At 44.9% G+C, this 72,089-nt stretch overlaps 1 protein-coding gene across 1 annotated transcript; it reads left to right on the top strand.

Moving 5' to 3' along the window:
- The first annotated feature begins 27,908 nt into the window (after positions 1–27,908).
- On the top strand, positions 27,909–55,112 carry LOC138283271 (platelet-activating factor receptor-like). Its single transcript, XM_069221292.1, has 2 exons — positions 27,909–28,128; positions 53,361–55,112. Exon 2 carries the CDS (start codon positions 53,365–53,367, stop codon positions 54,385–54,387), a length of 1,023 nt encoding a protein of 340 aa, XP_069077393.1. The 5' UTR covers positions 27,909–28,128; positions 53,361–53,364; the 3' UTR covers positions 54,388–55,112.
- The last annotated feature ends 16,977 nt before the right edge of the window (positions 55,113–72,089 follow it).

The raw sequence follows: 72,089 nt of genomic DNA, 5'->3' as shown, positions 1-72,089 counted from the left end.
CTCCTGCACCATCATCGGGCACTCCCACTTCCAGTGTCCGACGCCCCCACAAGCATGACAAGGTAACACCTTCTTCATCCCCTGCACATCATTTTGAACTACTACGGTATTCAAATCTGGACCACGGTTCACAAAACCTCGTCGACCTCTGCCTCCCACTTGCGCCTGAAACATCCCATTTCCTTGCGGCTGTTGCACCATCGGTTGTAGACAACCTCCCTGCAACCCTGACTGTGCTGCCTTAATTTGTATCACCATCACCTTCTCCTTCAACTTTCTCTGCTTCAGCTCAATCTCGTCATTACAGTACTTCGCATACTGCAACACCTCGTCTGTCTGCTTCGCTTGCCAACAGATCAAATGATTCTTAATCATCTGACTAAACTCGGGTCTCAATCCTTCAACAAACCTGAGCACAAGGTGATTCATGTCCTTCGCCTCTACGACTTCTGTACCACTGTAGTGCTTGAACTCTTTAAACAACCTCTCATAGTAGGCATGTATCGACTCTTTGGCCTCCTGCGCCGTTTGATCAATCTTTTGCCAATCAATATTTTGCGGAGACACCTTCAGTTTCAAGAACTCAATCACCTTATAGTAGTACCTCATCACCTCAGGAGACGGAGCTCCTGTGACTCTATCCCTTGCTGGTTCCGCGGTTGGCCAATCCACACTGCTCTTGCACTCAAGCCACAAATCAGCTGGAACTATGATCTCAAAAAGAGTATTCAGGTCTTCCCAAAGACACTTTGCAAGCTTCACAAACCTATCTGTCTGCTGATACCACTCTATTGGCTTCTCCCTCAGCCTGGGGAAATCATTTGTGAAGGACAGAATGTCACCTCTAGACCATGGTACATGGACAAGAACCCCTCCTGCCATCTCTCTCATTGGTAACATCTTTATTGTACCGGTATCCGACACTGGTTTCGCCTGCTGCTGCTCCGGGCAGTCACTTTTCCTCTTGTCTCTTTTCTTCACCCATCTGCCTTCCCACTTCTCTAATGCTTTCCAAACTTGTGCACTCTGCAGTATTTCTTTAAGGTGTGCCTTCATCCCAGTAGACCTCATGTGTTCAAAATCTTTGGGTTCAAAATCTAACCTATAACTTTTCTTCAGATGTTTGGTATTTTCTAAATCTATTCCATATTTATCTGCCAGGTTCGCCAACCTCTGGTGCACCCTGCCCACTTCTTTGGTTATTTTTGGGCACAAATACCTCAATTCTGCTTCAGTGTATGACTCTAGTCTGTTCACTCCCATGCTCCCCTCAACTAGTAATTTGCCTCCATGCCCAACCTCACAAAATTCAGGTACTCTTCTCTTTCCGACCGCTCTGCTGTCGCAGGAGTGGTCTGTGGCGAGTTTAACTTGTCTAACCATTCATTCAGTTGTTGCGCAGTTAAACCTTGCAAGGAGATATTTCCAGCCGGTATCATCGGTTTTTGCGGTACATTCGCACTTGAGATCTGCGGAGTCAGCAGTCCCAAACCTGATTGTCTCATGGTATCTGGAGGAACCCCAATCAGACTGAAGTCTAACAAAGATCTAGATCTTTCGAATGTTGGTTCCACTGGGGTCATCCCTTGAGAGCTCCCTACGAACCCTCCTCTTGTCATTTCTTGGGTCATTATTCCCTGATCACATACACTAGGCTTCGCCTGTGCATACAATGGTACTGGTGGACCAACTGTAATAGGTGAGGATATGGCGGCTGGCGGCTGCCTACTTCCCAAAACCTGTGGAGCATTAACTCCCATATTCTGACTCATTCCTGCTGCCATGGCTGACTGCGGTCCTGTGACCAAAGTGTAATTCAGAATCATCTGTTTCTGTGCCTGAGGCAGTAAAAGTGGAGTTGGCTCAGTCTGTGTCAGCTTTGATCTCATGTATGCCGGATCTGACGGCACCATCAAATTCGTAGTAGTCTCTAGTTCTGGGACATCAGGGTAAAGCCTCTGAACCTGTGGTGGCTGTAATTGAGGTTGCATCTCTGGAACAGCAGACACACTAACACTGTTCTGCACCGGATCTGGTATCACAACAGTATTAACCAGTACCGTGTTTTTGTCCCCTGGTTCTGCGTCGAATTTATAGGACCGGCACTAGTACTTGGTCTATTATCATCTAGGGCGTATGGCGGTGGTCGATCATGTAGTAAATGATTAAGGAACTCATCATCATCTGAGTGATCTGCCTCTGCCCAGGACTTCTTAGTCTCCTTTTCTTTGCTAGAACCCTTATCCGTTTTACAAGTTGCTTTCCCTCCTTGGGTTCCGCCTTCTTGAGTTATTGCTGGAAACATCCTTACTCCGTCTATTATTTCTCTCCTCCAAACCCTCTGTGCGCTATCCCACCTACCCTCCGGCAGTGTCTTTTCTACTTTCCTCATTCTCCTCTCAAATTTCTGTTGCTGTTGTCGTATTGCCATCAGTTCCCAAATTGCTAGCGCCTCAAACTGTGCTGGCCTCGGAGGTGGCTTTTGCTCATTTAACACCCTCCGCAAATTTGCCAAAATCCTTATATTGAACGTTACATGTGCCAGAAACGCCAAACACCCTTCTTTCTCTGTCATTTTGCACCATTGCTTTAGCCAAAGACATGGCGCGACTCCCCTCTCCTCCATTATGGCGTAAGCCGGTGTATCCTCTGGTGGTATAGGCTCCCCTACACTCGCGGTAATGTACACATCTCCCCTCAAAGCGCTCTTTAAAGCCTTGAAAAACTTCATTTTTTCGTCTTTAATTGTCTAACAATCGAATCGGGAAGTGACTTTAATTCCCAGAACTCTCTTCGCCCACCTTTTCAACCAATTGCCTCGCATGGACGGCTGCCAATCCGTGCACGACCCTTCTCACTAACCAACCTATCCCAGCGCGGCTCCAATGACGTCACACTCACACACACTGCGGCTGACAATGTCTTGCGGATTGTCTTCCTCACTCTCGATTCACACAAAAACAAATGCAATATATCGCGAGCACTAACAAAAACTCAAATTCGCTGGTTTACTACTGGAAGGGTAACACAATTGCTTCAGAACTTTACAGAGATTTTGCTTAGCCTCTGCCGCTATTCTCTCCTCAGATCCCGCACTCGCAAGCAAAATTTGACCCGCAAGTTCTACTCTCGACTTGTCAATGGGTTGTCCTAGTGCACTTTAGGACTCGCCAAATCTCCATCGAAGTTTTCATTCACTCACCTTGACTCAAACTCGACTCGTCAACCATGCCCGATTGACCTATTAAACTGCGCAAATTACAACATAAACCATCAGTATACTCCGGAGTCTTAGACCATGCAGGGTCCGTACATCACCAACAACCACGTGGACAATTTGTTTGAGCACAAAGCGCCACACACACATGAAGTTCGCCGACTTCCCTACTCTCATACTGCAGAGTACGCCCACTCCTACTAAAACATTACCTGACCTAAAATTCTCACAATTCACCTGCGGTATGCATAAGCTGTGCAAGCGCAAACCCTACGTCACTCACACTATCACTAGAACGCCGAAAACATACCCAACTCACTTCAGCAAGCTCTGAGATTCCGAGAAAGTCATTTGGGGCTTAGGGGCACATCATCTCTCCAATTTGCATTATTTCAAAAACAATTTTCAAACAGTGGTCCCTCGTCCTAAGGCCCCAAAGGGCCGAAACCGTCCTCTGCTACCAGAACTGATAACGCGTCTGAACCTTGATAAGTAAACTTACCAGGAGACACGTCTGAGGCCAATTAACCTTTTGACCATGTTTGGGGACTTCCCAGAACGAGATATCCGTTTAGCATTGCAATCAATAGATCAATAACCTCATCAATATTCACAATAACTAATCAATCCAGTTAATCAATAACATTTAATATAATTCAATACAATGGACGCACCAAGGCCTTTCAACCATGAATAACCACAACAAATCTAGTTAAGAGTTAGGATATTTATTCCCTATTAGTTACAATCTAATATCAAGTTTATTAGTTTCAGCATCAATAAGCACATCAAAATCACTATAATTTGGCAACCTGAGCAAAACTTTATCAAAGCCTAGATCATGAACATTAGAATAAAGCACAATGTTAACATGAGTCAACTTTAACAGAGCATCATTAGTACATTATTCAACAAAGCAAGAATTCAGTCATTTGTCTATTTGCATCCGATATTAGTGAACTCCTTAACTAACCTCGAATTAGCATCAGCATGTTGGGCTTCATGCAAACAGTTTGGCAAACATCAAATTTGGAAAACATCTAACTATGGTCTCTATCAAAAGAGCAGTTGGTACCTAGAAAGAAAAGGCAATCAGACAATTACAATTTATCATCAGATAGTTACCCCTCCAAATGGGTCAGCATACAGCATCAGTCTTCATCCTCAGGACATCAGTCGATTCGTCATCAGTCAGGATAGAATAGGCAAGTTTCAGTAGGGCATAGATAAACACCAAGGCCCATATTTATACTTTTTGACGCACAACTGCGCCAACGCAGTTGTGCGTAAAATTTTTACCGCCGGCTAACGCCATTCCAACGCGCCATGCGGGCGCCTTATTTATGGAATGACATTAGCCGGCGCTGCGGACTGGTGTGTGTTAAAAAAAATTACTCACACCAGGCAGCGCCGACGTATGGGAAAATGGGGGTTGTGCGTCAAAAAATGGTGCAAGTCAGGTCTGAGGCAAAATTCAGGCCTCAAACCGGATTTGCGCCATTTATTTTTACGCCCAACCTCCATTGACATGATTCCTGTCTTAGCAAAGACAGGAGTCATGCCCCCTTGCCCAATGGCCATGCCCAGGGGACTTATGTCCCCTGGGCATGGTCATTGGGCATAGTGGCATGTAGGGGGGCCCAAATCAGGCCCCCCTATGCCACATAAATAATCGGAATAAAACACTTACCTGAACTTACCTTTACTTCCCTGGGATGGGTCCCTCCATCCTTGGGTGTCCTCCTGGGGTGGGCAAGGGTGGCAGGGGGTGTCCCTGGGGGCAGGGGAGGGCACCTCTGGGCTCCTTCCGAGCCCACAGGTCCCTTAATGCCTGCCCAGACCCAGGCGTTAAAAAACGGCGCCCATCAGACTGTGCGCCGTTTTTTAAGGCCCACCCCCTCCTGTGCGTCAAAATGACGCCAGAGTATAAATATGGGGCACAAGCCTTAAAGTCATTTTTTGGAAGGGAACGCCTACCTTGCATATAATTAACGCAAGGCTGGTTCCCCCTTCCAAAAAATTACGCACATGGTGGAATTTTGACACCCGCGGGGTCGGACATCAAAGTATAAATATGGGGCAGGGTTTGCGCCGATTGTGTGTCAAATTTTTGACGCACATTCTGCGCAAACAGAGTATAAATATGCCCCCAAGGCTCTTCCCTCATAAGGAGGAGAAGTGCATATCGGACAAGGGGTAGGAAGAGGATGGTTTAAAGTATCAGATGGCTAAAGAAAAAGTCTCTCCAAATGGCAAGGTTTGGTAAGGAAGAATGACAAAAGAATGGCTTCAAGAGTGGCAAAGTAAAAGGCTAATTTCTCCTCGGGTCACGCCGTTATATCAAACTGTCAATCAAGTCTCTAATTTCCCATTGGGCAATATTTGGTGCATCGCTATCTCTGCCCAATAATTATCCACACACCTTACTAGAATTTTCACCTAACACAGTTCTCATGCAGTTTATTGGCTCCTGTGATTGACGTCTTCAACGGGTGGAATGTCAGGTAAGAAAAGTTACACTTGTCGCTCCAGTAGGTAGTTCCATTGTCTTCTCCTAGTCCAGGCGATCTTGCACCTGTTGCGAATTACACTGTTGCACTTGGCAAGAATGTCTCCTTGAGCAAGTCGGGTTCCATGAGAAAGAATTTACTACAGCTACACACATATCTCCAGCTTCTGGAAAAGTACAGCTTCGTGTCCTTCAGGAAAGCAGCACATTGCACGTTAGAAAAACACAATTAATATGAGATCAGGCAGCTAGGCCCAGACCCTTGCTAACTAAGGCCTAGTGAGTAATTTAGCATACCCGAATACATAACTCTTAATGCTAATACAAAGTCATACATTAGTACATTGTTAATTCATTATTAGTCAGTTTCGTTAATCAACGTATACATTGGTGGCCACTCCCCGTGGGCACAGTTCTAACGCGTACATTATTTCTACATTAGCACATTTCTATGCAGTTTCACTATACATTATATTGCAAGCTTTTCATGTTGATATTGATTTTAAAGGTCACACTTCAACACCAATACCCATTAAAGAAAGTCTCAAAAGTACTTTCCAAATTATTCCACAGTAAATTATCAACATGCCCTACTTTCAGATACTATGTAAACCTTTCCTACTCTCCAAGAATAAAGAACATTATTCAAATAGTCCTCTCTCAGTCTGTGTGCAAGTACACTCATGGCAGAAATACATGGTGCATTCACATAGTTCTGTATTAACTTCTGCGAAGCAAACAGAGAGAGAAAAGGGAGGATTTAATTCCCTGAGGTGATGGGAAATCACAAGGATGGGAAAGAGTGCAGCTGCACCCACCACAAACTCAAAATGTGGTAAGTCTTACTTGTTAGCAAGAATAAAAGACTAGAAAAGTCATTGCAAATTGCCTGAACTACTGAAGAAACAAAGTGCAGCGGCTCTCCAGTTTCCCTTCTGCTGCTTGCGGCCATTACGAGTTGAACAGCTGCTTTACAACCTGTAAAGACGCTGCTCATCTGTACTCACTTGCAGACCCAGGAAAAATAAAACAAGCGATTAAAGTGCAGTGGCTCAAGCTTTCATTCTGCTGCTTGTGGCCATTGTCAGTTGACCCTGCTTTGAAATGGAAAACACTGTTCCGCTGTGCTCACTTACAGACTGAAAGAAGGATAGTATCTCCCCTTGTAGCACACATCACTTCTGAGTCCAAATAAATTGCTCTAAAAAGGGGAACCACATTTGTCGCTTCCTTAATAGTGCTCTGAAGCACAACAGTTGTCCTTGACAGAAGGGTGTATGAATGACAGGATCATCTGCGCCTGACCCAAAAGCATTCTAAGGCCAAGGCTTCTGTTGACTCCACCGCTTTGCGGAACTACAGAACAACAACTGAACATGAAAATCAGAATTCCTCCTAAAAATTTATGTTTTCCTGTCGATGAACATCATGCTAGAGAGAAAATAGTTTTCTGTAAGATGAAACTACTTGATGCTACTGTGTGAAAATGACACCAGGTGGTTCCAGGTGTAAACCATGGGGACATATCTATTGTTAACCACAGGGCCAGAGGCTGATAGCATGAGTTGCCCAAACAGCATTCACAGCTCTGACATCTTCAGGATATCTGTAGACAAGAATCTCACACAGTAGGAATCCTCTCACTTAGTGGGAAGACGTACTTAGCAGGAGTGGATACATTCTGCTGCCTCCTGCAAAGAATCCCATCCTCATCGCCAGATGAAGAAAGGACTTTAGCAGGAGTGGACACGTTCTGCTGCCTCCTTCACAGAATCCCATCCTCGTCGCCAGATGAAGAAAGGACTCACAATGAGCAAAAAAAAAGCTTTATACAGAGTTAATCAGAGATGTATTCAGTCTTGCCTACACAGAATATTTCTCTCGACCTCTGACAGGACCAACATTCTAAATGAACTCTTCCTGAGGATTCTAGGGGTAAACCCAAGGAAAGGAACTCAAAAGAGGAAAAACAAGGGTGAAGGATTATACCATAAATGATAACGTGGAGGATAAAAACATCAAGGAAAGCGTTACAACAAAGGCTTACCAAAAAAAAAAAGTCACTAAAGATTTTTAAGCCAATCAGTGGTTTGGCATGTAATAATAGTAGGACTCCTCCGTTTTTTGATATCACATTGCAGGGCTACCATCCCTGCACAAAGAAAAATGTATAGGTCATTCTGTTTTTGTGCAACATCATCACTCATCTCCTTGGATTACACCCTTCAAGTGACAACTTAGGGAAGCCCTTGCCCCACCAATGCCATTTCATCATCATGGCTGCTGGGGGCGGGTAGCAAAGTCATGTGGTTCAAAACCTAAAAAGATATTGGATGAAGTAATAGATCAGTAGAAGGGTGCACATCCACCAAAACTTCACATTCTTGATGAGTCATTGGAGGTAAACCACCCAACGAATATACAGTGGGCAGTGTGATGTTTTTTTTTCTTGTGTCTGCTACTACAGGTAAAACCTGGCTGTGAGAAACAATAAAACTTTAACAAAAAAAAAACAACACCATCAAAAAACTCCCAAGGTTTGGCGGCCATTAGTTTTACATTTTTAAAAACCAAATTCTTGAGTTTCTTTTTAAGTTTGTTTTAAAAAATATAAACCTTTCAAAAGTGTCTTTTACCAATGACTGAGGCACAACAAACTTTTCAATGGCTTTGTTTGAACCACTGTGACGTCAGTCTCTGCAGTACATAGAGTTCACCACTGTGTCAGTAGTGAACTCAGTTTGGTGGGTGGAGTAAAGACAGGATGGTGAACATAAGGGCCTCTGCCACCTGACTGCATTTACTATGTCTGCCAAATTGTAAATAGACCCCTACATTTGTTCCCAAGGCCTAGGTCTGTTACGCAGTCTGTCATCCCACTCACAGTTTCTCAGCCCAGCAGTCACCTGCATTCAAGTGTTGCAGTGCAGGGTGGTGTGGACTAATATGTGCAATATCTGTGCTCTTGTGACAGCTGTTCTAGAAGGGGAGCAGTCTCACTCTGAACTTTATAGTTTGACATTTTTAGCACAGCAATGTGCATGACATCTGTCATTTTTGGTAGTAGTGTCCTCCCTAGGTCAGCTGAAGACTGGATGGTGGGTGTAACCTCATGGGTGATTTTGGTCTTGTGAACATCTTCGCAGTTGCAGCCTTTGTCTTGATCAGGTGTTTCACCTCTGTGCTGAAGATTTCCAACTCCAATGGCATCTGCAGCACCATACTCTCAACATGCCAATCTGCTGACCCCCCCCCCCCCCCCCTGCGGGTGCTGTAAGCCCTGGGGGCCACCATCTCACCGGGACTCAATTAAAATGATTGCAGGGGGCTGCATGGACCCACCACACCCCGGGCACCATCCCATCTCTGGGGCCCCTCTTCCAGGCAATATACACCCCTGGGGACCACCAACTACGGGGGGTGGCCTGTGCACAACAAAGGAGGTGGACTGCTCATTCTATGTGTGTTGCATTCTGCAGCATACATAGAAAGAGGACAATGTCTCTGAGGATTGTTTTTGTGCAGGAACGTATCTCTTCCTGCACAAAAACATTCTTGCCTGCAACACAGGCACCTTTGCACCTTGACTCAAAGATGCCTGCGTTGGTGCTAGGCAGCCAAAAGTGCACCAGCAAAAGGAAAGGTCAGGAATCTGCCTTATAGTGTTATATATGGCGCACGCCTGCCCTTTCCCTTGCATGTAGTGAAGCAAGCTGTGCTGTGCTGCATGAAAGTATGATAAATCTGGGCTTGTGTGTGGACAGTCTCTTTTGCAGGGCCATGTGCACTCCTTCGCTGTGCTAGCACACTGGCAGGCTTCTAGGCAGACCCTCGGCTCCAGCAGAAACTGCAGACTTCAGGAGATCGCCCTCGTCTCATAGAGACTGACTGTCATGCAGAGATCCACTCTAGTCACACAGAAGTCTGTGTACACTGTGGAGCACTGCCTTCCTTGGTCTTGAAGAACTTGAACAAGGTGGGGTAGTTTGGATCCCATTTTCTACACATTTTTCAAACTGGATGTGGAGCCATTGCCTAGAGTTTCAGACATGGTTGGGGTTGATTCTCTTTCAAACATTGTTTTCTGGCTGTTCCTCAGAAGTCACCTTTTTTTAAGGTGGTGCCTCTCATAGCAGCCATCAATGATGCAGACTCCAAGCAGAAGTGTCCAAAACAAGGGGACAGGTAAGTCTGATATCACTGCATCTCACTGTTATCATACTTCCTGGAACCACAATCAGGGTTAACAAAACGAGAGCCCCTGCCTAGATTTGTCCTCATCTTGAACAAAAGAAACTGCAGTCTAGCCCTTCTCCAATTAAACCTACCAATGTAATGCTCTAGAAAGAACTAATTAACAGTCCTTTGCTAAAAAAAAGACCTTAATTGAATTTCTGTGGGTAGCCCTGTCCCTATCTCCACTTCATTGTCTGGGTCTCAACCCTCCACCCACAGGAACTCAGTCACTATCCTTCTACTTTTTGGGAATCTTTATATACTCCTTCTTGTGCTATGCTAAACTAAAAGCCATGCAAGATGGATCCCATTGTCCCAGTAACCAAGTCCTACTATCAAACCTCTGTTACACACTTACTGCACATGCCCACACTGACCATGCACATGGAATGTCAGTGTAAGGATGTGGTGTGCACAGTACAGCGAAACGTTATACAAGAGGGGTCAGTGGAACATACTCTCCTTGGCACAGAGAAAAATGTCTGGTCATATTTATGATTTGTAAAACCTCTGTGCCTGCCACCGCTGCTTTATGTGACTACTTAGGTCATAGACAGTACCCCTGTGCCCACCATGAGAGCATGTTTGGTGAGCCCCTCCTGGTCATAAAATAGGTTCTGGACCTCACATTATTAAAGACAGGCCTAGGCTTCTGTACAACCACTAGATTATGGGGATGCCACGGCTAAACAAATAAGGCAGGAGACCCATTTCACCTGCAGTTGGCACGCAGGGCAGGGGTACATAACTATTTGCCATGTGAGGGACATTCCTGTCCCAACCTTAGCTTCTTGATTAGCAATGGTCCTGCAGACTGATCCTACAATGGCAAGAATGGCACCATCCACAAAGAAGAGTCACCCAACTGTAGCACTGTAACTCTGGCTCTTACCACTGCCAAATCTATTTTCTCAACTAAATCCTCCCCTGTCCTTATATCCCTCTTCAATCCACCCTAAGTTCGGAGGTGGCAGGAAGTCATTAGAGAAAGGCTTTTGAGATTTGAAGGGGATGATAATTGAAAGATGAAGTAGGCAGCAGAGTGGGGGTGAGAATATCAGAGCATTGAGGTAAAGCAGAGTACAGTGGTTCATGGTGACAGGTATGTGTGGTGTGAAAGGATGTGAGATAAAGGGACCCATCAATTGGTAGTGAGAAGGGTAAGGACATAAGAGCTGAAGCCAGATTCAGAGGAGGAACGAAGAAAGGCAATCCTAGAGTGGATTGAAGAGGAATATGAGGGAAAGGAATGTGTTAGACAATTAGGATTGAGGGTGGAGAAAGAATTAGAAAGGAAAGTATAAGATTGGTACAGATGAGGGAGGTGGAGAAAGTAGAGAGAAGTTACAGAGCCCTCAAATGTCACGCAGGACTGCTCCCAGATCAAGTACAATAGAGTTCAGTAGGTACTCAAAATCGAAGAACGTGTGTGGTTAGAAGCAAGGGCAGGCTAAGTGTGACCATAGGAGCCGACCCTAAAGGCCCAATGTTGAGGAATCACTTTGAGGCCCTCTTAAACTCCTCTGAGGATTATAGCAGTGGGGGGTTGAGAGACTTGGACTAGGGATTAGATGCTTCGCACAGCCATCTGGTTCTTTCCTGGAATCTAGGAGGGTATAAGAAGCATTTAATTCAAGATACATTTAAAGAGATGTTGGAAAAATATGATATGGTGTGTTTCCTGGAAACTTGACTGTGCGAAGAACCTGAGCCAGCAGATGTCTTCCTAAAACTCATTAAGGACGCTACTCGTCTTTGCCCAGGGAGACCTTTGGATGACCTAATCACCTTAATCTCGACTAGAATAGCTAACAGATTTACAAAGCTAAAAACTAAATGTCATTGGCTATTAGCTGGTCTGGTAGACCTCTATAATGATGTTGGAGGGCCGAGGCAGCTCACTGTAATTAACGTATATATCCATCCAGGGAAAACAGCATATTATGACACCCAGCTGGGTGTATTAGAGGAAGATCTGGAGACAATATGTCTGGATAAAGTAGAGCAGCTGGTATTTATTTTGGGAGATTTTAATCATAAATTAAACCCAACGATTTGTGACAAATCGTTTAAAGAGTTGTTGGCCGCTGTGCAAGTGCTGTGAGCTATCTTTCCCAGATCAACGGTTACAGCATGCGATAGGGCCTTAGTAAACATTTTAGGCTCTATAGGTTTGTTTTATCTTAACAGACAGGTGGATGCAAACCGCCCTGCAAAACAGACTTTCCGTGTAGGTAACCAGGCTTGTCCAAAATTATTACGCTTTTGTAAATATTTGGCATTTTGAGGAGGTGGTGGGGTTTGAGGTTTTACACCTAGACAGTAGTGATCATTGGCGCCTAAAGTTAAGACTTCAGGCAGGGAATAAAGATCTAAGAGAAAGAGAAAGACTGGCTGCTCTGCAGGTAGAGTTCCCACATCAGATAACCACTGGTATCACAGAGAACAGTTTAAATGTGCTCAATGATTTGATGATAAATTATAGGGGTCTAAACTTGGCTGAAGATCCGAAAGATGTGTTTATGGAATATGAAAAAGTAATTCAACAAGTGTTGATGGTTCGAAAGTAAAATTGAAAACAATGCATGTGAATAAAAAACAGGGACAAGTTAGAGAGGATTATAAAAATACTTGGTTTAATCGCGAGTGTAGGACCCTGAAGTTAAAGGTGCGGAAGTTGATAAGGGAATTTAGGAATAGGCGTGATACGGGAACTGAAAAGAAGCTCAGTTTAGCCAAACAAGACTATAAAAACATCCTGAGTAAAAGAAAAAGAGAGTACATAAATGTGATTTGGCAAATGATGTTAGATGTGATAGAAACTAACAATATTAGGAAGTTCTGGCAATTGGTAAGGGAGGGGAAGACCCTCAGGGATATGCAGTGTTTAGTCGGGGAAGATGACTGGAATATGTATTTAGACAGTCTATATGGGGGAAGGGTTTAGGGTTAGACTTATAAAATAAAGTTGAGATAAGTGGCAACATAAGGTCATACTTCTCCCTTCAGAAGATAAAATAAATAATTGTGGCTCTTAATTTGAAATAAAGCAGCTAGCCCAGATAAACTTCCAGCCGTTATAATAAAAAAACAAGGTGGATCGGTGGGTAAGATTCTTTTATATTGCCTTTCAGAAAATCTTTGTTTCTGGATGCATTCCTGAGAGTTGAAAAGGCTCATTAATTAGGCCAATTTACAAGAAGAATGATGCAACACACCTAAAGAATTATCACTTAATTAGCCTGCTAGATGTGGAGGAAGAGGTATTTGCTAAATTAGTGCTGGGTCTAATGAAGTCCTGGGTAGAATTAAATAATTTAATTCCAGTAGAGGAAGGCGGTTTCAAGGAAGGTCATTCAACAGTAAACCACTGTATTAGTCTCTGGTCATTGGCAAAGAAGTTAATAGAGGTACGAGGTTGCCTCTTTTGTTGCTTTGTTGATTTTTGATACACTTTTGATCTGGTGGATCGGAGTTTGCTGTGGGATATGTTGAGGCGGCCGGGATGGACTCAGCATTGTTTTCTCTCCTCCAGGGATTACATACCCAAAATTGGGCCCATGTGGTTCTAGATATTCTAGATACTTATGGGACTTTATCAAAGAAGATTGCAATAATGAGTGGGCTGTGACAAGGTTGTGTCTTGGCCCCTCTGTTGTTTGCCATATTCCTCTCTGATTTGCCAAACATGTTAAAGGAGGCCAGGGTTTATGCCCAAAAATGGATGGGACCCATGTCTCTTGTTTTTTATATGCTGATGATCTAGTGATAGTTGACATGACGGAGTTGGAATTGCAAAGAAAATTAGATGTGCTCCATAACTACTGCCAAAATAAAAAGTTTACAGTTAATCTGGATAGGATAAAAATAATGGTGTTGGGAAAAAGGAAGGGGTGTTTTCCTGGTACCTGAGAGGTGAAAAAGTAGAAATGGTTGATAAATACAAATATCTGGGTATGTGGTTTGACTCCAAATTAAGATGGCGAGAACATCTTTGAGTCACTAAAATCCACAGCATTATCATCGATTTCGGGATTAAAGCAGTTTACCTGGAAGTATGGAGGCTTGTCTCTTCGTCCCATACTTTTTGCCTTTAATGCCATGGTGCAGCAACAATTTCAATATGGGGTGGAAGTTTTAACTTTCGCTGGGAAGTTGATATGGGACGCAGAAGAGGATAAATGTGTGAAACGGCTGCTTGCACTTCACTCTTCAAGAATGATCCAGGCTATAAGGGCTGAATGTCAAATGACGGCATGGAGTTACTTGGGAATACAAGCCTCATTGAAATTTTGGTTGAAACTGACTAAAGGGGGTATTTCCAAAATTGTGTGCCTTTATATAAAGGAAATAAGGAAAAGTGTTTTGAATTGGGCCTCCCAAGTGAGAAGTAGGCTGGAGAAGATCTGTGTTACTTTGGGTTCAGTAGCCAATCAGTGGCACAGAGAACAACAGATCCCTAAGCAGGACCTGCATGCCATGGTAAATAAAGGTGCCAGAGAAGAGGATGTATCTTATCTGGAGTGTAAAATATCTACCCAGTTTATGGTGCGTGGTTGGAGAAATGAGGATATGTTTCCTTCTATTGAGGCCCTGCCTCACCCCAAGTTATGGAATGCAGTATTAAAATTTATGGTTGGGCCAAACCCGTGCTACATGGATATGAAAGCAATAGCCATAATGAGGAACGAACTGGGCCTATGTACATTTGGCCTCAAAGTAAAATGCAACAGCCAACATATTTTATTGGACTGTTTGTGGTTTTTAGATAAAAGGAAAACATTTTTACAGCCAATTTTTAGGGAATATAGTATTATTAACTGGGATCAGGCTCTCAGCCTGTTGGTAGATATGAGATTTATAATTGTGGTATGTGTCTTAGACTGATTTTTAAATGAAATATGGGGTTCCTTAATTGGGCTCTCTGAAGCGTTGCAGGAGTGAGAGAGCCGGTAACTGAATTCTAACTAATACGGGGTTCGTTTTTAAAAGGATCAAATGTTTTTCAATTACTAATTGAGTAGGAAGGAATATGCAAATGTTATTAATATTTATTTAGGATCAGGAATGGCTCACAACTCCAAGAAACACAATTAGTTACACCTTTGGGTGTTGTGATAATTGTTTTGTTTTACTGTAAAAAGTTGCCTTGTAAGTTTTACTACATTTATGAGATATGATGATATTTCTATTTTATACTTTGAGTTGTGTATTGTGTTTTAATTAATGATCTAATTGTGATTTTAACAGATTTGTGCTATGTTTTAGGGCTATGGCCGAATGAATCTTGTTTTTTAAACTGAACTGAAAGTATTGGGATACAAATAGGGTTGCCACCTTTCTAAGAGAAAAATCCAGGCCATTTGTTGCTCTTTTGTGAGTCTGCAAAGGCTGGGACACAATACTAAATAGCGCTTTAAAGAAAATTATATGTACTCATTTGTAACAAGACATTGTTTTTGTCTTTGTTTAGCTAAATTATTACTCAGGGATCGAACAGAGCTGTAAAACACATTTAAATGTGTTTTCTATTTCTACTTGCTGTTTTGTTTATGTACAGATAAATGTTTAAGTGATTTGCCCAGAATCACAGGATTTTGAGCTGACTCCAAGACTGGAACCTGGTTCCCCAGCTACAAAATCCACAGTACTAGCCGTAACACTACATCCTGATTAGATGGAGAGTGGCAGGCAGAAGCCACATGAAAGCTCAGCTCTTTATGGACTTGGGGCCAGAGCCAGGGAGTACAGCCAGGGAGTACGCCTTTGGTGTCGATTTCTCACAGTAAGCGTGTTTCAAAGTGCTGCTGTATTGTCAGATGAAATGATGAGGCACAGAGAAAGTATTATTTGCCCAGGATCAAAAAGTTTGTTACATTTGTAGACTCAAGACTGCAGTACACTGCTACTTGGTACACAGACTATATTTACCACTGTACTGCATTTAGGTGACTATTACACATGGCTGGGCATCTGCCGTCTCTCTGGAAATATTCATACATTTTAAAAATCTCAGTGACTAGCAGTTTTTACATTTATTCAAAATAATCCCAATCTTAGCAAAACAGAAGAAGCAGAGGAATAAGCAGGGCCACTGTAATTGTGTGGCAGGAGACAGTCAAATTATGTGACAGGGATGAGTAAATTATGCACCAAGAAAATGCATATTATGTGGCATATTTGACACATTTTATTATAGTATTACTTCACTATATTGTAATTTTTGCACTTGTTAACACTGCCAGGGCATTGGTTGCATCCAATTAGTACCAGTTTGTCTTCAAAATGTAGCAATAACTAACAGAAAAGTAACCAGTCTATCTTTGCAATGGATATTCAGCAGTGTGGCAACATGTATCGTTCTGTTATTAAAACCTTTTGAACCGTTTGAGCTGGAAACAAAAATTGTTTTTGTTAAAGCCTGCAGAATATGCAGTAGATGATGGATAATGGGTCAAATGCTGCAAATCTAAAATTATGTGAAAAATGCTGCGGCCGCACAATTGCATAATTCCAGTGGCCCTGGCAATACATTTCAGAAAATTGATAGCACAAGATCACACAATTTGGTGAAATGGGAGACCAGGATTATAAAACATGTCTCCTGGTCCCATATCTCCAACTAATCCACAACAGGGAAGTGAGAGAGTCTGATGGCAAGGCAAAGAGGCTGCCCCTCCTAGGGAATCACCACTCTGTTATCGGCCCTGCTCAGCTTCAGAACATAGTAATTATTTCCATCATAAAACTGAGATTAGATGCCAAATATCCTAGTTCCATGTTAGACCAGGTCCTGTGGCAGTGGGTACTTACTGAATAGTATGCATGGTAGATACTGATATTTACCACTGGTGTTTCAAAGCTTAAGACTATTTCATTCTGTTTGAATACCAGAGTTCATTTTCTAAACTTTTTGCTCAATTGGGAGCAGTCAGCGCTTACTCCAGGAGGTGGTACAGGGATTAAAAATCAAATATAGTATGAAGAGTAATCACGTTCAATAACCCCAATCTCCAGCTGAGTTATCTTTTAACATGACCTGTTTCTGGGGGGGGGGTTAGAATGAAATCCCAAAAATCTGCTATGTGACTCTTTGTCCCCTTGCTCCCCAACAAACATCTTCCAAAGTCTCTGCACACAAAATGGGTCTCCACACGTGCAGCGTGTCTCCAAAGACATAAAGGGCCTGATTCTAACCTTGGCGGACGGCGGAGGCCGTCCGCCAAGGTTCCGCCGCCAAATGACCGCACCGCGGTCACAAGACTGCGGCGGCCATTCTAACATTTCCTCTGGGCCGGCGGGCGCTCTCCAAAAGAGCGCCCGCCGGCCCAGAGGAAATGCCCCTGCAACGAGGACGCCGGCTCAGAATTGAGCCGGCGTAGTTGCAGGGGTGCGACGGGTGCAGTTGCACCCGTCGCGTATTTCAGTGTCTGCATGGCAGACACTGAAATACTTTGCGGGGCCCTCTTACGGGGGCCCCTGCAGTGCGCATGCCACGGGCATGGGCCCTGCATGGGCCCCCAGGGGCCCCGCGGCACCCCCTACCGCCATCCTGTTCCTGGCGGCAGACCCGCCAGGAACAGGATGGCGGTAGGGGGTGTCAGAATCCCCATGGCTGCGGAGCGCGCTCCGCAGCCATGGAGGATTCCCCCGAGCAGCGGAAAGTCGGCGGGAGACCGCCGACTTTCCGCTTCTGACCGCGGCTGAACCGCCGCGGTCAGAATGCTCGTGGGAGCACCGCCAGCCTGTTGGCGGTGCTCCCGTGGTCGGGCCGCCAGGGTCAGAATGACCCCCAAATTGTCTTGTGAAGTGATAATGGAAAATTGGCTACTCTACTTGGCTCCTGCAGTGATCCCTAGGGATCATGGCTGTGAGGCCCAGGGAAGGAGATTCTCATTCCCTGTGTCTTGCAGCACCAGACCATGGCTGTAAAGCAGAGGGCAGAGGAGCCACATCCCATGGGTCTTGCAGAACTATATCTTAGCTGTGAGGCCAGAGAATGGGACAACACTCCAATAGGCCTCACAGCTGTGGATCATGGTAGGGTGGTCCATGGGAGGGAACACCCTTCCCCTGGGCTTACTTTGCTACACTATTGTTGTGAGGCCAATGGTTGAGGACTCCCCTATCCTGGATCCTCTTTTCTGGGCCGTGTAGCACTAGACCAAAGTTGGGTGGCCCAGAGGAGTGGAGGCCCTTACCCTATGCCCCGTAGCCCTTCTGTAGCATTGCCAGGCCATCTGGAGGGCCCATCTCGCCTGGGCCATGTAGCCATCCTTATATACTGCGAGACCCATGGGTTAGTGGGCTACCTCCCCTAATCCTCTCAGTGCTATTCCATGTCTGAGAGGCCCAGAAGGTGGGAGGTGTGTCGTGTGGGTCCCACACGACACTGAGAGGCCCCATTGAAACCAATAGCTTTGATGATGGCTCTGTTCATAAGTCGATGTCTAGGTCCATGTCCTGCGATGTAATTTCCTGTGATTTTACGTTGCATGCAAATTAGAGGAGCCTAACACATTCCCTTTCTGCCTGGGCATAGCCATCGGTCAGGGGTATAGCCATCAGAAGTGCAGCAGGTGCTGTGGCTCTGGACACAGGGGTATTAAGTGGTCAGTGTTCCCAAATTATGGCTTTCTTTTACTGTGCAGCCAGTGGACAAGAGTGAGAGAATGCTTTTACTTTGCACCAGCACCCACGGCACCATTGCTGTGCTACTTTCCTCTCTTCCATGGACATTGCAGCCATGCTCCAGAACTCTGAGGCCCTGGCGAGGCCCTCCCTGGGCACTTCAGTCGGTCGTTGTTGCACACTCGGGGGAGGAGGTGCCAGTCCATTAGCTTAGCAGAGCAGGAGTATGGCTGTGAGGCTCATTTGGGGCCTCTCTCAGGGGTGTGGCTATCAGCAGTGCAGCAAGTGCAGAGGCACTTGAGCTCATGAGCAGACACTGTTGCCCCCTATGATAAATTGAGATCAGCCAGTGGAGCCTTGCCCCCATTTGAAGACCTCTGCTTACTCCATTTGTCTTTATAATTTGTGCACCTCCAATTTGAGAGATTTTACTTAGCTGATGAGGCACTGATATTTTGTTCTATATTTTTATATCAGTGGAAGATCTATATAGATTTATTTTTGTTCTGTTTTAGACATGAAAATACTATCCATTGCGGTGAAATACTTACCAGGCACAACCCTAGAAGCCTGGCCTCTCTCCCATGGGCCTAGCAGCCATAGTCCAGCACTGTGGGGCACAAGGAAATGGACTGGTTAGTGGACATGGCTCACAGCATTATTTAATTACATTTAAATGTGTGCTTTCCAGGTTTTGTTCAAAATTAGGAGAAATGAAATGAGAGGATATGTATTTTAAATCTGTTAACTGAATCTGCATCATGCTAATTTACAAAATGAAATGCACTCTCGAACCATGTAAGGGTATACTTATCATTAGTGTTAGGACATTTAAAGGCTTCAGAGGACGTTGATAGGTGTGTTGTAGCCATGGCACATGACATGAAACCCTTTTAAACAAATCAAGAGGGGACAGGGCGATTATCAAGGTCCAGTGTACAGCCTCCATAACTATGTATAGCAATCAACAAAGGTACACTGTTCCTGAAAAGAAAAAAGAAAATCAGGGAACAAGTACTAAGGGAACTTCTAAATGTAGAAGCAAGATCCCTCACACACCACTGGATGTCATGCTTCATCATAGGGCTAGCTCGTCGTCAGACTGGCGCTGCAATGTCTGACGGGCCACTCAAAGGGGAAACCCTTTTAGCCTACATATGATTGTATTCTGGTAGTTTTTTCTGTGAGTAGGGTGATGCCTTTAATGGAGGTCAAGCTATTTTCAACTGTTTTCATTGCTTTCATATCTTTTTTGCACATACCCTATATTGTACTAGGTATCTAGCGACCATATTGGAATTTTAATCCACAATGGCCCCCTTAAGGGCATTCTACATGAATCAGCACACCTCACTAGGGCATGAAGAAATATGACCACATCATAACACGTGATGGAATCAACAGGTCCTCCTTGCTGGCCTGCATCACCTTTAAGCTCTGCTGCATTATCTACATTGCTATCACAATGTGTTAACAATCCACAAACCAGCTCCCTTTCCCATCACTCTTTGACGTTATCCTTGTCATTGACCCTGTACAGTGATCCATTGCTTTTGGCTAGGTTTGAACTATATGACTGACACCCCTGCCTTCTTGGATGGCAAGCTTGCCGTCTCCAGTGGCTCTCCACACACCCTCAGGAAGGACACCTTCAGACGGAAGAAGAAGATGAGATAAAAAGATAAAAAATAAGAAAAGGCCATTCCCATCTACGCCACAATAATCAGGAATGTTATTCTCATAACCATCCAGGCAACCCGAACCCAGCTCCAAGTTAGGAAACAGCGAAAAAAAAAAAAAATGATAATGCAGTCACGATCCACAAACCATCTGCTCCTCCTAACACATGTTGACTGTGTATTTGACCCTGTACAGGGCTCATCAGCCTTTTTGCTTGGTTTGAGCTACATAAATACCACATACACATATGTGTATCTAATGCACAAATCTGGAAACATATTGTTAACATTTGATTGAACTTATAGGTGTTGGACAGACCTAGGCCAAACCTTTCCAACCACTGTGACTAATATAATATATTTCCAGTCGATTTAAATTTAATATATATGTACTTGTTTTATTAGTGTTAATATGTATGTTTTTGTTTTACTGAAATCTGCAAGTTGCTTCTTTCAAAGTCGGTCAAAAATAGTCAATTGATGACTGTAGTTATAATATCATTTTCTGTGATTCCACGTTATATGCAAATTAGGGGGCCTCACATATTCCCTCCCTGCCCCCGGGACTGAAAAGTCCTAGGACCGGCCCTGATCATACTGTTATATAAGTATATTTCAAGGACTTATATCATGGAGTATCCAAGTGGTGCAATATCATCTGCCATTATTACCCATAATCAGTGGTATATATTTTATTGACATTTAAAGAAATAAGCATTGGCAAAGCCAATAAGTCTAACCTTGGAAAGCTGATGCAATGGTTACATTTCATTATATTTTACTGCAAGCATATGCCACAAAAATAAAAAGAAGAAAAAAAGGAAAACTTGTCACCAAAACAAGGCAGCCATGTGCTCATGATAAAAATTCAAATTTGCTAACAAAAAAAAATAATCGATGTAATTGAAAGAGAACAGAGCAGGTGTATTTTTTAACATGGAGGTGTACTTAGAACAGATGTAGAAAACGTTTTTCATTATAATGCACATCGCAGACAAACAAGATTCTTATTAGTGCAAAAAGGGTAGTTTTGCCTTTGAATTACTGTAACCTGAATAAGTAGATTTAAATTCAGAAGGATTGCTGAAAAGAATTTTAAAAGGCAGAAAATGAATAAGAAAGAGTATTGACACAGTGGCATATTGGTAGATAGGCTTATGTGATCAGACAAAATGGCATCACTTACATTACAAGATAGTGCCTTATGCTGTGGTGAGCGGAAGTAAAATGTAAATGACAGGCGAATAGATCAATGGACGAGAACGGCTGGCCTAAATCCCCTTCTTATATGTATACTTGTACAGGTTTTTTTTTTATGTATTTCTTCGTGAGGCTGCCACAACAGTGAAAGATATCTAGGCCACACAAATAACAAGCATTTACAATGCAACAGGTCTCGTGTTTGCTCATGTTAGAGCTGATCGCGTTGTAAACTCCTAACCCGACTTTTCACCTATTGGGCAAAAGTGCATTTATGTACGTAACCCGAAAAAGTGAAATTAACTATGTAAAGCGCTCGACTTCTGCCAAGCGAGATTGCGCTCGTAAATTAGAGAAAAAGAAGTCCACGAGCCCGATGGGAAAACAGCTAGCCTCACATGTTTTCTGTACTTGGTCGCTGCGCTCGAGGAGGGCTATCCACCGGAAAAGGCATGACGTATGCTTGCCTTCGACTAATGAAAGCAAGCAGATTTTATTAGGCAAGCCCACGAACCAATAAAAAACACTGACGTGAAGTTGACAGGGCTCCGAGCCCTTTTCTAAATACTAAAGCGTCTCTCTGCGATACGCATGCGCGAGCGCAAGCAACGCAGGCTGGACCCTAAAAAGGTCAAAATGCCAGACCAGAATTCGAACATGTGATTTTCAAGCCACGCACAGACACGCCCCACCCTCTGTCCCAGCGCAGCAGGAAATTTGATGGACTGAACCACATTAGCTGGTTTAGCAAGTCAGTTTAATTTAAAGGTAAATTCATCTTAGCACGGGCACTATTTCCCAACATGACCTCTACAGGAAATACGAGCGCATCACTACAGATACTGTTTGCAGTCACAAAGTCACACTTTCTGTTCATTGCCTGTTCTGCAAAGAGTTCCTAACTGTTTTTTGTTCACTGTCCCTCCAGCCATCTCTAATCTGTATTCCAGGAGCCTGCTGAGCGTTGCATCATCTTGTACTATATGCACGGTTGTCAGTGTGATCCACATCTCAAACCTAACATTCGGATAGTACATGATTTTCAACCAACAGCAACCAGAATGCTGCAACATGTATTTTCCCGTTTTCCATTATGTGTTTGAGTTGTATATGACAACAAGCTTAACCCTCCTGGCTTTAAAACCAGAGCTATCCAAAGTCACCCTCTTGACTCTGATAGTGATTTTCTTTGTGCAAAAGTTGGGCCTATAAAGCACTAACTGATAAATCAAAATCCACGACTGAGACTAGCCATGGAATCAATACATTTAATAATGTGAAGCACATTAGGCTCCACAAAGAAGACAGACACTGGTTAAGTGTTCAAACCATAAAGGTTTATTCAGGGGTTAAAAAGGTTTACAGATTCAAAATAATCAAATTAGTGTCAAACAATAATCAATACATGCATGCATTAGCAAATATAAAGTTCAAATGAATCAGTCATGTTAGTAAGAAGATGTAATATCATAACGCTGAATCAAAGGAACAGTAAATTAAATCGGTTTTCCCACAAAGAAAGTACCCTAATTATGCTACTCTACTCTGCTCTGCTCAGTAAGTATTCTAAAAGCATTCAGAACTGTAATCCACTTTACACTGGCTTAAATCACACAATTCTAACATTGCTACACATACACATAATTCTCCCAAAATGCTCCAATCAGGTTAAACCGTAAAAATATAATCTAGAGTTCAGCAGATTCACAAGATCCTTCACAATACAGCTTCTTTAAGTGTCTTAAAAACTTAAGGCCAGATTTACAAGAAATTGGTGCATCAGTACTGATGCTTCACTTTTCTTGCGTCGCACTTGCCCCATCTAATGGCACCATGTGTGCACTGTATTTACAATACAGCGCACAATGGTGGTCGTTAGAACAATAGAATTAAATGTTTTGCTCTATTGTGGCACTTTGGTACACTAGCGTCAAAAATGTTGACGCTAGTGTAGCAAAATGCAAGGAGCCCCATTGGTTTCAATGGGTGCGTCATTTTAATGCCTGCTCTGAACAGGCATTAAAAATGATGCCAAAAATGGGCAGTGAAATCTTGTAGATTTCACTGTGCCATTTTTGCGGGCATCCTAACGCCTGAATGCCCCACTTGCATACATTATGCCTGGCGCAGGCTTAATGTGGTGTAAGGGGTTGCAAATTGGCGCAATGCATTAATTGTGCCACTTTGTCAATATGACACGATGAAAATTGCCTCCTTGAGCCACATTTAAGAAATGATGCTAATGTCACACACGGATGTGCTAAGGCCTTGTAAATCTGGCCCTTACTTATCTGCAACAAAATGATACATTGGAGCACACTGGACCAGCCTGTACTCTGCATACATACTATTGCAACTAATTAGGACATTCTACAGTTATCATGTAAAGGAAAACATTTCGCATGGGAAGGAAAACAAAGACAATTTGGTTTCAGCTTCTCCTAACAATAAACTACCAATGTGATATGAAACAAGATGGCTTCCAAACGTAAGCCATACTAAACACAGAACTACATGGCCAATATAAACGTGAATATTATTCATTTAATAGCATTTGCAAGTTTACATATTAATGTTGATAAAATGCCAAAGATTTAATATGGAAAAAACTATTTCAACCCAAGGGGAGTCAAAAGGTGCTGTTGTTGGGAAATTGTGCCCATTAAGCAAACACAGACGGCACATGTCCAGACGCCCTCGTTTGCTAATGTTTTAACCTAGGTTAAACATTTTCAATTGTGGCCAGTAACCTCTGAAAATGTGACTGTGTGAACACTGCCTGTAAAGCTTTCCTTTCACCAATCTTACAATGTACAATGTTGAAGAATGGGTGGTTGCTGCTTGTTTCTTAAAGGCCCATTGAGTGACTGACATCACAATAGTTTTCAAACACCGACAGACTTGAACCAGTCGAGTCGTCCTGCAGCCCTGACTGTTGGTGACGCCGGATTAGGCACACACCTGCTTTCTTGGTTCCTCTGCTTGCCACATAAGAGCCACGCACTAAAACGGACTGTTGTCTTTGAATGGAGCAGAAACGAGACAGATGCTGGCTAAAACTATTGTACTACTTTCGATACAGCTCGCTTTGGCGTGTATGTGTAGAGGCTGGTTCCCTGACCCTTTCTGCCTCCTCCCCCTTCCCAAGGACACCCTGCCCCTTCTATGACCCCAAAGTCTCTACTGTCTCTACAGGCCTGAATGGGAGGTAGGATTTTTCACCAGGGATGCTCCTTCTACCAAAATAGTCCTAGTGGTGTGTCTGTTTTGATGGGTGATGCGAGCAGTCTGCCTTTAAGTAACCCCCTTCACACAAAAGAACTTTAGAATCGGTGAGACGGCGAATGAGTGAGCGTGCACAGTAGAGAGAGAAGAAGAAATTCTAGGACAGAGGCGGTGAGAGAGAGGAGACAAGGACAGGTTGAGTGCGGGATTGTTATGCATACCATTTTAGGTTGAAAAAAAGTGTTCAAGAAACCGATTTTCTCTGAAAGGGAAACTGATGCTAATCAAATCATTCAAGTGGTCTTGAAAGTTGAAGATTCCTGCTGGGTTATCTATCAAAAACCGAGCTAGAGCAGAGAGGCATGGCTGTGTTTTGCCCTCGAGTAAAGTGTCCTAATGTTCTTAATGACTGCGTGATCTAGGAGAACTCACACAGGCAAACTATGGTATATTTAATCAGTCATACCATTGGAGAGGTGTAAACTGAGGAGTAACTCTGCTGTCTAATGCTGTCCATTGCTCTCTAAGCCATCGGGCATTCCTGTGCATGCTGAAAGTTATTTTTCAGGCCTGAGCATGTGAGAGCGTTCTACTTGCTGACCTGAGCTGTCTAAATTAAATGTACATGAGATCTGTTTAACCAGACAGGCAGCTCTCCTGTAGCCAAAGTTTATACGTTTTAAGGGACAGCTCTGTTGTGCAAGGCAAGGGTGTCAGAGGTTTGTGAAATATGCGAGAGAGAGCTCCACCGTCTATAGTCTAACTCTTGTGAGATTTGTATAACCCGATAGATAGTGCTGCTGTTTAAAGCTCACACCAGTACAGCTTGAATAAACTGAGGGACATCTGAGCGTTTTGTAGACTCAGCCTGTTCGTTCTATGACTCCAGAGGACGAGCTCTACTGGCGCTCTGATGGTCAATATGTTAGCCTGTTGAATTTGTTGGATAGTTCTCCTCCGTGGAGCATGAGCTGGTTAGTTCTCTGACTTTATTCCAGAAATTGCTGGACGTTTTCTGGGATACCTGAGTCATTGCTTAATGTTTGGTGCTAATCCTTTGTTATAAGATCTCTCTTCTTTAAAAATCTGTGGTTTGCAACTGAGTTCTGTCCCTTCCATTTCCCACAGCACTTTTGCCCGCCTTTAGACAGCAAGTGCGATAACTAATGACTGACCCACAGTCTGAAATACTTTTAGAAATATGAATATGGGATCAAACAAAGCCCTCTAAAAACCACCTCATTGGATCTGCTTGTAAGAAAATGGGACATTTTTCCCCGACCGGCCTGTGCACCTGACAGGCTGTAGATTTGGGGTAGGGTCAGACATACCATAGGACATTTGGTATTGTAGTAGAATAATGTTGCCTTATGTGTTTTGGGTTACACTGTAGCTTTTGGACATTCCCAGGCATTGGGCCCACCTGTCTCTTTGGTTGCACATAAAATAGATTCTCCAAAATTAGCTCTTGAAGAAATCCAATGAGATGAACTCTTTTCGAGAATCTCATCCTATAGTTTAATTTTCCCTCATATTTCGTGCTGCTCTGTGCTCTTAGGATTGAGACAGTGGTACCTATTGGAAGTTCTTTGTCTTGCCTAGCAGGGCAATCCCGCTGAAAGACAGGTAGCGTTGTGCCGGAGTCCCTTGTCTTGCCGGCCTCTTGGAGGCCCCACTCTGTTGAGTAGTATCCAGATTTTGCTGAATGCTCCTCCCCAGCTACTAAGGTGACAGTGGCTTTTTCCCTTACTGGCACCCTGGAAATGCTCTTTTTGAACTACTCTCAGTCACCCTTAGAATCTTTCCCTGACTGTACATGATGCATGATTGGACACCGACTCCCATTCTACAATGTGCTTCTGTGTTCACCTAACCCACCGGGCCCTCTGCCAATACTTACTGAAAGCTGATGGCCCTATGATCCTCCCAACACTACTCACTTCTACCTCATGGAGATTCAGCAGAGCATATGGCTGCCTTCCAGGTACTTGTTAGTGATGTAAAGCGCCAACTGTTCCTCTGGAGGTTTGACTATCAGCACATCTTTGATGTACTTACAGTGCTTTAAATGGGCTGATACCGTCCAGTACTGAGTACCAGCACTTTTTTATTTTGAGAGGGAGCGTACCCGCACTTATCAAGAAAAACATAATACTTTTCATTGGACGGTACCAGCACTTCTCAGAATCAAGCAGGAACTCTGTTACAGAGTACCTGCACTTCTAATTTTCCATTTCAAGCACTGTATGTATAGAAGGTCTGTGTTATTACAATGATTAAAGCAACAAAAAAAAAAAATTGACTGAATTATGTGGAAGAAAGTATACCCCTCCTTATTGTGCTTTGATGGTGGTACCAGTTGGTTGGAGCACTTTACAAAAATGCCAACATATTGATCATTGAAGATGGCCCAACACTGCACGGCTTCATGATGGAGCAACGTAAGCGTTGGCACCTTAGTGGTGCCTGTCACCCAATGGATAACTCGAACGTCGAAGGCTCAAGCCTCTCTAGAAGATATATTGTACCTTCCCTGGCACTAGGAGCAACAACCCTTGCATTATAAACTTTGCAGCTTACTCTGGCCGGTGAACCGCAGTGGCGTTGTTGAGCACCATGGATCACCCTTGATTGTCTGGTATGTTGGTAGTTACACCAGAATACTTCACCAGCTCCACAGGCAGGTTGGCATACTTAGAGGGGTAACAGAACAAAAAGTTTTAATGAACGTTTTGGGTGGCACGGGGAATGTAACGGGCAAGGTGATGCATAGACTGGAATTTTATGTAACTGGGGTAGAAACTTAAATTCATTATTCAGCCCAAGAGGTCTCGCTCATGGGCCGAAGATACAAGTAGCGTATTACCTGTGCTCCAAAACCTCGTCAAGGGTATGAAAAGCTATATAAATGCAAGTACAGTTCATCGCAAATCAACCTAATATGCCTTGGCAGCATTTAAAATGGGTACCTTTTCTTTGCATGCACATTTATCCTGTAACGGTTCCCTGCGTGGTAGAAATGTGCTCATAAGGCGCCCAGTTGTACGTGTACCCCGTGGTTCAGTTTTCACCTACAATTAGAAACCTCGTGGAGTCTCACGGACTCTGGAGTCTGAAGGAAGGCAGGGCCAAGCGCCAGCATCTGTCTCAGTTGTATTGTCCCTGCGCCCTCGGCCGCCTACGCTCTTCCCGCCTCACACACGCATGCACGCTCAGGAACGTCTCCTGTGGTACCAACCGCTGCTTCGCAGAAGGGACTGAGCTGGTGAGAGCGGCGTGCGACCGCTTCTCCCACGCCTCAAGGCGCTCAGCGAAACTCACTGAGCTGAGCCACCTCGCTGCTGCAGCGGGCATGAGAAGCGCCTGGGCGAGTGACTGAGACGTGGCGCCAAGTACTGCGAGTATTCACGAGCCAACGACGGGGACATCAGGTAGGTCCGAGGTGGGGGCCCTGGTAGGACTGCGCCGGTGCTTGTGTGTCACAGATCAGTCTGAGGTGATTTGCTCTCCCACAAAAAGAGGCATCGCGCTATGTATCTAATGCACAGGGTGCCTCAACCAAGTAGCGTCTAGAAGTGGGTTAGTGTGTGGCGCTGCTATAACGACAAACAATTGATAATATGCTAACGCGGTTATCTGCACTGGTATCGTCACCAACGTTAAGAGGCCGAATAATAGTGAAAGCTGTTTATACAAACTCACAGTAACTTAATAACACTTGGCAAGTGTCTGCATAGATCTACTCTGTCCCGTATGCACTGCTTCAGTCATTCTCTCGCTCCTTCATTCACTATCTCATTCATTCACTCCGTAATGAATTGATTCGACCATTACCACCTCCAGCGGCTCACTCAATGAGTCATTGCCACTCTCACCTTCTTATCTCCGCTTTTTTATTTAGGTTGGGCTTGGTTGGACAATACGTTTCTACGCGTAAATCGTGATGAATTAGTCCAAATTATGGGCCCATTTGATGCTATTCTAATGCAAGTGACTTTTCGTTGGTTTGTGGTAAGGTTTACCACTCCCGTCCCAGTCCCTACCGGGCCTTTGTGAGCATTACTTGGTACTCAAGGACTAGAATGGCCGAATGCATAATCCACCCTTGACTCAATTACTTATTTGCTCGTTTTTCGCACTCGTTTATTCGCCACTCTCTGTCTTTTCTCCGCTGGAACAGGGTCTGCTCAGGCCTTCCATAGCAGTCTCTCCCCCCGTTTTCCTACGCCCCTTCATTTCTTCCTTCTAGTCTTAGCGCAAGGCCTGGCTCGAACCCGCTTGGGTGGGTTTGCGAGTCGGGGCGTCATAAATACCCTCTCCTTGTCCAATAAACTCCTCGGCCCACTTAAATGAGACCATAGCTTTGCTCAGCGGGCTAAGCGCCTGCTACAGCGAGCCAAGCGTCACCTGCGCCTTCGAATACTGCGGGTAGCCAATTTCTAAGCGCCCTCACCGATTAATATATATGTGTGTGTGCCTCGCTCAGGCTCGGGGTTATTTGGAAATAGTGCACATGACTTGTAAGGATTAACGGAGGTGTTAGCAACACAAGAGTGCCTCACCTTAAATAAATCTCTCAGGTGCCACCGAGCATAGCAGCAACCCATGTTACAGAGATCTTAAAGGTACCACCCTGCAGAGCTGCTTCTTACAATATACATATTATACAGACCCGGGCATTAGATTGTAGCGCTAGCCTTCAGGCTATGCGGATCTTCCAGGTGTCATTGAGCTCAGCTAAGGCTCTGGGGTACAGATCTAACAAGTTCTGGCCTTTATCCGTGTATTTATCCTTCAAGGTCGTGCAGGTGTCACTGAGCACAGCTAAGACTTTGGGTACAGATCTAACATGCGCTGACCTTTGTCTGCATTTTTATCTCTCAAGGTCATGCGGGTGTAACTGAGCACAGTGGAAGCTCTTGGGTACAGATATAAAAAACTCTGCCATTTATCCGTGTTTTTATCCATCAAGGTCGTGCAGGTGTCAGTGAGCACAGCTAAGACTCTGGGGTACATATCTAACAAGTTCTACCTTTTATCCGGGATTTTATCCCTCAAGGTCGTTCATGTGTCACTGAGCACAGTTAAAGCTCTGGGGGTACCAATCTCACAACCTCTGGCCTTTGTGTTTTCATCCCTCAAGGTCGTGCAGCTGTCAGTGAGCACAGCTGAGGCTCCGGGGTACAGCTGTGGCGTCCTTAGAGTGGAGCAGTTTGACAGGTGTCATTTATCACAGCTACAGCAGAGTTATAACATACATGCTCTGTCATTGGACAGTAAAGCTGTCCTTCAGGTTACACGGATCTTAGATGTGTCATTCCAAAGTTACAGATGTTGTACAAGTGCCATAGACACAGCTGTTACAAGTGTGTCGTGGTTCATACAGGTTTCATGGAGCCTCGGGCCTAACACTACAAAGGTATCCCTCATGTCACACAGATCTCACAGGCATCAGCCAGCACGGATACGAGATATGGTCTATGGTTGTACAGGTTCAGGCCTTTGACAGTAGACCCATCCTTCTACGTAAAAGGATCCATCCTGCAGGTGTCAGCCAGCATAGCTGTGCCTCCTGTTACATAGAGGTTGCTGGCATCAGGTAGCAGACTGTCACCTCATTTTATAAAGATAGTTTAAGCCCAGACATTAGTCTGTGGAGCTGTTCTCCATCTTACCATATTTTACAGGTGTTGGCCAAAATAGCTCTGCTCACTTTACATGCATCTTACAAATTGGCCAGTACAGCCCTGCCGCAAGTTTTTATACAGATTTTACAGCTGTGACAGCTCTGTTTCAGGCTGACCAGATCTTGTAGGTGTTATCTAGCACGGTGTGCCAAGGTTGCAGATACATTTTAAGTGCTTGAACAGTTTGGCTTCAGGTTACAAAGTTTTCACAGGTGTCAACCAACATAGCTGTTTTCAGGTTGTACAGATCATGTAAGATCGTGCCTCCTAAAGCAGAGAACCTCATGAGGTTAGATATATTTTACAAGCAATTTATAGCGAGTAACGTTTATGCATGTCAATTAAATTGCAACTTTTATACAGCATTTACTACCCCATGTGAGGAACTGAGGTACCGGCCTTCATGGGTAACATGCTACACCGTGTACGATTTATGGTTGGAAGTACATTGCCTTTGTTTTGATCCTTTGTGGGAAGTTTTTTTCCATGCCATGCATAATGACCACCGAGGTGCAGTTATTGTGTTTCAGGACATACTACTTAGCAGTGTGATGGACGAAGAAATATGGGAGCCACTTAGTTTATGAATTTCAGTAAGTTGGCAGCTTTGAACAGCTTTGCCTGTCCCTTTATGCTAGTTCATATGTTCTTAGTCCACATAGCTACTTACTGTACTAGATTGACCACTCTTGGATATATATTTTGTTTAACATTTATTTTCCTGAACAGGCAAACTTTGGAGGGAGAAATGGTGGAGGGATCTGTTGGGATGCACTTTGTTAATATCATCCCATGTCTGATTGTCATTGTGAGATGTGAACGAGTGATTATACATGTACCTTGTTGGGACCTGCAGTGGTGGACTAAATTAAAGACCTCTATTGGCCAGCAGCATGCAGCAGATTGCTTCTGCTACAGCATGCATGTTCAGTTGGCAATGAGTGTGGAGCAGGACGTTTACTGAGATGGAGGAAAGTAAGTACTATTACCCTCTGTGTGACTAGCAGTTCAGCCTGAAGAGTTAGGCTAGGTCCCGTTTGGGAAGACAAGCAACACCAGTCTTGTCGAGCCTCCTTCGTGAAGGGCTGGACTGCTCCTGCTGGAGGAAGACAAGATCTTTATTGCATATTTGCTGCTCCCTGTCTAGAGTGGCATAGTGGGTAACAATTGGTGGACTTGAAGGTTGCCAGAGCAGCTGCTAGTGACTGAGAATAATTTGTGCATTCACCCATCACTTTTTATTTTTCCTTTACCAAATTTCAGAAATGCCCAGAGCCCAGTTCCTCACATGCAGGGCAAAATGCTGCCCCACACTACCTGTGCCCAGTGTCTGGTAAGAGGTGGATGCTCCTGTGATGAACCGTTAGTAATCAGCCCCACTACTGCTGTAGTAACACCTATTGAGGGTCCCACAGTTTTATCCGGAAGTGAGTCCAAAGACACAACAGCTCTGCGTCAGATGACTGTGCACTGTAAGGTTAAAAGGAGTTGTTGTGTTGCTAACAACAATATGGAAGATAGTCGTGGTGCACCCAAGAAAGAGGTTCCACCTCCTGCAGGTACACAGAGTTAGTGACGTATTAAGGTGACTGTAGGCGGTTGTCTTAGGGTGCCACCACAAGGGGACACAGGAGTCTGGCAGATTGCCCTAGTATTAGATTTCTTGCTAGGAGAGGGTGAGTACCCAAAAAACAATAGGTCATTGTGTGTGGGGCTCTGAAAATGTTTGCATCTGATGTACTTGTATGCAAAAGGCAACTCAAGATGGGGACGCTCACCTCTCTAGAATGACACCTAGGAGTTATTACCATATAATGCTCACCCATCCTATCCAGTTTCCCTGTTTTATCGCCTGCTGCAATGGAGTGAGTGTTCATGATAACACGCTTTGAACTAACTCAACTCAGGCCTCCATTTAAAGTGTGCAATGCTCTTATGACCATCCCTCTACATGTTATCCATTGAGGCTGCTGTCATCTTTAGTTATGAGCGTGCTAGAATAAAGTTAAATTAATAACTATATGAATGCTTAACCTTTTAGGAAAGACTTCCAGAAAAGACAGGTATTATGAAAAAAAAAAGACAAACGGGGAAAACAAAATAACAAGGAAAAGAGATGCAAGGTGCTCTACGTGCACAAGGCAGCCGGCGGGGTCATTGAGACGAAACACGGCCACGACAAGGATGCAGCCGCGATATAAGAGATCCCCACCGGAGTAGCACAAACAGAAACTGGAGGCCCCCCCCCTTGGTTATAAACTGGCCCAGGGGAGGATCTCTGGGTCAGAGGGAGGAGCCCTTCTACACAGTGGAGTGTCACCAGTGCTCTTTCCTGCAGAATCGTAGGGAGCAGGCTGGCGGAGCATGTGTGAGGATGGCGGCGAGGCCTCCGCTGCACTAAATAGACGGCCTGCGTCATCTCACAGGGCCTTTCCAAAGGATAACAAGACCAGGTGAGAGGCCTGTGTTGGCGGCCTGCCTTCCCCGTCTGCAGGGGTGAGCAATGTTAGTCCCCCGTGGGGACTACCCACCCGTGAACGGAAGACCCTATAATACATCCTGCCCTCTGGTGTGCGGCAGAAGCAGAAACTGTCATAATTAACAAAGCGACTGGACAGGAATCTGGCTCAGTGGTCCCCGGCGGCCTCTGGCGACCTTCTCTGAGCTCCTGAACGCCATCTGAGACAACGTAAGTGCTCCTCAATACGCTTGGCTGGGTGGTTGGCTGATAGATCCTTGTGCGCAGGAGTGCTCCCCAGAAGACAGGTGATCCCCTTCTCTGCCCCGCACTTGTGCTGCAATGATGGGTAAAACTAAGAGCATCAAGAACACTGGGCAATAACTAGATCAACTCCTTAAAGATGGTGGTGAGATGGAGACCCTCTCTCAATGGGATACGACACTCAAATTGCACTCCCCACAGTTTGACAAGGTCCTCCAGGCTATTCTGGACACAAAAATTTCACTGGATGCTAGGATCGATGCTATAGCCGTGGAGGTTAATCTACTTCAAGTAGATCACAGCAATTTGGCGGAGCAGGTGGAATGAGCTGAATCCTTGCTTGCTGCCCTCTGCCCTACGGTTCAGGAACTACAGACACAGATGGCACAGGTGAAACTGGAGATGACTATTCTCCATAAGCAGGCAGAGGATGCCGAAGGTAGATTGCGCCGTAATAAAATCAGACTGGTGGGATTCCCTGAATTAACAGATGGCCCTTGTGTGGAATTATTTGTGGAACAATGGTTGACTGCCAACGTTCTGGATGGGAAACCCTCAAAGTTTTTCTCGGTGGAACAGGCCCACAGAGTACCTGGTAGACCTTCATGCCCGGGTGCTTCACCACAGCCCATAGTGGCCCGTCTCCTTAATTTTAGAGACCGTGATTTGATTCCACAATTATCCCGCACCAAAGGCCCATGGCGTCATGAAAATGCTGGGATTTCAATTTACCCTGACTTTACTTGTGAAGTGCAAAAACAACGCAATTCCTTAATTAAAGTAAAACAGTACCTGAGAGGTCTGAACTACAAATATGCGCTTCTATTTCCAGCAAAGTTGCGGGTGATTGATGGGAAGCAACACGAGTATTTACCTCCCCAGAGGATGCATTGACTTGGTTACTCGCCAAGGGGCTCATGCACCCCCCACAGACACCATGAGATGAAGAAACTGGCTGACACCATGAATGAATAGGCGCAAGCACAACACGAGCAATGTGGGACCATCAGTCGCCCAGGTAGCTAAGGAACAAGAAGTAGTATTGAAGGAGGCCTAGCAGTTATCTAACAGCATATTTTTTGCGCTGGTGGATAAACCAGTTGTTGACTCTTACACGGACCCCGGAACTCACGCGTGGAGTAGGGCCCGGCGCTAACCATTCGTTTGGCGGATGACCTTTGACACTCTTCAACGCTTTATTCTCCTTCTGAGTGGATGCTTTGGTATGAGCAGGAGATGACCACAGGGCTTGACTTCCTCCCTCCTGCATGGTGCCCTTGCTGGGGTCCTGGCGTCTACTTCCTTTGATCAGTCTCCGGGATCCGTGGCACGGACAGTCGTCTTATACAGACCTCTCTCTGCCCTCCCCCCTGGATGAGAGGGAGACGACAGGCTTAAGCCTTGGCCAGAAGGACGCATGTATACTACAGTTTTTACAGTAATGTTTAGATGTTTGAGGGATTTTAGCATGATACTTATTATGGTTCAGGCCTGGGATCGGGGAGTTGTTTATCCTGTTTCTGATGTACCCGGTGAACAGGAAGAGTGCTGATTGGTTCCGGGGGGCTAAGGGTGGAGGGGTGGGGGAGGCGGGTGACCATGGGAATGTATACTATGTTTTAATGCTATGGCTGTGGAATATGCTGTCTTAACTTGGAATATTCGTGGTATGGGTAATCCTGTTAAATGATGCAGGGTTTATACTTATCTCAGGAGGCGGCGGATTAATTTTGCCTGTCTTCAAGAGACTCATTTAAGACGTGGGGAATTGCTTAAGCTCGTAATCACTGGAAGGGCCAGAAATATGGTACCGAATACTCAGCATATGCTAGAGTTACACTAATTTGGGTGGCACCAAAGGTGCCCTTTGTTAAAACCAGAGTGCATGTAGACCGATAGGGGAGGTACGTACTTCTAGAGGGCCAACTGAATGGTCAGCCTATTATGTTTGCATCGATATACGGTCCTAACACTGCCCAAGAGGCTTCTATTAATGAGCTGACTCTAAACCTAGTACATGACCCTGGGACTTCCGGTCTTTGAGGGGAGACTTTAATTGCATACAGAATACCATGTTGGATCGCTCGCTCTCCTCTCCTGAATACTCCTGGCCTCCAAGCTACTAAACACTTCAACAGTGGTCTCCCTTCATGCGTCTACATGATGTCTGACGATTACATCACCCAGGGACCAGGGAATACTCCTACTATGCACCGGGGTACCAAGTACACACAAGGCTTGACTATATTTTTTGTGACTTACTTTTTTGGCCCCATATCTGTGGCTCTGAATATCTAGGCAGGACATCATGGACCACAACCCCCTTAAAGTTACTTTCCACTGGGGCAACTATAAACCATCTATACCCCTATGGAAGCTACGGTCGGAAGCGCTGCATGACATGGCTTATAGGATTACGATAGGCACCTCCCTCTTGGAGTATTGTAAACAAAATACAGGCTCTGTGCGCTACCTCCGAGTAGAGTGGGATGCGATGAAGGTGGTCTTGCGGGGCCATTGTATGGCCGCTTCTCGGGGTGAAATCTGCCCTTACACATAGTTTATTGAACCTCGAACATGAGATACGCAAGCTGGAAAAGGAGGCATAGGCAACCCCCTGGCCCACCCGCTGCTGGCGACTCAGCGCCGTCAACACAGAGAGGAACTGAGGCGATTGGGTAATGTGGACCTCAAAAGCTCACTGGCTCAACAGCATAGGGATGGGGATAGGCTGGGATGCATGCCGTTGTGGTTGCTGCATTCCGAAACACCCAGTACGGTCGTAGGAGTGATTCTTACCAATAGGGGGGAGTTGGTGAACACCCAAGAGGCAATCAAGAAACTTTTACACAGTATTATGAAACATTGTACTCAGAACTTCCTGCTCCATCTGTTTCCCATCTTCGCTCATATCCACAGGCACTACCTCTACCTGCCCTGACGCAGCAGTGGCAGGACTTAGAACTTCCATTGCAGTTAGACGAAACACGGTTAGCGATTCAACAGATAGCTAGAGGGAAAACCCCAGACTAGATGGGTTTCCAATTGAATTTTACGCTACCTACAGGGACTCACTTGTGCCCCGGTTTCTGGATATGCATGGGGCGTCTTATCAGCCAGGGCAACTCCTACCGTTGCTTTGCAAAGCACTTATAATAGTGCTGCCCAAGACTGGCAAAGACCTGCTTGAAGTAGGCTTATATAGACCTTTATTAATGTCTATAATCATTGATTATAAGATCCTAAGTAAAACCCTGGCTAACAGATTACTCCCGGTGATTTCAACCTTAATTCACCCCGATCAGTGTGGCTTTGTGCCTCGTAGGGCCTCATTCCACAACACCAGGTGACTGTGTCACATCATAGACACGGTCTCCAGGGATGCAAGCCATCCTGTTGCTGTATCCCTGGACTTTGAACAGGCATTCGACACACTCGGCTGGACAAACTTGATGCAGGTCCTGGAACAATTTGGACTTGGCCTTGTTTCATAAAATGGGTACAACTGCTGTATTCCACCCCTCGGGCGAGAGTCCGCACTGGCAGTCAGATATCTCGCTCCTTTTCCATTCAAAGGGGGACGCAATAGGGTTGCTCTCTTTCACCTGTGCTTTTCCCACTGGCTATAGAGCTGTTAGCAGCACAATTGTGAATGAAGGAAGTCGATTGGGGAATTTGGTTGGCCGGATGATAGCATGTTACTTCCCTATATGCGGATGATGTCTTAATTTATCTACGCAAGGTTGCCGGAGCTCTTCCGGATTTATTGACTATTTTAGACCATTTTGGGGAAGTGGCAGGCTTGAAGGTAAATTGGGCTAAGCCACTATGGCAAGGCACTGATCTCCGCTAGACAATCACCATCCTTCTGGACTCGCCTGCCCCTTTCCCCTATGGGCAGAGCGGCCATTGCCAAAATGTTGGTTCTCCCCAGATTGCTCTATCTGTTTCTGGTATTACCAGTTCCTCTTCGAAAGACCATTTTGAAGACCACACGCAGTCTGCTTACGGTGCTGATATGGGGGTCTGGACGTAGAAGGGTATCCTTGCAGACACTCCAGCTTCCCTTGGCCAAGGATGGTATGGCGGTGCCAGACATACAACGATATTATGCAGCGGCTTAGCTCCAGTGGCTGATGCTTTGGATGACTGGGGATCAAACAATGGAGGGGGACATGGTGCGAGCAATGGTAGGGGAGGAAGGGGTATTAAGATGGCTTCTCACACGGGGTGCACCCGATGCAGAGGTGGGCTTACTACTGTGGACAGCAAAGTTTGCTTGGACCCGTTATATCCTGCTGCGGTACCGTTTGCTCTCCTACTCACCTCATCTCCCGATATGGGCTATACCACAGTTGCGAGACCTGACTCACATATATAACTTCAATCCTTCGAGGGAGGGGGGACTTGCACACCTAGGTGACCTCTATGAAGAGGGCCAGCTGCGTACTTTTTCAAATTTGAGTGATGCTTATGGCTTAGACGTAGAACAGTTCTTTGCTTATGCAGCGATACAGGCAGTGATGGGGAAAATCTGGCGATTGGACCCCACAGAGCCCACAATATATCAAGGGCTGCATTATATCCTAACACGGGGCTCAGAAAGGAGAGCGGTCTCTAATCTCTACATAGCACTCAGGGAGACACAGGGTGCACCACATACCCATAACAAGACTAGATGGGATGCCTGCTTGGGCAATAATCTGACCAAACAGCAATGGTGGATAACATTGGAACGTGTGCGTTACGTTTCAAAGAATGCTAGATTGAATTATACCCAATTTAATTATGCTCATCAAACTTATCTGACACCCTATCGCCTACATAGTATCTTTCCAGAGGCCTCCCCCTCCTGCCCGAGGTGAAACAACGAAGATGCTACCTTTTTATATATGACATGGGAATGCCCAGTGTTACACAGTGCATGGACACAGGTAGTGCAACACTTGTTGGATATCATAGATGTACGCCTTCCACTAGACCCACTCTTCTGTCTCCTGGGGATAGCTAAGAGAACTGCACAGACTAAACACTACCTAAGATTTGCAGATCTTGCACTTGTATTATTTAGGAGACTTATTGCTATGTCCTGGAAGGCACCCAAACCCCTAGTGTAGAGAGCTGGGTACGTGTGGTGTCCTGCTGGGCTGTGGCGAAGGCTACGGCATTGGAGCAAGGCCGAGGGTCGAGGGGTAGGAGTGGGACTACGACACTCTGAGACACCTATATGTTAAAACTGACAGACAAAATAGCACCCTGGGAGGGTGAGGACACCAGCCCAGCGGGTTCGCCCAGGAAGACGGCATAGCATGCAATTGTATAACCCACCACCCCGTGACCCCGTACCATTTAAAATCAGGGCTTTTTCTACTACTTCTTACCATGCCATCCGAGAGCCATCTGCATCTTTAGTTCCCAAGGTCCTTGATAGGTATGATGGACACTGCACCCAATGGAATTGCTGGACAGATCCTTTGTGCATGGCTCGGAGGCCACTGATTTATAGTTGCTTACCCTTTCGCCCCTCTTCCCCTTCCGGCTCTGGCGATCCCACCTTTGGGACCGAGTTCCCTGGTGGGTGGTTTGCCGTGGTTACCCTCTGTCCTTGAACCGCACATACTTAGAAAGTTCTATAGTTTGTACTTTTACCAAGTTTTGTTTCCTTCTCTGCATTGCCTGTGTGAAGGCCTTATGGCAAGTGGTCACATCCTAAAGTGTGGTTGATCTTATGGGTATATGACGCATGCTCTAGAGAAACTTTGCTGGATGATTATTGTATACATACTTGTGACTTTGATATGTAATTCTGATGCAAATGCATGAGGCCAGGGCCTACAAATATGATGTTCATTCACTAACTGAAATATGATATACTGTTTATTGTACTTTAATCCCTCTTTGATAAGAAATTGCGGTGCAGATGGAGACATTGACACCGACTATTTACTTGACACTGTTGAAAATTAATAAAAATATATTTGGAAAAATATGTATATATAATTGTGGCTGATACTATTGACTTTGTGAGATAAGATCATCAGATCTTAAGGGTGCTTACTGGCTGGCATTGAACAAGTGTCTGTTGAGGTGGAAAAAAGAATTATATGTGCAAAGGGCAAACTGATAGATGGGTGAGTGTCCTGGAGCTAGGAGTTGAAAATATTAAGCAGTATCAGTGGAACAGTGAAGTCTTAAATGCCTACGGAATTATAGATGACTGGATTCTGAGCAGACTGAGATGGACAGAGTTCCACAACACAGGTGCCAAATAAGAGAAAACCCTGCCTCCAGAGATAGACCCTGCCACACAAAGCACAAGGGCATATTCAGGTCAGAGACATCTACTAGGGACATAGCCTGTAATCTTGGATTGAATAAAGATTGGACCCGGATTGTAAAAGGCCTGGTGAACAATACAAAGGTTTTTTAAACTCAAGCATAGTGCTACAGGTAGTCAATGCAGCTCTCTTAGCTGGGACAGCACCAAGTCATATTTCATGAGGTGGAAACTTGATTAATAGTTTTGTTGCTACATTTTGAATGAGGTGAAGCCGTTGCAATGATGTCTGAGGAAGCCCCAAATAAAGGGCACTGCCGAAATCAATGTGTGATATAGTAACAGCTTGGACAAATGAATGACAGATCTGAGAGTGATATAAAGGAAGGAGCTTGTGGACATAACCATCCTAATTTGTTTTTTGAATGATAAAGACACATCCAGATGTACTCCTAAACTCTTCAACGATTCGGAGGTGGTCGCAGGTAGCATCTCCTGTTGTAGGGAACCTCTAGGTTTTGACCTGGAGGAGTGGCATTAGGGGTAAAGTATAAACAATGCATGTTACCAATAGTCTCTTTCTTTGCTGCATGCGACTCAGCGCTTAGTTTGGATTGGAAAGAGGGCTGGTGCCCGAAGCTCTGTTGTGAAGCCCGTGGCCATTGTAATTAAACGTTGGTGCCTTGAATACCAAGGATGCTAGTCTTAAATCCACCTCATGCCTCTTTAATTCACTACTAGACATTCCCGACACCTTTATCTTTTTCCTTGCAGGTTTCTGCTTTCTCTCGTTGTGATGGTTTTTCCATCTTTCTCTTCCTCCGTCTTTCTGATCTGTGTGTTTTTCACTCTCTTCCTCTTGGTCAACACCTGATGTGAAAAAAATAAGCGCAGGTCCCCAAAAATAAGTGCCAGTTGTCTCCAGCAGCAACCACACCTCACATTAAGCACTGTTGTGACTGGATACATCGAGTGGCTACAGGTAGCATATGGAAGAGAGGCAACTGGTGATCAGAGTGTAAATCAGGATCGGACTGGGACAGAAAATGGGTCCGAGCACCAAACTAAAAGCGTCCCCATTAGTGAATGATAAAGCTAAAAAAAGTGGCCAGATTTGCAAACTGTGCAGCTTTGAATTTGTAGAGGGGCGCTGTAAAGGTGTTCTGTAAGTTATGGAAGACTGCATGCACTTATGCTTGCTGCAGGCGATGATTGTGGAAATGTAGGGTAAATCAACAGTGAAAAAACACAGCCTGCTAGACCATAAAACCAGCCCGCAAACAGCCATAAAAACAGCCCACACACTGACCTGTCAAACCAACCCTTCTGGCACTGCAGAATTGCCTTACAGGCCAGTCCGACCTTGCTCTGGAGTGAACTAGAGCAGCAAGGGACTAAACAAAGGTTTGGGTATTATCACCAGGAATGCCGTAGTGGTGAAAGGCGAAGGAGATAGGATTCTCTCTATGACTGCGGTGTATTGGACAAAAAGAAAGGATCCAAGACTCTTGGGGAACTCCACTGGAGAGGAGTCTAGAGTCCAGCTTGTGAAGCAGTAGGTATATTCCTTGAGGTAAGAAGGGAACAGGAAGAGTGAGGGCTCAGTTACTCCTAGAGTGTTGTGTTGAGGACGGCGTGATCTATGGACTCAAATATGGCGGACACCAGAGCAGGATTAGAATGAGGGAGAGGAGGTTATGGTGAGTGGGAATAGTTGTAGAAAGGGAAGGTGTACTTCGGATCGGCTTGCCTGAGTGTATAGCGGGGATATCAGTTGCTGCCAGCAGATGTGGTCAATCCACCACCTTCTGCTGGACCAGTATTTAAACATTGCATCTTTATAGAATAATTGTGAAAAATTCTGGGGGGGCAATTATTTATTTTTTTCAACTGGGGGGGCGCGGCATTAAAGGGTTTGGAGACCACTGGTATAACCCAATTTATAGAGAGACGTGCCGTAAAATAATCGGTGTTGCTCAGTACTGGGCTGGGTAGAGAAATCAACTCTGGAAAAGTTTTTGATACCACCGCCATGTCGCACAATGTGATTCTGCCCCTCTGCGTAGTGACTTGGGGGGTACTTCATCCAGGGTTCTTTTTTTTGGAACAGGGACATACAGTTCATTTAACATCGCTCTTTCTTTTTAAATCTACCGTCTAAAGAGGATTGTGTTCTATAGACAATTCCGATTAGACTTTCTTGAAATATCTCAGTATTTCAGTACCAAGAAATATTATATCTTCGTAGCTGCGTATCTTAGTTGTGTATTGAAGACCAATGCGTTGCTCCCCCAGGATTCTTAGAGGGAAACATATTTTCGGTGTCTCTCAGCTTATCCAGCTCTGAAGTAGTCCACTCGCCTCCAGTCCACCACTGGGTTACTCTTACCCAAGTCTTGTTTCCACAGAAGAATTAAATGCTGTGTCGGCCTGGTTGGGATTCAACCCCCTGAACTGTAGGTTATACAAAGATCTTCGCAGCAGGCACTGATCCGACTGAGCTACTTGCTAGCTACAGTAATGTGACCCGTGACAACGAATATTTCGTTTTCAGAGGGCTATGTCTCTTAGTCATTTCATCGAATTTTTAGTCGGCGCTATGTGCTACCGTTGGCCTTTGCGGTGTCTGTGTTTCCTGTTCACAGCAGTTGCTCCTGATGGAGTTCATGTGTGAGTCTGTTATTATGCGCCGATGTTTAATAAAATGATGGTTTTCAGTCCACATCCGGTGGAAAAACTCTGCTTTCGAGACTGTGTCAGGCTGTCACCTGGTTGTGCGGCTGATACAAACAGAGCTATAACTAACAAGCCGTGTCCGCTGACACACGTCCCACTGTGACTGCCATCCAGGGTACTCCAGATATCCACCTCCATGTCCCTCGGTTTATCAACCTCGCAAGGGTGAGAGGCTGAGTCGCACCCCACACAGTTCTTCAGAAGCCGCGTGAAGAAACTGATTTATCCAGGTTGGTTCAAACGTGAGGGGCACAGGCTGAGTTTGATCAATGTCTGCTTGAGATGAATTGTCTGTAACCAATTTTGTTGAAAGCGCAGCAGACAGATCTTGGATGCGGAAAAGTTATGTGTGTAACTCATGGGTGGATCCGAACAGATTGTGGGAGCCGATTGGTGCACTGGTATGGCTGGTGTGTGCCACGAACCTTGGATCTTGATGTGGTTAGTATTATCTTGTGCTCCGAATTTCCAAGGACCACTTATTTTTAGTCCATGATTTTTGCTGCAATGTACCCTGGGAAATGTAGTCTTGGATCACTTCATTTGAACCAACTGAACTGACACACCTCAAAACAATAAGGACTGATAAAAAGCCCAGAACTTGTCTACATGGTCCTTGGCTACCCCTTTAAAAAGAAAATGATAATAAACACCGTGTATTATCCTTTTATTTCTAAAGCGTTGCAGTTCTTGCTGCTGCTGGCGGGGGGCGACGCTCCTCCACCATAGCGGAGGAGCCGCCTGGGGACATGGGGTAGATTTCTTTATTTGTGTGTATGTGTTGGTATTTGTGGGGTGCAAGTCTAGCTAGAGAGCCACTGAGGGCTGAACAGGCACCATGAACTCTAGAAAGATACTTTTAAGGGAAGGGCAAGGTAAGACTGTTGGATTGGAGTAGTGCTCCTTGGAGAGGTATGACTTCAATTTTTTGTCTCACCAGCTTCATGTTTTGTTTTTAAAAAATCGTAGTAAAAATGTGTACACATAGATAGATACAGGGTTGTTTAGTCAGTCTCCTTCATCCATTGGTCTGTTCAAGTGTTGTTCACATTTTGCTTCCACCCACCACAATACACAGCATGGGGCTCTGAGTCAGCCTCCCTCAGCCATTGGCTCTCTTCCCTGTGAGTGACAGTGTTTCGTTCTTGCTCATGCACCTAAAAAGTAGTCCACTTCTGTGCCAGGGCTAGTAGGCCAGTCTCTTCTTTCAGTTCTGCTTTCATTTTATGTTTTTCCTTATTTTTGCAATAGGCCATTTTTTACTTACGCACATCCTTTAGACAGCCCTAGTTTGACTTTTATTTTATTTTTTTACTTTAACACTTTTAATGTCTACTGCATAGGTTTACAAAAAAAAAAAAAAAAAGCAGGCTTGAAAAGGCCAGACCTATTGGCTTTCTCAGCGTTTGTTCTGAACTATAGAAGAGTTGGCGCTGATCTTATGTTACTAGGGATACTGGCAGCATGATGAGAAGGCTTGACTTCTGTCTTTTCTCCTTATTGCAATGTTTTGTCTCCAGTCTGGTGATATCCAGGCTCCTGGTCTGCAATTGTATGCCAGATGTGGCTAGATTGTTTGCCAGGTAAGCTGGAGTGTTGTTGTGTAGGGCTTTACAAGTGATGCAGCTCATCTTGAAGATGATTCTGGCTGGAAGAGGAAACCAGTGTAGGTTGCTTAACGTGGGGGTGATGTGGTGCCTCAGTGTGTAGGATACCTTTCAGGGGTGGTATCTGGGAGACCACTGTGCTGACTTTTGCCTCCATCTAGATGGGAGGGGACTAAGGCTTGTACAATTGTTCAGATGTCCTCATCTGGAAGAAACAGTTTCACTTTCTTTGAGAGGAAGTCCTGGAACCAAGCTGTCCTTGTTTTATCTGTCAGTACGCTGCTTGAATGAGAGGTCTCTGTTGAGGGTGAATCCCAGACATTTTGCATGGTTTGTCAGCTGGGGAGAGAATCCTAGTGGGTTTAAGCTGGAGTGCCAGACTTGAATCTGAGATCGTTTGGTGCTTTTGGCAAACAGGAAAAAAACAATCTTTGTAGCGTTTGACTTCGGGATGTTGTTGATGTCCAAGATTGGAGAAGTCTGATGCAGGATTTGAGTCTCTGTATGTAGTTAGGAGAGGATATTAGTAGGTAGAGTTGCATATCATCTACATATTGGTTGGATCTCGATGCTGCTGTCTGCAAGAATGGACCTCAGAGGTCCCATGCAGAGGAAAATTGTGATGGGAGAAATGAATGAGCCATGTGGTACTCTGCAGGAGACAAGGAGTTCTTTTAAATCTGGGAGGGGCAGTGCACACTGAGAAGAGTGCTTGCCAAAAAGAATGCTTGGGACAATATTTGTATTTATTTGTTTGTTTTCTTATAAGACGCAAATCCATCCATCTCTGTTTCAGATTGCTATATAAGGAGTGGTCGGAGAAAGTCAGGCACAACACAATGGATTGTTCACAGTATAACACTGATCAGGCGGTGAAAGGAAGTATACAATACAATCCATCTTTACATAGGTAATGAGGGATATGTACCTATGCAGCGGAGCTAATTGAGATTCCAACAAATAAACGTTCAGCATATGGAAGCATAAACGCATAGCTAGTAGCGTAATAGAGAGCACGCAGCATCTGATCTTATGAGCAGCGCTCAGTTATCAATAGAAACAGCTGAAAATTGTCATAAATTTGGTACAAATTCCTGGCAGTAGGAATGTGGGCCCTGGGAGTTAAGGAGTTTTTCTTCAGAGGATGCTTGGCTGACGTGCTAAAATAGCAGAACCAGTTGACTGAGGTTAGGGGTTAGTCATGAATCACAGAGGTGGAAGCTCCCGCGATGTAAGGAAAGCAGGCAAAGTCATTTTCTTTTATTTTGCATTTATAAATTAGAAGCAAGAACAGAGGGCGGCAACAGAGGAAGGAATTGTGCAAAGGTGTTGGTAATCAGTCAGGTGCAGTTGGGACAAGGTGGGCAGGATCTGGAGGGATGGGGCAAGATACGTTACTCACTTCAAAGTGTACCTCATTTCCATTGTGGTTAGTTTGAAATTCTGGCTTGGACTAATCCTGTTGGAGTAAACTGGACATCTTTACTCCACCGCGCGTCTTCTGTGCTGGAAAAACTCTGCTGAAATGCAGCAGGCTGGAGTTCCTTCTCATTGCATAGGGAATAGTGCCCCCAGGGCCTCGACCTCCGACGCCGAATGGCCTACACAGGACAGCAAAGGTAGGTTTATTCTAGTGTGTGGTGCCAAGGTGACCGGTAGTCGTCAGTAAGTGGAGGCTGGCTGCAGGACCCGCCGAGTGCATTTTTGTGGGAGAAATTCAACTCTTTGCACATGAAGTGCTCTTTCATTGGGGGAAAGAGTGGAGCTTCTTTCATGCTGAGGGGGCTGCAGTTCTCTCATTCGGGTGTTTATTCTTTCATCAAGGACATTGCTGTAGCAGGGTTTTGTGGTGAGTAAGGTTTTAGTGATAGTACTAAAGGAACTATTCACCCTAATGAAATCAGGGTAAATGGGTTGATCTTTCTTGGGTAGTAAAAGGTAGTGTTTACTGGTGTGCACTGCAGTCGTATCCTCAAATCTCTGGTCTCTCCTGCACCTGCTGCACCCTTGGCCTACTTAACTAGGGAGTGCGTTTTAGCTCACATATAAAATGGCGAAGCCAGTTCTGCCACCATATTACGTGTGTCTGTTGGGGCGGAGGTGGTACATCTAGACCCATTACCTGAGCAGTCTTTGCTGCGGTTTGGTTCTAAGTGTTTACTACCGAGATGTTGTTTGTTGGTTGGCGCCTACTGTTGTGCCTAGGACTTTCCACAATCCTACTGCGGGGGTACCTGTCACTGGTGCAGCTGGCGTAGTACCGAGACCAGTTGCGTGAGGGACCCTCTATATCGCGTGAGGGACCCTCTATATCCCCATACTAGCTGTAATTCACTACCTTACCTTAGGTGTGTTGTGCATTTTGCACACCCGCATTAGTGCTCTCAGTACCCTTTCTACGCCACAGAATCCTCCACTGTGCATAAATCCACACCTATCCAGCTGTGCCAAGTGCCACACATCGAGGGTTAGACTGACGCTTATCAGTGCCGTTGTGTGCATCCCCGCACTAAAATGCATTAGTCACGCATATTAGGACCTCATGAGTGCGGCAAGGCATGCTCGGGGGTAGGGTGGGGGCTGCATTAAACAAAAGCCACCAGCAGTCAGCTGCTAATATTGGATTGCTCTGGCAGTGTCTGCACTTCTGCCCCCACCCAGAGCCTCAGACCACTGCCTTACATGAATTCAAAGGAATGGGAGAGGTGAGCCTTTGAACCTTTCTGGACGCACCTGCGACCCCGGCTTGCCCATTGCGACCCCTGGCACTGCCTTGTGACCCTTGGCCTTAGTGGTGGCAAAATCATGCCTGGAACACAGGGGTAGCTCGTGCTATGGACATCAATAGGGATCCACTTTTTTTGTTTTCTGTGATTGCCTTCATTACACAAATAGTGAATAATATTATTCTCTATGCATGTAATAAAAACGCAGTACAATTCGCTGGAATATGGCCCTATCTGGCAGCTAAGGTATCCAATCCAATATTAGCAGCTGACTGCTGGTGGCTTTTGTTTAATGCAGCCCCCACCCTACCCCCGAGCATGCCTTGCCGCACTCATGAGGTCCTAATATGCGTGACTAATGCATTTTAGTGCGGGGATGCACGCAACGGCACTGACAAGGCTGCTTGCGTATTAAAAAAAAAGACCACATGCAATTTTCATGGTTACCGGAGAGTTCTTGTCTGATCGAGGAAATGTGCTACTCATAAATAAAATGGTTATTGCAAGTACGCATAAATGCCTATTTATAGCGTAAAAGAACTACGTACAAATGTATGATGTTGTTCACTATCTATTCAGCAATATTATGTTATTACACATAATGGAATGATAGGTCATCTCTGACCGATTACGCAATCATACCCTCTTTTTTTCTCTCACTGTAAAGAGTCACTCAAAGTGTCACACATGTGACAATTAAATATCACAGACAGCCACACCGAAGCATTGGAAATGCCACACTTAAGAATACTGCAAACTTGGCAGCTATGTCTATCTGTGATCTGGTGAACCGGAGGCCTGGCTCTGGGCCTCGGGCTTTGTCCACGCTTGAAGCTCGGGAGCTACCTTGGCTTTCAAAATGACAGAAGGATTTTTGGTTTGCTGACACATGGTGCCAGAGAGCACGTGTTTTACCAGAAGCTGGAGGCGAGAGTACAGTGCGAGGGGGTTTTCGGAGCGGAAGCTGTGCGAGCGTGAGAGAGTAACTTGAGCGCCCATGCACCGCAGGTGAAGAGCTGTGGCGTGCATGCTTCACTGCGGCCATGACGCAGCAAAACCAGGAGTGGAAGTGGCGCGAGCGTGAAAAATAACTATCGATGTATCTCTGAACACTTAATAGGTGGGGAAGATCACTAGAGGAGGTAGGTGCAATGCTAGGAAGAGGTTGAGGCCCGATGGAAACTTTAAAATAAGCATTGGCAAAGCCAATAGGCCTGGCTATTATTTTGAGTACTATTAAAACATTTGAAAGAAAACGACTGCAGTGAAAACAATACGAAAACGATTGCTTTCTATTTATAAAGCAACTACGAGGTAAAGAATAAAATGTGTGCTGATTCAGTGTAGTTTTGACATGTAAAAGCGTTCCCCGTACATTCCAGTGTAAGTTTTCCTTAAGAGGCGGAATGATATCCTAAACAGCCATAAGCACAAGCTGAAAAAGCAGTATTCCCCTGTCAGAGTTACAGCTCTGTGAATATTTGAAAGAACTGGAAAGGATGCGTCTTGCAGACAGCTGGGCTGTCAGGCCTAAGAAATAAATAGCACTCACAGTAGGCGGGAGTCAATAGGAAATGCACCCCCTGTTTAGTCACTCAAACTAGTAAACATTTCTGAATGACCCACACTCACAGGGCAAGGTAAGCATCAAAGGTAAGTCAGTGTTCGACAGTGGGGAAAGAATCTTCCCCTTCCCACAACTGGATAAATGGGAGGGAGGTTTGCAATGCACCTGCAGTAGATGACAACAGATCCTTTATTTCTTATATAATAACGATAGGAGCATGATGGGTATGCATGCATACCAGGTAGGACAATTTGTTGTTCTGCAGTAGATAGGGTTCACTGGGTGTGGGGGTCATCGAATATACTGGTGTTGAATCAATAAATGCTGAGAGTGAACAAAGTGCTTCCGTAACAGGAAGAAAAACACAGATGGCCAGACACACACATACACAGAACTATGCAGAAAAGTACGCTCCATGGATAGGCAAGTTAGAGACAGACAGAAATATATGCACATAGAAAGAGAAACACATATACAAAGGAAGCCCTACAGACACATACAGGGAGTGCAGAATTATTAGGCAAATGAGTATTTTGACCACATCATCCTCTTTATGCATGTTGTCTTACTCCAAGCTGTATAGGCTCGAAAGCCTACTACCAATTAAGCATATTAGGTGATGTGCATCTCTGTAATGAGAAGGGGTGTGGTCTAATGACATCAACACCCTATATCAGGTGTGCATAATTATTAGGCAACTTCCTTTCCTTTGGCAAAATGGGTCAAAAGAAGGACTTGACAGGCTCAGAAAAGTCAAAAATAGTGAGATATCTTGCAGAGGGATGCAGCACTCTTAAAATTGCAAAGCTTCTGAAGCGTGATCATCGAACAATCAAGCGTTTCATTCAAAATAGTCAACAGGGTCGCAAGAAGCGTGTGGAAAAACCAAGGCGCAAAATAACTGCCCATGAACTGAGAAAAGTCAAGCGTGCAGCTGCCACGATGCCACTTGCCACCAGTTTGGCCATATTTCAGAGCTGCAACATCACTGGAGTGCCCAAAAGCACAAGGTGTGCAATACTCAGAGACATGGCCAAGGTAAGAAAGGCTGAAAGACGACCACCACTGAACAAGACACACAAGCTGAAACGTCAAGACTGGGCCAAGAAATATCTCAAGACTAATTTTTCTAAGGTTTTATGGACTGATGAAATGAGAGTGAGTCTTGATGGGCCAGATGGATGGGCTCGTGGCTGGATTGGTAAAGGGCAGAGAGCTCCAGTCCGACTCAGACGCCAGCAAGGTGGAGGTGGAGTACTGGTTTGGGCTGGTATCATCAAAGATGAGCTTGTGGGGCCTTTTCGGGTTGAGGATGGAGTTAAGCTCAACTCCCAGTCCTACTGCCAGTTCCTGGAAGACACCTTCTTCAAGCAGTGGTACAGGAAGAAGTCTGCATCCTTCAAGAAAAACATGATTTTTATGCAGGACAATGCTCCATCACACGCGTCCAAGTACTCCACAGCGTGGCTGGCAAGAAAGGGTATAAAAGAAGGAAATCTAATGACATGGCCTCCTTGTTCACCTGATCTGAACCCCATTGAGAACCTGTGGTCCATCATCAAATGTGAGATTTACAAGGAGGGAAAACAGTACACCTCTCTGAACAGTGTTTGGGAGGCTGTGGTTGCTGCTGCACGCAATGTTGATGGTGAACAGATCAAAACACTGACAGAATCCATGGATGGCAGGCTTTTGAGTGTCCTTGCAAAGAAAGGTGGCTATATTGGTCACTGATTTGTTTTTGTTTTGTTTTTGAATGTCAGAAATGTATATTTGTGAATGTTGAGATGTTCTATTGGTTTCACTGGTAATAATAAATAATTGAAATGGGTATATATTTGTTTTTTGTTAAGTTGCCTAATAATTATGCACAGTAATAGTCACCTGCACACACAGATATCCCCCTAACATAGCTAAAACTAAAAACAAACTAAAAACTACTTCCAAAAATATTCAGCTTTGATATTAATGAGTTTTTTGGGTTCATTGAGAACATGGTTGTTGTTCAATAATAAAATTAATCCTCAAAAATACAACTTGCCTAATAATTCTGCACTCCCTGTACATGCACAGCTTTACAGATGTACCCACGATTAGTAAGATAAATACATTGATAAAGGTATATGTGCTTACATTCAAAGATGCAATCATACATAGAGAGACATGTTAAGTACATACATATTTACAAAGAAACAATGACAGATAAGCAAATACAGATTAGCATGCATACACAGACGTGATATACATGCATACCCGCATAAACAGACACATAAATATATAAGATTCATACATATAACTGGAAAGAGGAGCAGAATAATTGAGATAAAAAAACAGGCTGATTCAAGATATCAATAAATGGAAGAGTATGTTTATATATTTTTGTATGTATATAATATATATCGGTGGGCACCTTTTTGTGTATTTGTTTTAGACGTGCCTGGTTGCAACAGATGTACATATGTAAGCCTGGTTTGAGTAGATGTGGGGTGTGCACCGCATGTCCCTGACACGTATTGCCTGTTCCACGTTTGGCCAGGAGAGCAGCAATCTCAGATCCCATTAAAAGAAGCTATATGTCTCTACTCCTCGTCCTCTTCTGTCTGTGCTCCTTCTCCACTAAGTGAAATCACGGCCTTCCATTGCTTAGACCATGCTCTCATCCAGCTTCCAGCGTTTGAAGCTCTCTAAAAATCAGTAGTCTTTGTGTACAGATCAGGAATACAACACTTATTGGCTTCAACAGCATTTGCTTATTGTACACAGGGTAGACGATGCATTTTCAATGTCTCGGTTTCCATGTGGAGGTGCATTGCTATGACTTTCTACCAGCGGGTCTCCACTACCTGAAATGTGAGCATTGTATTATTACTCCAATTCTACAGGCAACACTTCAGAATGCCTGTGTTTTTATACCCAACTGCATAAATACCACCCACCGCCCTGCCTATCGTTCATCTAGGTTTTCTATTATTATCTCTTGGTTTACAAAAATGTATACACACACATTTACCATAACACAATTATTCATATGGTTAAATATGATATTTGGACTCAACATTTGTAATATGAAATTCTTTTAGTTCTAACCAAACGTCCATTTAGGTACTAGTATTCGTTTTGTGAACATTTTTGCCTACGTATCTATCTTTCTTTTTTCCAGTCATAGTTGATCCCTGCATCCAAGGAGTATCCATCGATCCACGCATCCATTCATGCATCCAAGGGCCACCCACCCATCCATGAACGAACCCACTCATATATCCATGCAGCATCCATCCATCCATCCATGTACTCATACAGACATTCATCCATGTATTCATCCAAGTATCCATCTACTTACTCATCAAAACATTCACCCAAACGTAGACTCAGGCTAAAGTGCATTTTCTATGCTGTGCCTGATGCCATTAAGCAGAAGTCACATGAGCCTCACTGGGAATATGTGATCTAGAATACCAGCCACATCCTACAGTCAGGGGGGGGGGGTTACAAACAACATGAGATGGCGGGAAGGAGGCAGCTCCCATAAACCCTCATAGTGGCACCCTATCTCCCATTTCTGATATTTTGGAAACAGAAATAACGTTTTATTCTCAATAGTGTGACCGCGCAGATCTCGGCAGGCAGCCACCAATAGCTCAGTCAGTCCTTTATTTAAAGCGCAGGCCTTGTTTTCTGAGATTACGTTTGGCAAAATAAGCGGCCTTTGGGAAGAGGTCATAAACTGCTTAACCACGGTGGGAGGAGCGGGTGTAACTGTGTCGGGGAAGCAATGCACCATTAATGTGGGGGGAACCACTGAGGTGGGCAGAGCACGACGGATATGGATGCGGCTGAGAATGATGCTAGCCAAGAGAAATGTGGTGAAACTTTGGGGAGAAACCTATGCTCTGAATCTGGAGGCTTGGAAAAGACATATAGACTGGTGTATGTTGGCGGAGCGGGTGGTCTACCAAAGCAGACGCCACCCTCGTAAATGGGGGAAGATTTGGAATGGCTGGAACACATATCGAGGTACTATCTGTGATTCGGTGGGCTGAACTGGATACAACACGTTCAAACCAAGGGACGCAATATCTGTGCTCTTGTCAAGGGGGACAGGGAGTGGGAGGGGCAGATTGGAAGGACCTCTGGGATATACGAGATGTTGTAAGATGTTACAGTACTAGTTTTGTGGACCTTTGCTATGTTTTAAATGTCAATAAATAGATTGGAGAAAGAAAAGATTAACAGTCTGTTTTGTTTAGCGCTTGATATCACAACGCGCTTGCTTCGCAGCAGTGCAAATGACTGGAGCTTTTACCAAATTCAAAGGAATTTAGCGTGCGTATGTAATAACCCGGCAACATCCCAGCCCAGGTGCAGTTCATTCACGTAGCACAGTGCTGTGTGGAAATCAGCCATGCCTCATTGCTTGAGTGCAAAAAATGCTCAAACCAATACAGAGTAAGAGTTGTACGTTGATGATTTAATATGCTCTGTCACTCTAAAAAAGCCATTTTAGCTGGAAGTGTTGTGCTGTGGTAACCTAGCACTCTTGCATGAGACTTCTACTCACAATACACCCCCCTCTACGAATTTCAACAGAAGGACAACCGCCCAGAGTGTATAACTTTACAGCAATTGCATATGTTATGGTCAGCATATAACCCAATATTCCATGACCCTGTGTTTGCACCTGGCATTAGGGTTTCGCCAAAGCCAGGTTATACTACTTAGTAGCACTGGTTTTGCTTGAAAGGCTATGCATGTTTGCATTTCTCCTGCTCTGGTGTACCCCATTTAGGTAGATTATAGGGTGGGCGATTTTGCTTGATGCAAAGCCACTTTGCGCTATGCTCTTATCAACTTACATACACGAAAGATATTTTGCGCCAGAAAGTTGATTGATTATGCCATTTGCACTGCAGAGTGTGTTGAGAGCACCAGCTCAAACATGTAGTAATTGTGGGAATCAGTTTTCTTTTGTAAAACTTATTTCTCAAGGCCTTGTTTGCGCTCTAGATAAACAATGACTAAATGACGAGGCTGAAACCAAAAGCATTCTGATTCCCCATGAGTTTGCACCTGTGCAGATTTCCCAATAAAAGGGCCACCAATTAGTAGGCATGCAAAAAACTGCACTTAACTCTGATGAGCTGAGGTGGAAAACAAATTACAATGACCTTTATTGGTTGTTCAAGTCTTTGGAATAGGTGACAGACCTCAACAGATCCCACTGAAAGTAGCATTGCTGTGATAAAGAGCAGAACTATGATTTACTGGTTTCTTTTGTCATGATAACAAGTACACACATTTTCCACTGACCTTTTTTCTTCATTCTTTTTACCCCTACTTTTAGAAAGATGAGCATCTCTATTGGAGGTAATGACACAGAGCATACTTCGTCTACATGCAATGACTATGACCCAACCCAGTATGTCTTTCTGCCGATGGCCTATACTGTTGTTCTTTGCATTGGACTTCCCGGCAATGCCATTGCCATGGTGGTGTTCCTCCATAATGGTAAAATTAAGAAAGCTATAAGGATCTACCTCATCAACCTGACCTTCGCAGACATACTCTTCAACCTCACGTTACCCCTGTGGATTGATTATTACTTCAATGGCGGTAATTGGAACGTGTTAAATGGATCAGTATTTTCAGAAATCTTGTGCAGGGTTGCAGGAGCCACATATTACCTGACCACCTACAGTGCAATCACTTTTATGATGTTGATCAGTGTCAATAGGCATTACACCATCCAAATGTCCAAATCTAGGCTACCCTTGAACACACGGCAGGGAGCATTGGCCACCTGCATCATCACTTGGCTCGTATGGATTTGTTGTGCCGTGCCTTCACTGGTGGAGCGTCAAACCTTCCAAACCAGCCGTTCTGTGACTAAGTGTTTTGAGGATTTCTCTGGCAGTCAGAGTTATTCATATGCCATGATAATCTATGTCTCCATCTCCTTCTTGGTTGTATTGGCTTCCTACATCTCAATAATGAAGAACTTGTCTTTGCCACTGAGTCGTTCCCGGGGTGCACATCGTAGATTGGCCAAGGCCATGGTATTGGGGATGCTGCTTGTATTTGTGATATGTATTGCCCCATACCACCTCACTATTGTAGCCTGGGTGGCCAGTCGAACATCCTCAGTAGGCTGCAAGCCACTTTCCATTTTGGACGTCATGCACAGAATCAACTGTGCTTTGCTGAGCCTCAATAGCTGCATTGACCCGGTGATCTACTGCTTCTCAGTCAAACGCTTCCGGACGGACCTGCTGAAAATATGGCATAAGATCCTTCGCTGGGTTCCACTTCATGAGGCCATTCATGAGGGTCAAGTGTCTCACATCAGATCATCATCTTTCACTTCCAGCTAGAGGAGCCTCATGTGGCATGAAAGACTGTTTTGTCTTGGGCAATTTTAGTAACTTTTGTAGTGAATGGTTTTGTTGTTCAGCAGAAAAGAAACATCACGGAGAAGGGAAACTGGCTGTCTGGTGTTATGAACTGTTCCTCAGCCATTATCTTGTATATTTATGTACTGCAGCCTTAAGCTCTTGGTAGTGATACATCAGCTGTACCGGGGAAACAGATTCCGGGTTGATATAGAAGTCAGTGGCTTAAGAGCACAATTAAGAGTAGCTAATTTCTTAGTTTCACTTGAGTAGAAAATGAGCTAGAACAGTGCCTCCTGTGGGACTTTACTCAGTGGAGTTGCACAGAGATGTGACAACAAGACATCTCTTCTAAGGCATCCAGGTGTTATAGCAATCATGTCATAGACCATTAAATTATTACACTTATTGTGAAACAGTTTCCAGATTTGTTTTCATTTAAAAGCTGTAATATGCCAAGCAAATTAGTGAAAGTGAGAGGCAGTGGGTCAACGACCAGGGTCTGGATTGGCACACCTCATCCCTACTGCTTATCCTGGGTGCCTCAAAATGAGTCTCACATTGGCCAAATACCTCCATGCAACCACAACCTTCCATATAGCTTTTCCTTTATGACATTTTTATATTGCATTTTATATTTTGTTATCCTTTTTATATGTTTTTTGTACAGAATACTGATGCCTTTTTTATTGTGCTTTGCTTTTACACAACAAATAAATTGATAGAAATGATAACAATGAGTTGAAGTTGCCAGCTGTTTCTTGAAGAGTTTTGTTTGGAAGAAACTTGAACTCTTGAAAGTCCTGACCTGACCTGATACACACACTCCTGTTAAATTCATGAACATGTGTTTCTCGATTCACAGGGCACACACTGAATATTAGATCTCATCAAAGTGATTGTAAATATATAAATAGAAAGGTTTGTTCACTGTTGAACTTGGTCCTCTTTGCAAGATCACCCCCTGTTTGCCATCACCACTACTGTTTACCGAACCCATTTTTGATGGTTTTTATGACTCTCTGCACTTTACCACTGCTAACCAGTGCTAAAGTGCTTGTGCCCTCCCCCTAAAACATGGTACACTTGGCTTACACCTGATTCATACATTTAATTTACTTGCAAGTCCCTTTTAGATGATACTATGGGTACCCCAGACAAATTAAATGCTCATTGTGCACCCCACCAAAACTAGCTATTTAAACATGTCTTAAGCCTGACAGTTCGACCTTTTGCCAGGCTTAACCCTTCCTTTTTAATTCATATAAGCCACCCTAAAGTACGCCCTAAATAGCCTATAGGCCAAGGGTCATTGCATTTAAAAAGTAGGACATGTGTTTTTTTTAAGTTTTACATGTCCTGGTAGTGAAAAACTCCTAAATGTATTTTTCACAACTATAAAGGCTACCTCTCCCATTGGACAACATTAGGTTACCTTATTACATTTCATAAGTGCAAACTTTAGATTGGAAGCTTGGGGAAATGACATGTTTGGACTCAAATGTATTGCACTATAAAATCCTCCCCCGGAAATCTTCTTAGCAACACAGCAAGGAGATCATTATTCCCTAGTCTTCCATCATTGTGTTTTAACCAGGGAGTTTAGGAAAGTGCCAAAGCACGTTTCGGTGTCATGGGCAACTGGTAACCACCTTCATCGGAGTCTAACTCCTGATTTCCTTTTCTTCACAATATGTATATGCATATTGTTTCTTCTAAACACAACCAAAAAAATCTCATGTGAGTAAATAACTTACAAATATAATGGATGACATAAGTAAACATAGTTAATCCCATTAATTCTACCAAGTTGACCCTAGTGTACTTCTGTCCATTTATTAACACCAGTGCCACAAGACAGCAGTGTTAACCACACACAATAAAATGAAATCTCTCACCATTAACACCTCAGCGTGACATGCACAACCACAAGAGTGGGCAGTCAAAATTACTTCCCTGCTCAAACCGTAGTGTGCATTAAAACATCCCATGTGCTCCTAACAAGATAATTACTCATACTTAACTTAGAGGCTCACATACACTCTTATCTTTATATGTTACTTATATAATCCAATAGTAGACATCTTCAGATTCAGTTAGGTAAACTTGGGTAAAGAAAGGTCCTCCCTAAAATAGAAAAAACAGATGTCATAGCACACCTCAATTATACTCACATATGCAGAGTCTAAGATGGTCTCATCACTCTTACTGGAAATACTTGTTTATCATAACAAAAGACCATAAAACATAAACTAATATTGTTCACCTCCTTTGAGAATGCCACATTCTGTAGATTAAGTGATCTGCTTGTCTCAGTTTTCAACGACCTACAACTTAAAAAATTAACAAAATGCAAAAGTGTCTTTAACTCTGACTTTAATCACGTAAGATCCTCACTTACTTAGTCCTTCAGATTTAATATGCACTTCCACATCACTAAATGTTTATTTTAAACAGGGGTGACACACACCACTTTACAATACCACTGTGACTGACCATGTCGGCTAATATGCCAATCATGACCAATCATAACCCCGCACCTGATAATTATCCTTGGCTTTTTCCTGTTAATCTGCATAGCCGGATGGCCCCACATTCCCGCAACTATAGGTCTCATAGTTCTCCATGAAGACGTGGAGCTAGACTATGTCATTATTCCCATTCCAAGATGGTGGGTGCACTGGATTCTTATTGCTGCTTCTCAGTTGAAGATGGCTCCTGTATCTCCTGTTATGTCACTTCCTCTTTCCTTAGTATAAAAGATTGCTAAATTCAGGGAAAAGTGTACAGTAATGCAGCTGATAGTATTTTCATTTTGATATTTTTCCCGTGCTCTAGATTTTTTGTCTCATTGTTTTCCTCAGGCTTTCCCTTGGGTTGATGTATCTTCAGCAAATATCTCCTACGTGATTCTTGATTCTAGATTCTTCTTTACTTGGCCCTGGGTAATTTATTGTTCTGATTCTCATCCTCACATCTTGTCCATATCTGTTTCTCTGAACTTTTTTTACCATCTGCCTCTGGAAGTTTTTTCCATTTGGTATGTTTCCTCCATTGCAACCTTCTTTGAGGGCACCTGCTTACCACACAATGTTGTTCTGCATAGTTGGTATCGTGGCTACAGGAACATAGTGTGCTACTGTCAGGTAGCACAGAGGTCAAGATAGAAGCGTCAGTCAAGTTTCAAAAGTGCCTAGCCACACTGCTTAGGTGATCATAAATTCAGCTTTTTAATCCTTCTTATCCTTTCCTAATGAATAAGCAGTATCACTCTTTTAGTGATGATCTAGTTTATTTGTAACCTTTGGCCTTAAAAATGAATGCACTTAGATAACTATTTGATGTGAGAAATGTTTAGTACTCTGTATCTATATTATGGGGTGTATAGCAGTTTTGTGAAAAGCTTCCATTAAACATTGAGATATTCTTTGCAATCAAATTTTGTTTGAAATTGCATTGTAATTAACTTATGTAGTGCAACTGAAAGACCGTCTGTACCACCCATTCCTGGATTGGTATAAATTACTGGGTAAAAAGGGGAATTCCTTTTATAAGGTTATTTAATTGAGGCAATGACAGTATGCTCTTATATTCTGCATATATAATACAAATGTGTTCTGGAATTTTTAATGCAAGGAATAAACAACACTGTTTTCTTGTTACATCTAGAGGAAAAAGTAAGGACCAAAATATTTGACTCTAATCCTTTAGATTTAGATTTCGGCAGACAGGACATACATCACCGTTGTGATGGAGTAATCCGTCCGCCAATTTCTAAATGAGGCCCATAACCTACATGTAATATAGTCTTGTATTCTTTATCTTAAAATCTTAAAACCCAAGGTTTTGTATTATGACTGCTCTAAAATAGAAATTCCATTTAGTTACTTTAAATGCTCTTTCTTCATCTTATATTAAAGTGGCGTAAACTTCTTTACCACCTCAAGTGACAGGAACGTCTTTACCTTTTCTTGCCTACTGGATTACATCAATTACTAATCTCAGACTGTCACTGTCTTTTCTACTATGAATAAATCCAATTTGACATTTGAGTATCTCAAATTTATACCTTTAAAATCTGAATGCAACTATCAATGAAAAGATCTTTTTTAAAGAGACATGGGATAATAATCACATAGACATCTGTTTTCCCCTTTGGTGTCAGTGTCATTAATGCTGTTCTCAAAGAGGGTGGGAGTATCAGTGATTGCTGAGAATCATTACAACATTTGAGTAAGACTAGCATCACTTGTTTTTCATATATCTGATATATTTTCTCTATTTATTCAGGTATTATGTCGCAATCTAAAAAAATCCTCTCTGGGTTCCAATATGCTTAACCTTTCAAAAAGATGGACGGAGACCCAACAGAGCTGCTAGCCCAACTTCTGCCATCCCCACAATATCTGTACCAGCTTGAGACCCTTAAAAATTACACACACACATAGTTTTGACTATATGTATATTTATTCAGGGGCAGTTCCTTCGCAATGGTGAAGGAGCGACGCTCCCCTGGCAAAGCCAGCAGCTGAAAAATAAAACAATAGTTCACTATTATTTTATTTTTCAGCTGCTGGCTCAGCCAGCAGCATGTGCAGTGATGAGCGTGCTGGGCCATTGGAGGAGGGAGAGGGGAGGGGGAGTGGAGTGCACTAAGTGCGCATCTGTGTTTGGCCGAACGTCTTAGACCGGCCAAACATACATGTGTGCTTACGTTTCTCCAACAAGCCGGGTTGGAGAAACTGCAGAGACTCCCATGCAGTGTCTAGGCAGCAGACCAAGCTGCTCAGACTAATCCTGGTGTTGTTCTCATGTTAGGCATAGCATGAGAGCAGCGGCAGGATTGCATGGGCGCCTGTGCTGGTGTCCCAGCGACTATAGGGACAACATCCGAAGAGGAGTGCGAGGTGGCAGGCGGTGTTGGGTATTTTGTTTTGTCCCCCCTCCATCCCGCCCCTCCCCTTTAGATTTGCAACAGACACTGATTTATTTATTAAATGTGTGGATGATTTTATTGTACAAAATGCAGTTGTTAAAAACCTATTGAAGGAACCAGAAAATATGGGTTTCAGCATCATAACAGCAGCCTGAAACTATTCTATAGTGTGTACCATTGTCATGGCTACCAGGATTATGCTGTAAACGATTCACCAAACCTAAACATTCTAATTCCAATCAAACCTCGTTAGCTGCACTTTGAAGAAAACACCCTTTCAGGCCAACTGCCCCATAATAAATATGTAATATAACAAATACATAATGGGTAACGTGTAACATGGTACCACATTGATGTCTTGGAGATCTGCAGCAGATGTTACTAAATAAGCAATAAAAAAAGAACATATAAAAATACTAGACAAAAGAAACAGGGGCGCTCATTATGAGTATGGTGGTGTGGTATTTGTAGTAGAATACTTCTGATCGCAGGCAAACACACAGCCTTGCCCCTGAGACCTCCTCCTGCTCCATGGGAGGAATAGAAAACACATCCCCAGTCTCAAACATTCTTCCCCTGACCATGGACACCTGCCCAACTACCCCGCCCTCCCCCCCCCCCCCCCGCAGCCCTAACATGCAGCCGTCCCCCGATCCCATTCGTCAGCAATTCTGAAGAGGCAGAAAATCGGGCCAAAAATGGACTGTTATTGGACCAGGAATCAGGTTTGACATGCTGAAATGGACTCAGTAACACCTGGCCCACAGGTTATTCCCAATTCTTGTAACTTCTGTTATTTGGTACAGGGACATCGGAATTCAGGCCACTGGTATTGCTGCACCAAGTAATGGACAACCCATAATGGGGGCCAAAGACAAGAGAAAAGCAATTTACAAAAGGACTAGCTCAGTGCATTTCACTAGAGACAATTCCAAGAACCAGACTACAGAAAGTCAATTTTAGAACTATCTATTCAGAATAGTTTCACGTAAATGCAACCAAAAAAGCGATTAAATAAACAATTAACAACTTTATATGGTAAAACGATTGTAGCTAAATAACGCTCCAATTTTTTGAGAAAAGCAAAAGTAGTACGAGAAAGCCATTCAGTGCAGAAAAAAAATATTTGTTAAGATCAAGAATAGAATATTTCCGCCAAACCCACCACTCATATCTTACACCTATATTTTAGAAGGGGTCTCAGAGACAGGGAGCTCTCTCTTCTCTTTACTGTCTCCTCTGCAAAATCGCAACTAATAAAAAACCATTACCGCTCTGTTTTAGACTTTCTGGTTCTTTGGACGCCTTTAAGATTTTTAAGATTTCCGTAACCGCTGGGTAATATAACACACAACAAATGAAAACACTCGGCTACTGTTTGTCCATTTTATGTACGGCAGTAACTTTCGGTAATTTAGGGGAACAATTATCTGCAAAAACAATGGGTTACTACCCTCTGCGTCCCCTTGGTGGCCCATTTCCCACATAGGGTCCTATTTATCTTGCTCTCCAAATCGGCAGAAACCTTGTTTTATTGTGGAATTTCAGTGTAGCACTTTCTTTCTAGAAAACTAGGTCTCCTTTCTGCTTGATGGGCGGTAAGCACAGTACTAATTAGTCTCTTTTTCACTGGGACTGCCGGTATGTAAATTAGTAAATTTGGACGTCAGTTTTACCACTCTCAGTGTAGTGTAAAATAATAATGTAACACTACTCTAGCCCTTTGACTTAATATAATAGTGTTGCTTTGAAATAGTATCAATTAATGCATACTGTACACTCTAAAACTGAAGAAGATGTAAATAAACTGTAGTTTACTGAAATGAAATCTTTGTAGACTTGATGCTTGTAAAAGTGTGTATTTCTACCCTTATGATATTGTTGCCCCAAAGAAGGTGTTCCATGAAACCTCACTGAAGATCTGTCTTTGCTGACACTTCTTTGGTGAAAACTGTATTTCCTTACGATTTGAATGCTCTTATGAAGATTTTACAGACCACGCCTAGAAGCGCTATTACCAGTTTGCACAGATCTTACTGCCACTTACTTGTCTTGTAAAACAGAACTATATCTTTGGACATACAAATTTTCAAAGTGAGGGTCTTAGACTGCAAATGGACTCTACAGGTTATGTATGTGGTAGTGACTCAGGAGTTTGTTCCTCACGGCTGTTTGTAATGATAACCAGGTTTACAGGGGGGCTATCCTACTGATTACAAATACTTTTTAGATCAGGCCTTGTACAGCCTTGCTGGCTCTCTCACGCGATAGCAATACCATAGCTTGGAACCATTTTCAAGGCTCAGGGTCAGGCACAGAGACACCTTTCAGGCTGCATCAATCTTATAGGCTCTTTTCTTGTACTGAAGAGTTGTTTCTCTTGTTATGTACACCTTAAATGTGTAAGAATCAGAGGGATGACCCATCCTAGAGGTATAGTGATCTTACAAGCTCACTCCTCAAACAACAGCGCTGTCCGCATTCAGAATGGCCATTCAAATTGCATCAATGCAAAGAGACAAGTTCAGGGCAGTACGGCTGTCTCTCAGGCTAACCACATCTGTTTCTTTAAGAAAAACCTCTTTTACCCAAACTTCACAAAATTCTTTTATTAGAATATCAAAAATTCAACTTGCTTGGCATTTTTAATCAATGGAGTAGTGTTTTAATCTCCTTCATGTGAAATACATATTTTCTATGTAGCTTTTCAAGCAAGTTGGATTTTAGTGATTTCACAGCACATATTTACCTATTACCTGCTGCACTAAACTACGGTAAGGAGACTCCGTCGTCAAATGTAAGACTCGCTGTTGCTTCTAAAGCTGGGGACTAGTGACGTGACCCCCGGAACCCAAAACATATATCTAGAAACCTGTCACTGGGCATCAAACAGACACAAAATGACTCCCACAGACCTCATGCCAGAGAAGCGCAGGGTTTCAAACTCAAAATTCACCCCTGGGCACTAGAAAACTAAATAATGCCGCAGAGTTCCTGCAGAGACAGGGGACTGTTTTCAACTTAAATTGTAACTCTGTAGCATGGCACTTACTGATTTCCTGAAATGGTGCAGGAGGGTTTCAACTCACATTGTATGTCTGGGACATTTGTAGAACAAATAGCATCCACTGGCGTGGGTTCCTTTTAGTACCTAGATTGGTCACCCATAATTTAGCTCTTAGGCCCAAGGCCTGTGCCTTTAAGACACATACACTGTTAATTTTATTATATTTTAGCACAGCTCACTTTTAGCTTGTTGTTTTATCAGCTGTCTTTCTTAGAAAACATATTTCTGCGACTTTACATTTATCTGTCCCTTACACGCATCTTACTCTGTGCCCTGCTCAAGGCTCTCATGTTTATACACAGTAGTTTACCTAGTATTGCCACTCCAAGAGTTTCGGAGTCAGCCTTCTAACCATAGACATACTATCACATCAGACTTTTTCTCAGAACGCAACATATTTTGTTTTATAAATACCACATGGGCCTAAGAAGGGTAGAGGGGACATTCTAGTCAGCGTCATCTCATGCTGTGTGCCACTTCGTCAACAGCTTTGCTGATCTTGGTCTTGTCTTTCCATCCACCCAGGAGCACTGCCAGCAGAACAACAGGCAGACCCTTGCCTTCCTTCAGGTGTGTGGTCAGCGCACCTTCCATAGACCGGGACGGGCAGAAGGGCTAACACTTCTATGCTCTTATGTTAGATATTAGGATATAGGTAGGAATCATTACGAGTCTGTCAGTCCTGGGACCGCCAGACTCGTGGTGAAGGTCTGACCGCTGCCAAAGCAGCAGTCCAGCTTCTACATTATGACCCTGGTGGAGCCGCCATGGTCCGACCGCCAGCACCGCCAGGTTGCCGTCAGTCGACAGCCTGGCGGTGCTGGCAGTCTTAATCCACAAGCAGTGCTGCCCTGGGGATTACGGGTACCCTCTCCGCTGGCTTTTGCATGGTGGTCCAACCGCCATGCAAAGGCTGGTGGAGATGGGGTGCCACGGGCCCATGCGCTTGGAATTGGCAGTGCAGGGGCCCCGTTGACAGCCCCGTCATGCTTTTCACTGCCTGAATTATGGGCAGTGTAAAGCGCGACAGGTGCTGTTGCACACAATGCACTGCAACATTGACGCCAGCTCGATTACGAGCCGGCGTCAGTGTTGTGGTGAGTTTTCTGCTGGGCCAGTGGGCGGAAACGCTGTTTCTTCCCGCTGGTCCAGAGAAAAACTTACAATAGGGAAGGCGGGTGGAAAACCGGAGTGGCGGTTTTCTGTGCTAAAGAGTTGGGTGGGCGGCCGCTAGCCAAACTCAAAATGAGGCCCTAGATCTCATGATTGCCAGGATGTTAAGACTGTTTATATGTTTCACTGTATTGTTTATTCCTCCTAATAATCGCAGTTCATGCCTTTTATCATAAGTTATAGTTGCCTCAACAAATGCATTGAAACTTATCCTGCATCTCTTTGTCTGCCTTCGCACGTGTGAGACTTTGTATAACTGAGAGGAAGGGGTATGATCTGTTGAGCACGACTTCCCTGAGGGGTCAGAGTGTCATGTTTCTAGGCGGTTACAAATCACCTTTACATTCTAGGTTTGGGTAAGGTGCTGTTATCTAGCTGATGATGTCAGGCCAACAGCTTCCAGTCGGTGTGAGACTGACTGCCACCCGAAACCAAGCAGTTTAACCCCCATGGTAAGAGTCCTACGACACCAAAATGTTCTTGCTGTAACAGCAAACCTTTGTGGAAATCTCACTTGACAGCTACAAATGAGCTTGAGGGTATTCAGCTGGTAGCATGCGGGTCATTACAACTATAATGAACTGCAATGAAGAACACTCATGTTGATTCCAGATGTGTTTATTGACTTTTCTTGTTTGAGTTGATTCTGTTTAAGTACTTGAACCTCCCTTGTATTTGTGGTGGATCTATTTATAGTCCAATGTCCAAAAATACATATATGTCAATTGGATCCAGATTTGCCACTGGTCAAGAGAATATTATTTTCCAAGTCTAAATTTTCCTGAGGAGGACCAAGCACCAACTGTCCCTAATGTTTAGTTGGCAGTGTAAATTGTACCCTAACTGCTTAGTTGCGAATGAGGCAGGCCCTTTTCCTGTCCTAAGAAGTTTCAATGGGGATTTGGGAATGTTCTCTTGACTTAACATGTTTGTGTACGAAGGTGGGACTAGTCTCTTTCTCTCTTCTCAAAGAGTTTAGTGAACATTATTCTTTCTCTTGGTGTGCTGAGATAGGGACATAGAGAGGAAGAAGAGGGGATCGAGCACATTGAAGTACAATTAATTTCTTCACACTCTATCACAGGACCTCTGGGTTGAGTTTGAGACTGAAAATGTAGATTCATTGGTCCCTGTTTGCATCCTTGCCCTTCAGTAACTGCTGCTTTTAACAAAAGTAGTTATTTTCAACCATGCAGTGTACATCTCTGTGATCAGCTGCACGAGAAGCCTGCACTTGCATTAGGTTTGCAAAATGGAAAAATATATCAATATGCCAAATCACAGATGGCTAATGACTAAGACTTACTCTGCATTCATGATGATTTCCTGCCATCCAAACATTGGCTGCTAAGGTCTGTATGCAAGTGTTCACCTTTTTCTATTGCCTACCTGATCCGAAATATATATTTTTTAATTTCATCTCTACTGCCACAAGGCCCAGGTGCAAAACACATAAGGTCAAGTGCTATGACACAACACCTGAGACTTATCAGGGGGGATAATAAAAAGTTTGTTACCCACCAAATCTGTATGGTTCAAATAATAAAGTATGTATAATGCATACAACATAAATCACATTGCCTGTATGTAGGGGCTAGGCAGATGCAAACAGGTAAATCTAGAATGTGAACTTTACCTGAGTAGAAGCATCCACATGTTTTTTTAGAAGGTGCGTGGGGGTGGATGGGGGAGAGACATCTGATCCTTGGCCCTATAGCTGGTCGCCAGCTTCATATGCGATCACAACTCCCTTAAGAATGGTGGATCAGGTGTCATGTGATCTCCACCATCTCTTTTCTTAGCCTCTAAATGAATGTCCAACCAAGACATCTAAACAAAGGGACAAACCTAGGTAAAGTAACAGTCCATGTGTCTCCTGTTTGGCTTTTCTAGGTTCTGAAAGGACCTAGGCCTAAACCTCTACTATTTTTTAATAAGCATTATGTATTGGTTTTCTTAAAGCACAACACAGGCATTGATGCACACAAATAGATTGACTATAATCTTTGACCCAATACTATCCACATATGCCGCCCATCCCCATCTTCCTTGCCTCAATACTGTGAGCATTCCTGCCATATGTTACATATCTTGACATGTTTATGTGGACATCCATTAGCACAATAGGTCTCCCCCTCTGTAACTGTGCAGTGATCCATTGCTTTAATTCAGGCCAAATTATTCAAAGTGTGTTCTGCTCTACAGTTCTTTGCACTGTCTCACTTTGCAATGAGATACCCCAGTCCCACTAAAATCTTTTCATACCTAGAACCATTTGAGTCCTCACTTATACCAAGTAAGCACTACCCCGCTCCTCATTTCACCGGCTATCTCCTCCTCTGTCAGACAAATAACCAAACATTCAGTCTCACCCACAAACTACATTGGGCCATATTTATAAAAAATTCACACAACACAATGCAGCAAGCCACTTTGCTGCGCTGTATAGAAGGAGAGGGCAGGAGTGTGCCGTATTTACTATTATATAGTACATTCCTTTCCTTTCCTATTGCTGGTGCACTTTTGGCTGTCTAGCACCAATGCAGGCACCTTTTTTCATGTTGCAAAGGTGCCTGTGTTGCAGACAGGATTATTTTTGTGCGGGAAGGGACACCTTCCTACACAAAACCAATCTTTAGAGGCATTCCCTCTTTCTATGTGTGCTGCAGAATGCACCATACTTAGAAAGAGGAAACAACGAGGAAAAATAAAGATATTTCTTCTTGTTGCTCCTCTGGTGGGGAGGCGTACAATTCTGATGTTTTCTCAGGTCTACTGATGTTGGTAAATCTGGGAATGTGTCAGAATCCATGGGTGGGTGCATGGGAACATCCACGCTCCACCCACGGCATGCCTCCCTGCTGCACAGTAACTCAAGGCAGTGATTTCTGTTCCCTTCTGTTACTCTAGATTTATCAAACCACTCAGGGCCATGCAAGGTGGCCTTGCGTGGCTTGATAAGTCTCATTTAGTTTTTTGCATTGTCCTTGCATCACCTTGCATGGCACAAGGGCGATGCAAAACCTTCACAAATATGCCCCTACAACCTTTGACTGCATGTCTTCTTCTCAGAAAAGCCTTTCAGAAAAGCCCCATCAAGTACCTTCTCTCCTGCCAGATCACCACATTGCTCATATACCTAACCTCACCCACAAATCATACCTTGTGACTTAATTTCATCCTTCTTGACTACACACATGCTTGAGTTGGCGGTGCATGCCATGGCGGTCTTTGCCCTGTTCAGCGGTGCTTGCCCTGTTCAGCGGTGCTTGACTTTGCTGTCTCTGACCTGTTCAGCGGTGCATGCCATGGCGGTCTTTGCCCTGTTCAGCGGTGCTTGCCCTGTTCAGCGGTGCTTGACTTTGCTGTCTCTGACCTGTTCAGCGGTGCATGCCATGGCGGTCTTTGCCCTGTTCAGCGGTGCTTGCCCTGTTCAGCAGTGCTTGACTTTGCTGTCTCTGACCTGTGCAGTGGTGTTTGCCATGGCGGTCCCTCATTGCCCAGCGGGGCTGTGGCTGCCGGGGCTGTCCTGGGCACTGACGATGGGACTGCCCTCCTGGGCACTGACACTGGCGGTGGCCTCCTGGCCACTTACGATGGGGCTGGCGGTGGCCTCCTGGGCAGCGGGGATGATATGATGACGGGCTTCTCCGCCGTGCTGCTCTTCCCAGACTTTGGCGCTTTCTTCTGCCCCTTCCCCACCTTGGGAGGAGTCACAGCTGAGTGGACAGTCCCCCCGGGACCCTTGTGAGCGGCTTTGCCGGATGGAGTCTTCCCCCTATCCCGTCGGGCACTGTCCAACTTCTGGTGCTTCACAGGGGGGGGAATGGCTGTGCTGTGGCTTCCTGTCACATTGGCTTCCCTGATTCCCGGTGCACTCCACATACCTCTAACAGGCACCACTGGTACCGGACATTTTTTGGCTGAGGTGCTAGTACGGGACCCATGAATTGGAGGGGTGGGGTCGTGGGAAAGAGGTCAAGGTTGCTCAAGAAAAGTTTCTGACAAACACTGGGACGGGTAGCTAGAGGGGGTCTGGGAGTGAAGGAAGAGGAGGTGGTTGTAGGAGGTGTAACTTTTGTTGATTTGGGTGCAGGTGCATGCGCTGTAGGCTGTCGTGAGGTGGATGGATGTTGGGTGGGTGTGTGCCCGCGTTTGTGTACTTTGGGAGGGGGCGTCACAGACACACTGGGAGAGGACACAGGGGACGTGTAAATGGTAGTGGGAGTGGTGAGTGCAGGTGAGTGGGGTGTGGTGGTGGGTGTGCTGGTGCGGGACGTAGTGGCTGTAGTGGTAGTGCATGCAGGTGAGAGTGTAGACGACACTGGGAGGGAGGAGGGAGACGACGAGGAGAGGGACACAGTGGAGGCAGTGGATGTTGCTGTATCTGTATGTGTGTGATGCTTGCGTGAGTGCCTGTGGGATGTGTGGTGCTTATGTTTGCCTGAGTTTCCCTTGTTTGTGACGTGTGTGCAGGCTGGTCTGATGGTGTGCTTGGGAGAGGCTGGGGTACAGGGGATTGGGTCTGGGTGGAGGAAGTTGGAGGGGGGAGGCTAGGCACAGGGACAATGGCTGCCATCAGTGCTGAGGCTAGAGATTGGAGGGTTCGATGAAGGGCAGCCTGACCAGAATGAATGCCCTCCAGGAATGCATTACTGTGTTGCAACTCCCTTTCTACACCCTGGATGGCATTCACAATGGTAGACTGCCCAACATTGAGTGACCTGAGGAGGTCAATGGCCTCCTCACTGAGGGCAGCAGAAGTGACAGGGGCAGGGGCTGAGGTGCCTGGGGCGAAGGTGATGCCCACCCTCCTGGGTGAGCGGGCACGGGGCCAAGGCTGAGGGGCTGCTGGGAGGGCGGTGCTGGTAGGGGGGGTGGCGGCTGTACCTGTAGAAGTGGGGGGCACAGATTTTGCCGCCACCACAAGGGAGCTCCAATCGGAGGACGAGTCCATGTCGCTGGTTGCTGATCCTGTCCCTGCCGTGAAGCTCCCCTCGCCCTCCATCCCACTGGTGTATTCAGAGTCTGTGGTGTGGCCCTCCATGGCCATGTGGGATGCAGCTCCCTCGTGCTCCGGTACCACTGTACCTCCGCCTGATGATGCTGATGCACAAAAGAACAGGGAGAGCACAAAAAGGGGGGGGGGGACAGAAGAAAGACAAGTTGAGTGCATGGCTTACCGCTACCGTTGGCGGACAATACAGACACAGCAGCCCCCTGCACTACGCCGCGCTGTTGGGCTCTACTGATGCAGTTCCTGGGATATGGCCTACATGGCTATGGTGGACATCAGCACACATAGATGACACAGGGGCATGTATACCTGTACTTGGCACTCTACAGGGGTGGGGTGGAGTGCCACATGGCCTGCATTACGGAAGGGCATAGCCTACGGAACTCGCCCTGGCCTAGGGAAACCCACAGCCCTCCTCCCCCACCCAGACACCTTCACTGCGCGCAAAGTCCGCTGAATTAGAGTGTACTCACCCCCTTGTGTCTGCTGTGATGCCCTCAAGCGCCCATCCAACTCAGGGTAGGCCACCGCCAGGATCCGGAACATCAGGGGGGTCATGGTGCGACGGGCACCCCTCCCACGTTTGGAGCCCATCCCCAGCTGAGCCTCCGCCATCTTCTAGCTCCAGCAGCGAATGTCCTCCCATCTTTTACGGCAGTGGGTGCTCCGTCTCTGGTGGACCCCCACGGTCCAGACGTCCTTGGCGATGGCATGCCAAATATCCTTCTTCTGGTGGGCGCAGACCTACATGACATGTACAGGGGAAGAAGAGAAGTCATTACCAACTGCACCGTCTAAGTGAGTGGCCCACATCCCTACCCTTGCCATGTGGCACATGCATTCACAGTCCTTCATGCTCGCAGAACTCTGCCCACTTCCTTCTTACAACCAGCCCTCTCCACCCAGGCATAGCCCATACAACTTGCTCCCTGTGTACTCACCTGTTGGTCTGGAGGACCGTAGAGTAGCGTGTACTGGGGGAGGACCCCGTCCACGAGCTTCTTCAACTCCTGTGCAGTGAAGGCAGGGGCCCTTTCCCCAGACGCACAAGCCATTGTCTTTTCCAGACCGAGGTCACAACAGCACTTGCAGTATAGATCCTCTCTTGTCGAAGATCAGGTATCGAGTGATTCAACAGATAGAAAATGGCGGTCACGGCCGCGGGGGTGACGTCCGCGGCGGTGCGTATCATCACCGCCGACGTACTTCGTCATTGGCTCCTGCGACCCATAGGGTCCAATGTTAACAAATGCAGCATTGCGCCGCAGTCTTCGACCGCCTACCGCAACGGTGTACAACGCCAGCGCAGTTACCTCACATCCCATTGTCCCAGTTTAGAGGTCAGGCAGCCGCCATTTCAGGGGCCCACATGGCTTCTTTTTCAACTGCGTCACACATACCTAGGCCTGGACTCAACACACATACAGACATCTTTTTGGATTATGTTTCGTGTTCTGTGTAGCTGTGGGTACATACCTCTGAGTTGCTTGACTCTGTGGTCGCTGTTGTCCTTCCTAGGCACCGTCAGCTGGGACATGTGAGGAGATGGTGGAATCCTCCGGTGTACCGACCTCTGGTGGACCTGTTGACAATGGAGGAGCGACATTTAATCATCACCTACAGGTTTGACCGTGCCACAATCCAGAAACTGTGTACCCAGTTGGAGCCTGACCTGATGTCAGCTATACGCCATCCCACAGGGATCCCCCCTCAAGTGCAGGTGCTATCAGTGCTCCATTTCCTTGCAAGTGGGTCTTTTCAAACAACAGTGGCCATGGCATCAGGGATGTCCCAGCCTATGTTTTCCAACGAGTTGTCCAGAGTGTTGTCTGCCCTGCTGAAACACATGAGGAGCTACATTGTTTTCCCTCAGGTGGAGGATTTGGCTATTGTTAAAGGTGACTTCTATGCCCTTGGACATATCCCCAACATCATAGGTGCCATTGATGGTACCCATGTGGCTTTGCCCCCCCCCCACATGAGTGAACAGGTGTGCAGAAACTGGAAGAGTTATCATAACATGAATGTACAGATGGTATGTTTGGCAGACCAGTATATCTCCCAGGTAAATGCTATGTTCCCTGGCTCAGTTCATGACGCCTACATCCTGCGGAATAGCAGCATCCCTTAGGTGATGGGTCAACTCCAGAGGCACCGTGTGTGGCTATTAGGGGACTCTGGTTACCCCAACCTGTCATGGCTACTGACCCCAGTGAGGAATCCCAGGGCAGAGGAACGCTACAATGAGGCCCATGGGCGGACTAGGAGGGTGATCGAACACACCTTCGGCCTCCTGAAGGCCAGGTTCAGGTGCCTCCATATGACAGGTGGTTCCCTATTCTACTCACCAAGGAAGGTGTGCCAGATCAATCATCGCCTGCTGTATGCTTCACAATCTTGCTTTGCGACGCCAGGTGCCTTTTCTGCAGGAGGATGGTTCAGATGACGGTGTTGTGGCAGCTGTGGAGCCTGTGGACAGTGATGAGGAGGAAGCAGAGGAAGAAGACATTGACAACAGGGACTCAGTCATCCAGCAATATTTCCAGTGACACACAGGTGGTAACACTTTCTTGCCTACTACAAGTACTTTCACACTTCTACCTCTATCCTGTCTGTCAATTTCAAGCAGTATTTGGTAACTGAGTTGTACATTTCCCTTACGGTTTCACAGGTGTGGTTACCAACGTGTGTCATCTGCTTGCATTCTTCATGGACTTGTGATGTGTGACATAGGTATGTTGACATTACATTTGAGAACTGATTTTGTCACTGTCATAGCTAATACACATTTTCAAAATCACAGACTGACTCCAGATTGTTTTGTGCTTTAAGGGTGTTTATTGAATTGCTAAATATTGGAGGGGGTGTTAAAATGGTGATGGGTGATGGTGGAGGAATGTCCATGGCAGAGTCCAGTCTATTAGTCTCACAGGTGCACTGCCCATATGGGCATAGGAAGTGGAGCTGGGGCAGTTCCAACATGTACAGGGTTACAAAGTGGGACAGTGGGATGACAATCAGGGTGGTATCATTTCTTGGCTGGGGTCTTGCCATCGTGCACTGTCCTGTTCCTGGATCTCAGGGACCGCTTGCAGGGTGTTTCTCCGTCTGCAGGGGGTGGGATGCTGGTGTGGTGGTCCTGTGGCGGGGCATCCTGTCCACTAGCGCCGGCGGAGGTGGTGGGCAGTTCATCGTCCATGCTAGTGTCAGGGGACCCTTGGAGTGCCACAGTGTCCCTCATGGTGTTCAGTATGTCCTTCAGCACCCCTACGATGGTGCCCAGGGCGGAGCTGATGGTTCTGAGTTCCTCCCTGAACCCCAAATACTGGTCCTCCTGCATGCGCTGGATCTCCTGAAACTTGGCCAGGACCATAGCCATCGTCTCCTGGGAGTGGTGGTATGCTCCCATGATGGAGGAGAGGGCCTCGTGGAGAGTGGGTTCCCTTGGCCTGTCCGCCCCCTGTCGCACAGCAGCCCTCCCAGTTCCCCTG

The sequence above is a fragment of the Pleurodeles waltl genome, chromosome 3_1 (genome assembly GCF_031143425.1).
Source record: "Pleurodeles waltl isolate 20211129_DDA chromosome 3_1, aPleWal1.hap1.20221129, whole genome shotgun sequence".
NCBI lineage: Eukaryota > Metazoa > Chordata > Amphibia > Caudata > Salamandridae > Pleurodeles > Pleurodeles waltl.
The sequence above is the reverse complement of the archived record's forward strand: the minus strand, read 5'-3'. Positions and strand labels throughout refer to the sequence as shown.

Bases quoted from the DNA above. Each gene is read 5' to 3' on its own strand.
- LOC138283271 (XM_069221292.1), top strand. From the start codon at position 53,365: ATGAGCATCTCTATTGGAGGTAATGACACAGAGCATACTTCGTCTACA.